The sequence below is a fragment of the Ranitomeya variabilis genome, chromosome 3 (assembly GCF_051348905.1).
Source record: "Ranitomeya variabilis isolate aRanVar5 chromosome 3, aRanVar5.hap1, whole genome shotgun sequence".
Taxonomy (NCBI): domain Eukaryota; kingdom Metazoa; phylum Chordata; class Amphibia; order Anura; family Dendrobatidae; genus Ranitomeya; species Ranitomeya variabilis.
This window is the reverse complement of record NC_135234.1, coordinates 194,525,369-194,597,457: the sequence shown is the minus strand read 5'-3', so window position 1 is coordinate 194,597,457 and position 72,089 is coordinate 194,525,369. Positions and strand designations below refer to the sequence as shown.

At 44.4% G+C, this 72,089-nt stretch overlaps 1 protein-coding gene across 3 annotated transcripts; it reads right to left on the bottom strand.

The window, feature by feature from the left end:
- Positions 1-13,494: 13,494 nt before the first annotated feature.
- HIPK1 (homeodomain interacting protein kinase 1) lies at positions 13,495-68,249 on the bottom strand. 3 transcript variants are annotated; one of them, XM_077294954.1, is made up of 17 exons: positions 68,000-68,249; positions 66,104-66,160; positions 47,341-48,421; positions 42,480-42,603; positions 35,764-35,883; positions 35,436-35,522; positions 33,849-34,033; positions 33,474-33,636; positions 33,077-33,299; positions 31,980-32,104; positions 24,625-24,759; positions 18,579-18,718; positions 18,132-18,302; positions 17,116-17,334; positions 16,669-16,913; positions 15,727-15,857; positions 13,495-14,144 (listed from the first exon to the last, which is right to left on the bottom strand). In XM_077294954.1, exons 3-17 carry the CDS (start codon positions 48,417-48,419, stop codon positions 13,647-13,649), a joined length of 3,645 nt encoding a protein of 1,214 aa, XP_077151069.1. In that variant the 5' UTR covers positions 48,420-48,421; positions 66,104-66,160; positions 68,000-68,249; the 3' UTR covers positions 13,495-13,646. The 3 variants fall into 3 exon arrangements, with proteins under 3 accessions (XP_077151069.1, XP_077151068.1, XP_077151070.1); XM_077294953.1 differs by lacking the exons at positions 66,104-66,160; positions 68,000-68,249 and adding an exon at positions 61,936-62,068; XM_077294955.1 differs by lacking the exons at positions 24,625-24,759; positions 66,104-66,160; positions 68,000-68,249 and adding an exon at positions 61,936-62,068.
- Between the last annotated feature and the right edge of the window lie 3,840 nt (positions 68,250-72,089).

Sequence of the window (72,089 nt, the reverse complement as noted above, 5' to 3'; positions counted from 1 at the left end):
AGGCCCCGTCTCACATAGCGAGATCGCTAGCGAGATCGCTGCTGAGTCACAAGTTTTGTGACGCAACAGCGACCTCAGTAGCGATCTCGCTATGTGTGACACGTACCGGCGATCAGGCCCCTGCTGTGAGATCGCTGGTCGTGTCGGAATGGCCTGGACCTTTTTTTGGTCGTTGAGGTCCCGCTGACATCGCTGAATCGGTGTGTGTGACACCGATCCAGCGATGTCTTCACTGGTAACCAGGGTAAACATCGGGTTACTAAGCGCAGGGCCGCGCTTAGTAACCCGATGTTTACCCTGGTTACCAGCGTAAATGTAAAAAAAACCAAACACTACATACTCACCATCTGTTGCCCGTCAGGTCCCTTGGCGTCTGCTTCCTGCTCTGACTGCCGCCGTAAAGTGAGAGCACAGCAGTGACGTCACCGCTGCGCTCTGCTCTCACTGTACGGCGGCTCAGTCAGAGCAGGAAGCAGACGCCAAGGGACCTGACGGGCAACAGATGGTGAGTATGTAGTGTTTGTTTTTTTTGGTAACCAGGGTAAACATCGGGTTACTAAGCGCGGCCCTGCGCTTAGTAATCCGATGTTTACCCTGGTTACCCGGGTGCTGCAGGGGGACTTCGGCATAGTTGAAGACAGTTTCAACGATGCCGAAGTCGTTCCCCTGATCGTTGGTCGCTGGAGAGAGCTGTCTGTGTGACAGCTCCCCAGCGACCACACAGCGACACAACAGCGACGCTGCAGCGATCAGCATCGTTGTCTGTATCGCTGCAGCGTCGCTGTGTGTGACGGGGCCTTAAGGCATACCCTACACAGTTCCCAGACATTGGAATTTTCATAGCCTGATAGGAATTTCAAGGAGCTAGGGACCTATGGGGTTGATCTACTTTGTATACACCCAGTTACTAGGCAGGAAATGCTCCTCATTGCCATTGTTGGTGGAGCCCAAACTGAGAACCATCCCCATGAGAGGATTTGAGCGAGGCCTTCACCCACCCACGATATGTTTTGCCGGCAATTAACAATCTAGTCCAAAAGTATACATCAATGCCATATGACACCTAGTAGGTTATATAAAACGGCTAGGTCTAACTGCAGATTGCCATAGGTGTGAGGAAGAGGTAGATTTTATATACCTGATGTGGTATTGCCCTCCTATTGCAGAGTTTTGGAAGGAGGTCATAGCCATACTCCGAGATTATACAACCCTCTTTCTTTACCACTCTGCCCTAAAAGGTGTGTTTATTAGGAATCCCTGATGAGACCTGCATTCACACTTTTCAGGAAAGAAAATCTCCACAAATTTCACACTTTGTCAATATGGTAAATATTGTGATAAGGTATAGAAGCCTTGGTTTGATTACTCTGACTCGCTTTACTTCCCACATGATGCGTATATGTTACATTTGGTGCCAGATATGGGAGCCTTATGCTTTTGGTTAATATAGTAGACCCATGGTATGTTAAGGGCAAGGTTAAAATTTGCCAGACAGCATTAATGAGCAATGAGAAATGGTTGTTCTTTTGTTCTGTGATGTAACCTTATATTAAAACCAGTTTTAAAAAAGTTATTGAACAATGGTTCTTGCAGGAGCAAAGTGCTTATAGTTTATATGTGGCATAACAACTAATGCTAGAATGGGGAGCAGAATCAGTCACCATGATCATCCTCTAGTAGGTTTGTGCCATGACTAGCTCCAGAATAATAAAGGTTTTGGCAGGGTCTTCTTTGGGGGAGCCTAGCAGCAGATGCAGTCTTTTGCAATGCGGCTTTCCATATGTGCAGAAAGTTAGAATTGCCTTGAACAGATTTGTAGCAGCTAGGAAGGCAACAATAAAAATAGAATTAGTCTTACCGGTAATTTGGTTTCTAGGAACCTTCCACGACAGTCACCTTGGAGGTTGTCTCCCCACCCTAATGAGGGACAGAAAACACAAAGAGGTTAAATAACCCTCCCCTTCCTGCTAGCTCCATTGTATTTTCTGGCCATACTAGCATGAATAGTTACCACCAAAGGGCTGGAATCATCCAATAGAAATATCAGGTAGGGAGGGAAAATAGTGCTGTCGTGGAAGGTTCCTAGAAGACGAATTACCAGTAAGACATTCTATTTTCTCTAGTCACCTTCCACGATAGTCACCTTGGAGTTATACCAATGTAAATTTCATTAGGGAGGGACTACGGCCTGCAGAACACATCTGCCGAATGTAAGATCCCTATGGAAATTTAGTCTGTAGTGTCTGATGAAAGTATGTACAGAAGACCAGGTGGCGGCTCTGCATATCTGCTCAGATGAAGCATCCCCTCTTGCTGCCCACGATGTGGAGACTGACCGAGTGGAATGAGCCTTCAGCGAAATCGGAGGGAGGTCTTTTGCCGAGTATGCAAGGCAGATGGCCTGCTTAATCCAGTTTGCAATTGTGCTCTTAGCTGCTTTTCTTCCTTTATTCTGGCCTGAAAACTGGATAAAGAAATTCTTGTCAATCCTCCAGGCCCTGGACTGTTCCTGGTAGTGGAGGACCACCCTGCGGACATCCAGGGTGTGGAAGTTTTCCTCTTTCGTGTTGGAAGGATTTGGGCAAAATGAGGGCAATACGACATCCTGACCCCTATGAAAATCCGAAACGACTTTGGGCATAAAGGCGGGATCTAGGCGCAAAACTATACTATCCGAGTTCAGAGATAGGAAGGGCTCTTGAACAGACAGGGCCTGCAATTCTATGCATCTAGCCGTGGTAATTGCCACCAGGAACACAGTCTTAAGCGTCAGGATTTTAAGGGATAATGAAGACAAGGGCTCAAAGGGTGGCTGAGTTAGACTATTGAGCACTAAATTTAGATCCCAGGGGCGAACCCGACTAGGGAGTCTAGGGCGTAATCTGCTTGCAGAAGTCATGAACCTTCTGATTCAGCGGTGACGGGCCAGGTAAAAAAATGAGGGTCAAAACCTGAACTTTTAGTGTACTTGGGGTGAGCCCTAGATCTAAACCCTACTGGTGGAATTCTAGGATTTGAGCAATGTTGAGGTGAAAGGGATCAGGTACACTGGGAAGACACCAGGAAGAGAACTTCTTCCACACTGCCATAGATGGCATTGGTCAAGGGTTTCCTACTCTTTTGGAGAGTTTGGATTACCCTGTCCGAGAGGCCCCTGGCTCTTAGAAGGTCTGTCTCAGTAGCCAGGCAGCAAGGTTTAACTATTTGAGCCCTGTGTGAAGTAGGGGACCTTGACAAAGGAGGTCAGTTCTTTAAGAAGTAGGGGACCTTCCTCGGCCATATCCATCAAGGCGCTGTACCAGCTAGGTCCCGGCCACATTGGGGCATTTAGAATTGTCTTGACTTGGTCTGACCAGATCTTCTGCAGGGTCTTTGCCAGCATCGGGATTGGTGGAAAGGCGTAAGCCAGGTTGAAGATTCATGGATGGGCGAAGGCATCTATCCCCTGAGCCCCATACACGGGACCGAGGGAGAAATGTTTTTGATTTTGTATTTTGGGCATTTGCAAATAAGTCGACCTCCTGGTTCCCTCATCTCGAGGTTAGGGATAGGAAGACCTCTTGGTTCAGGCACCATTCCCCGGGATGGACGTCCTTCCTGCTGAGGAAATCCGCCTGGGTGTAGTCCGAGCCCTTCAGATGTACTGCTGAGATTGAAAGAAGGCGTTTCTCTGCCCAGAGAAATATCCGTGCTGCAACTAGCTTCAGGCTGGCGTATTTAGTGCCCCCTTGATGTCAGGCCACCGCTGTTACGTTGTCGGAGTAGACACGGACATGATGGCCCTGGACGAGAGATGAAGCGGCTATCAGTGCTTCCTCCACTGCCTTTAATTCTCTCAGGTTGGAAGATCTGGAACTTATGTCCGGGGACCATAGTCCCTGAAAATGTTTCTTCCACCATGGCGCCCCATCCTCTTCGGCTGGCGTCTGTATGAACTACTTTCAGGGGAAGCTGGTCCCAGCTTACCCCCTGCCGGAAGTTTCGGCCCTTCAACCACGAGAGGGACGACTTCACGTGTCTGGGAAGTGGAATTTTCCTGGATAGAGCATTCAGATACCTCCTTGAGTATAGGAGGATGTGAGTTTGGAGGGTTCGTGTATGTGCCTGAGCCCAGGATACTGCCTGAATACACGAAGTTATGGACCCCAGAATGGACATGGACTCTTAAGGTTGGTGACCTCTGTTGTCTGAATCTGGAGATTCTCTGACAAAGGTTGTGCTGATTATCTTCGGGAAGGAAGGATGTTATTTTCTCTTAGTCTAAAAGAATTCCCAGGAATTTTTTCCTTGTGGAAGGGTGCAGGTCCGACTTCTGGAGATTCGGGATCCAGCCTAGGGACTCGAGTATACCTAGTGTTTTTGACACATCTTGGTTCAGCTGAGATATTGATGGAGCAATTATGAGAAGGTAGTCTAGGTAAGGGACGAGGCAAATTCCCTGAAGACTGATGAAGATGACCGCTTCTCTCATGACCTTTGAGAACACCCTCGGGGCTGAGGATATGCCGAAGGGGAGTACATTGAACTGAAAATGGGTGATCCTGTGGTTGTGGGAGACCGCAAACCTGAGGAACCTCCTGTGATCGGAACATGGCTACGATAGACCTGAGGGACGCCTATTACCATCACCCAGTTTTGTCTGATAAGTGGGATTGCCGTTCTGATTGAATCCGTTCATCAGATACCAGAGGTTCGAGATGGAGTCAGAGGTTTTAAATTTATGATCACTCTGCATTTTCGGGAGGGCTTCTTTATGAGGAATAGACGAGAGTAATGGCCTCTGCCTAAATCCTGCTGAGGTACTTGAGAAAACACTTTCTCGCAAGAGATCCTGAATTTGTAGGAGGAGTCCTGGAGGTCTGGAGACTGTTCCAGGGTAATTCTCCGGCATTTGGGGGCTCTCGAATTCCAACTTCAGTCTGAATTGTATGGTGTGGAGGATCCACTGGTTCGTGGATATAGACTGCCATTGGGCGTGAAATTGAGTCGGCTCCCCACCGGAGAGTCACTGTTTATCAGGGGTCTGTTGTTGAGGGACGAGGATATTCCTGACTCTACCCCCCCTTTGGATAGCTCCATCAACCAGATTTACCTTTTCTCCTGAACTCCTTCTGGGAGGACTGGTCACAGGGGGGACGAAAAAAAAAAAAGCACTTCCTAGCAATTTTGTTCAGGGAGCGATTTTTTCCTATCAGATGTCTTTTCAAGGATATCATCCAAGACAGGCCCAAACACAGTGTCACTGAAAGGGGATGGCGCAAAGTTTGGTTTTAAAGGTGATGTCGCCTCCCCATGATTTTAGCCAAAGGGCTCTCCTTGCTGAGTTAAAGAGGACTAAGGAGAATCCGTTTGAGTGACTACTCAGTCCTGAGGCATCAGCTAAGAACCCCGTTGCCTTTTGAAGGAGGGGTAGGGAGTCCAGGATTTCTTCTCTGGAGGTCCCCTGGGAGTGGTGTTCCTCTAATTTGTAAAGCCAGAGAACTAGGGCCCTGGCGACACATGTGGACACAATATTTGTTTTAAACAAATTCATAGAGGATTCCCAGGACTTTTTTTTTTTTTTTTTAGGTGGCTTTCTATCTTATGATCCATGGGATCTTTTAATTATGAGGAATCCTCAAATGGGAGAGACGTCTTTTGCCACTTTAGAAACCTTGATGTCCACTCTAGGGACTTCCCAAATAGAACCGTCACCTTCTAGGGTGAAACGGTTCCTTAATTCTGAAGGGACGCTAAGGCCCTTTTCTGGGGAAGCCCACTCCTGAAAAATAGGATTTTGAACATTTTCATGGATAGGAAACCCCTTTTTTACTTTTGGGCTTCAGACCCCCAAACATGTCATCCTGAACTGAATGCTTTTCCTCCACTTCCTCGACCCTCAGGGGGTTTCTTACTATGGAAACAAGCTCATCCATAGCCTCAGAAGAAAAATAGTATTTTTTCCCCATCAGGTTTAGGGGTGGATGTGGAGCACTCATTTTCCCAATTATCATCTGACTCTGAAGTATGAACTTCGCCCGAGTCGGAATCAGTTTCAACCGGTGCCATTTTCCTTTTTTTAGGGAGGGGCGGGGGTGTGTGTGGAGGATGCAACACCGGGGGCTGGGAAAAGGCTGCCATGGAGGTCTGTACCTCCTGTTTAAATCTGCTTTAATGCTGTCCAGGAGGGAGGGCTGTTCAGCACGTAATGTGTCATCCGTGCAGGGTTGACATAGGGTCTTATAAGCGGAAAGTAGCTGGGAACCACAAACCACACTTGCAGCTGGGTTTGTTCTTTGGGGCAGAGACCTTTTCTCCCTAAAAGAGGTATACTAAATGACCCGTACTAACACGTCTGAACAGTGAAGGGACCAGCCCAGCTACTCACGGTAGGAGGGTGAAAGCTGGGTTCTGCAAATGTAGCAGAGGGTTTGTCACCATCCATGGTCAAATTGTCAGCAGTCACACAGACACAGCGTCTTACCTGGAGGCCTCTGACCAGGATATGAAGGCATCGAGGTCCAGCATCAATTGTGTGCTCCTCCTCCCCTTGGTCCATAGGAAGGATCCCATGAACGACCCTATAGCGATTCGGGCCCCAAACCAGCTGGAACGCAGGCTAGGCAGTGTGCGTTCCAGCGTGGAGCCCTAGGACGCCAACCAGAAGTGCGCCACTGACATCACATCCGGCGTGCGTGGATCCCAGAACTCCAGCCACACGCCGGGAGCAGGATGCCGGGGAGCTCCCACAGGACAAGCAGCACATCACTGCCCTGCTTTACCTCCGGAGGAAGCGCAGGAATTGGGTCCCGAGTCCATGACAGATTGAGACTGGAGCAGCAGCATGGAGGAGAGGAGCACCGCCCGACCTCAGCTGCCCAACATGGTGAGAATTTCCAAGTGCCCCGTACACTGGCCACGGCAGCACCTGAAGGAACCTCTTCATGCCCCACTGGGGGACAGGAAAAACACTGGATATTGCACGAAGGGGAGGGTTAAACCTCTTTGTGCTTCCTGTCCCCCATTAGGGCAGTGAGACAACCTCCAAGGTGACTATCGTGGAAGGTGACTAGAGAAATTTACATTTCTTATAGCAATAGCGGATTTTAAAGGGAAAGTGTCATTCGTGTCATGCTGTCTGAACCACAGGCTAATCCATAGCAGCCAGGCATGTTTTTGCTGAACAGCTGTGATGTTTGAGGAAAGATGGACAAACTAGCAGTGGACTGTATGGAGAGACATGAATTGCTCAGCACAGTCCCTGTTGGTCAATGTGTGCACATAGAGCAGTGACCTTTCAATCAACTGGAGAGGAAAGAAGCCGACCTAGCATGGCATTGGACTAGCTGGATCCCTTTATAGTCCCAGACAGCTATTCAAAGTAGGTTTCCTTTGGAACACCACAGCGTTTTATATTAAGACATCTATAATTGAACAGCCAGGCTAAGGTGGCATAAATTTAACGACTGGTTCCTGTAAAGGCGATTTAATGAGTTTTATCATTTCGAATAAAGAGTCAAAGCATTAAAGAAAAATTACCCCTCTTTATTGATGCATTTCAATTGCTAAACAATTTGCCGTATGACGTAGAAAATACATAAAATACAAGCTACTTTGTAAAACCAAAGACAAACATTGAATCCAATGAAACTATGTTTTCACAATGGACCCTTCTCCCATATAGTTAGTAATAAATTTTAAATATCTATTTTTTCTTGTTTTCTTACAACTGATTTTACATAACCCTCAGAACACCGGTAACACAAACAGATCAATAAATCTCAAGGAGCCAAGCTTATCACCCCTTGGAGAAAATGTATATTTATATGAAAGGAGGGAAAAAATAAAAATAAAAAGCACAATCATAAAATATGAATTGTTAGGTTCCAACACAGCAACAAGCATATCAAACAATTAAAAGAAAGACACATTGCTATATCAATGATTAAAAGCAAAAAAACACAACAAAAAAACACTAATATAGGTTATTACATACTGCTACGTGTAGTGATCAATAAACCTAAATCCAAGAGGTGGGTGAAGGGGGAAAAAAAAGGGTTACTTAAAGTAGTAGGTTATGCAAGATGTATGCAATGCAAGATTATAGGAATGTTTTATTTTTTATGTTACCGATACAATTCATACAATCCCCTTTGGATAACAGAATTGTAATCATTAATCTGTTACTTAAAGTCGGCCTAAGACGTTAGCAGAGATACTATAGGAATAGCTTCAGTGTTCACTATAAAATAGCTACTAAAACCACTAAAAATGGAGGGATAGGGGACAAACATAAGACAACTTGATTACCTAATAATAATGTTCGGTTTTAAAAGGTTAAACAAATTGTAAATGATTTAAAGGAATTCTAATAAAATGTTGGAAACCCAATCTACACAGTGAATAACAAAAAACCCAAAATATATTAAAAAAAATAGCCTATCCTATGGTGCTATATAGTGAATATAGGGTTCCTAACAAAGCCATGAATATGTACAGCATGGTAGCCAAAGGTCAAAGAGTCCACGCCATTACACTTGGAAGAATCTCACAGAAATCCTGCTGTTTCACCTCTTCCTTATAAAAGGATGCTCCACCTGCACTCGCAAATACAAAGGTCGCAAGGATTATCTATTGAGCGCACAGATTAAACTAGGTGGCAGACAACCTTTTTGGCAGTGTATTATTAACTTGCTAACATTTCTTTATCCCTGAATTTTATAGCTGCAGAAGACTGCAGGTGCTGGTAGCCTATGAAAAAAATATAAGCGCCTTAGGGAGAAGATAATCTGGTAAAACACTAACATCTTGGGAGTTCTAAATGTGCAAATGAGAATCCACAGTGTAATAAGCTATATCTATGCACATTTACTTTGTCCTTTAATACTTTTCAGTGAGAAAAAACCATGATGTATTGATAGACCTTATGGGAGACAGTGATACTGCACCATGGGCAAAAGTTTGTGTCAAACCAAGTAACTATAGGACACATGGGTGGTGCCACAGGCGGCTAAATAACCTGTGCAAGTAGAAACGTTGGACTAAAACTCTCGGGTTTGCATTCACATGCTCTTTATGATGACATGAATTACTGGTAGGCTAGCTATGGCCCATTGTACCAGTCACTACAATACACTTACTACACTAAGCTTTCTTTGGTATAGCATCCTACACACAGTAGTCTCACAAAGAATGTTACTGATTGACGAGCACAAGGTCTGGTTACAGGGAGAATATAAAGTCCAGTGGGGGAATTGCATGAGTGAAATGATTCACTATTAAAACCTACATTAACTGATCCAAGATGTGAAATGCTTATCTACAACACTTAACTGTGTGCCTGTCAGAAGCAACAACTGCTCGACGCCTCGGTATGCTTACTACTAGAGGGGCAAAAACGCTAAATTACAGCTCCCGAATATTAGCCCAGCACTATGGTTCCCTAGCCTTATTAGACACTTGCGTCTAGGTTTAAGGAATTGCTTCTATTCAAATGGGGCTTGCCAGCCCTATAATAAGGCAAGCATACTGTAAACTAATCACTACGTTGGCATTTAAGGCACTACATTAAGTGGACATACATGAAACAAGAATTCACCATACATACCTGTGCAAAAAAACTCAGATTTACTGTAATATACTCACAACTACGCGAGTACATTTCAAACTTTCTCATATATATACTTTTATATATTCGATATAATCAGTGCTACAGTGATCATTTCTAACTGCTTCACATACATTCCCACAATTTATTTTGGTTTACAAACAAAAAGAAAAACTTCAAAACTATGTGTATATATACATTGATATATTAAAAAGAAAACAAAAAAAAAAAGAAACAAAAGAAGACCTACCCACCCACATACATCATCCGTGGGAACTGACAGATACAAGTACAGATAGATTCAAGTATCACTAACAGTTTGGAATACAAAGACACCAAATCGAAAACTTCAGACACACTGGCAAGGATAGTGCCAGTGCTGGAAAAGCTTTGCTTACTTTGAATTCCAGAAGTTACATCTGTATGTAAAATACAAAAGCACCACAAGATACAAAAACCTCTATAATAGTCTGAAATACAGTAAGGAACGTGAAAATAAAAAGGCTTAGTCTTCCAGCTTTTAGTAAAAGGAAGCCAAAAAATTAAAATAATAATATACATATTTATTAATATATATCTAGGTGGCAACACGCATGCTAGAACAAGCAGGAGTGACTACAAGACCAAATTTTCATGGCATACACCAGAAGAGGTCACGAGCATGCACGTAGCCATACAACCATCACTTATCTGAAATGACAACATTAATGAAATAGCCACCACTTCAAACTAAGCCCCGCAACAGAACTACAATACAATGCATACTAGAAAACTGGTGTCAGATGGTCTTGAGATATTAAACTAAAAGACCATTCACAATCTTATTTTTGGGAGTGTGGGGGGCAGAGTGAGACATCTTCAAGTTCTACTGAAGCTCAAAGCAAGCGCCACGATCCAGAGACCTGAAACTCCTTGTTTCTTGCTCCATTTTAAAAAGGCTTGTCTAGCTAGATAACGTTCTTGGTTGCTTTTGAAAAAAACAAAAAAGACCAGTGTACTTTATTTAATGGGCACAAGTGTTCAGATTTTGCGATCCAAGCAAGTCCACTTGTGTTCTGGTTCAGCTCTGTCTATTGGCCAAGCAGCACCAGCTGGATGAATGAAGGTGGCTTAGCTATCGAATGAAGCTAGACAGCAAGCCTGCCTCATACCTACCCTCCCATAGCTAGTTTATCTTATCCAGCCCTCTTCTTACTGCACTGTGTTAGGCCGGTTTCACACGTCAGTGGCTACGGTACGTGAGGTGACAGTTTCCTCACGTACCGGAGCCACTGACACACGTAGACACATTAAAATCAATGCATCTGTGCAGATGTCATTGATTTTTTGCGGACCGTGTCTCCGTGTGCCAAACACGGAGACATGTCAATGTTCATGGGAGCGCACGTATTACACGGACCCATTAAAGTCAATGGGTCCGTGTAAAACACGTACAGCATACGGACGTTCTCCGTGTGCCATGCAGGAGACAGCGCTCCAGTAAGCGCTGTCCCCCCCCCACATGGTGCTGAAGCCGCGATTCATATCTTCTGTGCAGCAGCGTTTGCTGTAAAGAAGATATGAATAATCCTTTTTTTTTGTGGTATTTCGTGTTTAAAATAAAGCTCCATGTCCCCACCCCCTGTGCGCCCCCCCGCTGTTCAGAAAATACTCACCCGGCTCCCTCGTTGGCTGTCGCTGCTTCCTGTCCTGGCCGCAGCTTCTCCTGTATGCGGTCATGTGGGGCCGCTCATTTACAGTAATGAATATGCGGCTCCACCCCTATGGGAGGTGGAGCCGCATATTCATGACTGTAATCGGCGGCCCCACGTGACCGCATACAGGAGAAGGTGCGGCCAGGACAGGAAGCAGCAACAGCCAACGAGGGAGCGGGGTGAGTATTTTCAGAACAGCGGAGGGGGGGGGGGGGGGGGGTCGCACAGGGGGTGGGGACATGGAGCTTAATTTTAAACACGAAATACCACTAAAAAAATGGATTATTCATATCTTCTTTACAGCAAACGCTGCTGCACAGAAGATAGGAATCGCGGCTTCAGCACGATGCAGGGGACAGCGCTAAACTTTAGCGCGGTCTCCTGCACGGTGCGTGTGGTACCCAGTGGGCACACGTGTGCCACACTGATGTGCCACAGAAACGCAGGGGCACACGGACACGGATAATTCCGGTACCGTTTTTTTCCGGTACCGGAATTATCTGGACGTGTGAGACTGGCCTTCGACTGCTAGCTCACCCCTCCCCAATCATACAAGTCAGACACAGAGAAAGCCCTCTCGTATCAGAACAGATGTGGACTTGCCAGAGACCGCGTCTAAAATAAGGACCACTTGTGCCCAATTCATCAGGTCATTGATACAGAGGGGTGGAAGCTCAGTGACAAGTGAAAGTAGATGACCAATCAAATAAAGGGGTCTAAAATTGTAATAGATTTAAAAAAATAATCCCTACTTTTGGCCAATTTGAGAAGAACTTCACAGCTCATAGGATGAACTTTTTAAAAAGGGGTTCTCTGGGACCAACCATATATTTAAAACCTAGTCATTGTTATTTCATCCAATTCACAGACATGACTAAGTTGTCATAAGGTAGTCCACGTACAGGGAAGAAAAAAAAACACCTAAGGATTAAATGGTATCTACACTTTTTTTTTGTAAAAACAGGTTTTATTGCTCCAATACATCCAAGCTAAAAGATTGAAGCAACTCCGCAAATAGTCTGCCACTGTGGCCACAACTTTAATGCAGATTATTCCACCCCATTCACTGACTAAAATCAAGCCTTGTCTAGTTTGATCATGCAGTCATGCCTCGTCCCACTTTCCTGACCACACAGTGTTTGTAGTCTGTTACTATGGAGATACAGATGTCTGCATGATTGCTGTGTGCACAAAAATGCCATTTTTTGTCCCATAAAAAAAATTATAAAATTGCCTTAAAAGTAAAAGTATACATATCATTTAGCATTGTGCCAACTGCTTCCTGGAAACGTTAGTGTAGGTACAATTTATACTTTTAGGATAAGCCACCCTTTACTTAAATTAAGCAAACCAAGGTGGTGTTGTGATAGGGTGAATGCATGCAAGCAAGCAGCCAGACAAAGGTAACATACTGCAGCTATGTACAACTGGTACATAGCAGCAAGAGATTAGATTTGTGGTCATTTACAGAAGGGCCACCGGCTAAGCAAATATATTCCTGCATTGGTGCCATAGTAAGAAGTTAACCCATGAGAGCACTTTGCACACAGAACATCAAGCCTGTTGCTAACCATATATGTGGCTACGTACTTCTATATGCTGTCAAGACATTTCACGCTAGATTCCTTGTACACCAGAAATAAAAATATTAAAATTAAATGAATAAATCAAATTTAAAGGACTAATCACATATTGCTACAGCTACAAGTCACAAATTGTTTTATGAAGACAAAGAAAAATAAAGAAATTGCATAATATTCACCAGTGTTTTATGTATATCCACTGAAAAAAAAAAAAAAAAAAATCACACAGCATAAAGTTTTAGAAGCAGCTATTACCATAAAAATACTTTGTGGGAAGCAAAGAAATCAGTTAAAAGCACAGTCTAAAATAATCACACTAACAATAAAACCTTATCATTGCATCCTAGGAACTACTGGTTAAGAGTAAAATCAAAAGCGTTCGCAATACTTCATTTATCACACAAGAGATTGAGCTTCTATGAAAAAAAAAATTCTAAACTTAAACAGGAGCTAAAACATTTTGATCTAAAATACTAAAAGGATAAAATACAAAAAACAGTGGATAATGTTATTGCAGTCCACAGCCATCCATCTCCGGCAGAAGAGAGACCTGACTCACTAGCAACGCCGTTTCGACACTCAGGACCGATGCGGGAGGGTGCTACAAAACGTGTGATACACAAAACCACAGAATGAATTAACACTGAACAAGCTTAATGTGACTACAACAATGCAGTCAGTAAGGAAGAGCCCCTTTTTCTCCAAGCGTGCTTCTAGCAAATCTTGCTGTATAACAGTCAAGTCTTTAGAAAAGAAAAAAAAAAAAATATTCCAGATTCTGGATTATAGGTAGCTGTACTGGTTGATATTTGTCGGACTTAAAGGATATCCAGTGTAGATCGCAGAACCTCTAGAGGCATTGATGTATGACTGGGTGGCAAACTGGTGAGGATACTGTGCCGGAGCCACATTGGCAGAGGTCAGCAAGCTCGGTCCCACGCTGACTGGGACCTGATGGACCAGAGTACTGGGATGGGTAGCGTATGTTGTGTGCCTTGAGGAGCCCTGAGGTGAGAACAGATGAGCTATTGATGTAGTGGACCCCAGGGATGCTGCAGTGGTGGGAGCATACGTATACATATGAGGCTGGCTTGTTAGGTGGCTGGTGGCTGACGCAGCGGCAGCAAGGTGAGGGTGCACAGACGAATGCATTGGACTGCTGTGCTGGAAAGTGAAAGGTGCCTGAGAAATCGATGGGAGTGGAGCAACATAGGCTTGTTGCCTGCGAGGACCAGGATTTATGCTTCGTTCTTGGGATCCCATGAAGGCCGATTGCTGGTTCTGAAATATTAAAAGGAAGAGTATAATGAGCGGTGAGGTTTGGCTCGTGCCTTCGGTGGAAAAAAAAAAAAAAAAAATTAATAAATAAATGTCAAAAGTAAGTCAGGTTAACCCCTGGAGCTTTTTTCGGTTTTGCATTTTTGTTTTTCGCTCCCCTCCTTTCCAGAGCCATAACTTTACTTTTTCGTCAATATGGCCATGTGAGGGCTTGTTTTTTGCGTGACGAATTGTACTTTTGAACAACATCATTGGTTTCACCATGTCGTGTATTAGAAAATGTGAAATAAAAGTGCGGTTAAATTGCAAAAAAGTGCAATCCACACTTGTTTTTTGTTTGGCTTTTTGCGGTTAAAACCGTCCTGCCATTATGATTCTCCAGGTCATTACGAGTTCATAGACACCAAACATGTCTAGGTTAATTTTTTTTATCTAAGTGGTAAAAAAATTCCAAACTTTGCTTAAAAAAAAACAAAAAAAAACAAATGTGCAATTTTCCGAGACCTGTAGAGTCTCCATTTTTTCGATCTCTGGTTTGGTGAGGGCTCATTTTTTGGGTGCCGAGCTGACGTTTTTAGTGGTACCATTTCGGTGCAGATACGTTCTTTTGAGCGCCCGTTACTGCACCAAAAAAAAAAAATATATATATATATATATATTTCTGGCATTTTAATTATTTTTCTTGCTACACCATTTAGAGATGAGGTTAATTCTTTTGTTCTTTTAACAGATAGATCGGGCGATTCTGAACCAAAAGTGTAGGTTTGATTTTTAAAAAAAAATTTTTTTATTATTTTATTTTGAGTTGGGTGGAAGTGGAGTGATTTGAACTTTTAGATTTTTTTTTTTTCACATTTTAAAGCTAGAAGCTGGCATATATTGTTTATAGTTTTTTTTTTTTTTTCCCAAAGAGACAGTATCAAATAAAACTATATTATGCGGTAAATACTTTAAGGAAATATTTTAAATGAAAAAGGCCATTAAAGAGATGGTATCTCCTCTTCCAATAGATGAAGGCTATTTGTGTAAATAAATTAAATAGTGCCTAGGGGCAACTCTCAGATCGCCTTTATGTAGCTGAATTACAGCATTGCTATGAGCGCCAACCACAGGGTGGCGGTCACAGCAATCTGGCATCAGCAACCATAGAGGTCTCCAGGAGACCTCTGGTTGTCATGCCGACGCACCGCTGACCCCCAATCACATGACAGGGGTCAGCGGTGTGCGCATTTACGTCCGGATGCGCTTGTTAAATGCCGCTGTCAGTTTGACAATGGCATTTAACTAGTTAATAGGTGCGGATGGATCGCGATTCCGCCATGCGCCTATTGTGAGCACATGTCAGCTGTTCAAAACAGCTGACATGTCCTGGCTTTGATGCGGGCTCACCGCCAGAGCCCGCATCAAAGCGGGTGTTCTGCCATCGGACGTACTATCCCATCTAATGGCAGAAAGTTGTTAAATATATAAATCGCGCAAAAAAAGAAAAAAAAGTGAGATGTCTGCGCAGAACAATTATACCCTTCCAGATAGATGCCAGAAGACAAGGTGAAGATGTGATCTTTAAAAGAAAGCAAATTTCTACCTGACTGAGGTTGAGGGGCTGCACTCCATTTACCATACGGTGGGAACGATAGTTTGCCTGGGAAATGCAACTACTAGATTGTCCACTGGAAGATGCAGAAGTTTTCAACTTTCCAGAACTACCTAGAATACCTGAATGGATGGGGGAAAAAAACATATATATTTTCAAACTGCAAGAAATAAAAAACCTGTTGGTGATGAGCATTTTTTAAAATTTGTTAGTGCCAAAAAAAAAATTAATAAAGGTTTGGTTGACATTTTATTGATATAAGCAGCAATGATAACATCTACCGCAAAATCATGTTTTTGCTGGCATTAAAAAAAATACATAAATATCTAATTTTGACAATTCAAATCTACATAGTTTACTTAATTACCAAATATGTATATTTAATATTTTTATTTGAGCCACTTAACCTTCATAAAGAGTATCATAGTGGTGGCTCACAGCAACATGCGATTGTGTCGAAGCAATGGCCGTTTGTCGGGTGGCATAGCATTCTAAATGCTGTGGTCAGAATGACAGTGTGGCATTTAGAGAAGGTTACCAGCAGCAAGACGAGTTCTGCTCCGCTCACTGCTGATGTAGGCAAGCAACTACTGTGAATGATGCAGACTCAAAAGCAGATCCTGCGGACCATCCATTGGACATACAAGTACGTTTAAGATCAGGAAGTGGTTAACATGTAATTTTGCAACACTGAACATACAAAGAGCTTAATCCAGTGTTTCTCAACTCCAGTCCTCAAGAGCCACCAACAGGTCACGTTTTCAGGATTTCCTTAGTATTGCACAGGTGATGGAATTTATGCTTGAGCAGGTGATGAAATTATCACGTGTGCAATGCTTAGGATATCCTGAAAACTTGACCCGTTGGTGGGTCTTGAGGACTGGAGTTGAGAAACACTGGCTTAAGCCATATTTAAAAGTGAAATAAACACACCTGACAAGTGGTTGTCCAGACTACAATCATGAGGTTGCGTCTTTAATGGCGGGACAATAATTGTACGTGAGCTAGAACTCTGTGTGTGGTGTCCTCTGCCGCCTGGAACTTCAAAAACTCCATTTACACCATTGAGAGTAGACAGTTGGTCTGTCAAGTACGGGCTACTGACAGAAGAGTCCGAATCTGGAGAGTCATTGACTGTCACATAGCTGATGACGTTGGACCGCATCTTCATACCCGAGCTACGAGGGGAAAAAAGTCAAACTGTTAGTGTCAAGGCTTCTGCACAAGATATTTCAGGAAAACTAATGAGACGACGGTGTTGGCTTTAAATACTGAAAAACATGAATATGTACGGTGACAAAGCCAACATTGCTGAAGTTCTTCATTTAAGTAGTATTCGTCAATACACTCTGAATGCTGAATAAACCCTGCCATGATTACCTTACTGGCTTGTACTTGCTGTCCTCCTCCTCATCTGTATCGCTGCGGATAGTAATAACACTCACAGGAGGGCTGGGAGTATCGGGGATCACAATGGGTTGTCGCTGCTCTTGGATTGGCAGAAGAGGGTTGTGGTTGTATGAAGTTGAGGCATGAAGAGGGCTGCTTCCTACTATTGAATACACTTGGGATGGGAGGACGTCCAAAGCTGACAGGGTCCTGAAAATGTAAGTAGTCAGGATTAATAATGGTAGTGGAAACCTGATCAGGGAGACTGAAAGTGACACTGGTAGGAGATACTCCACTGTGCCGGCATGAGAAGAGAACCAAGTCCCCAGTGCTAGAGCAAGGAAGATTAGGCACCTCATCACTCCTATAGTGCGGAGTGGGTAAAGGGAGTGATACCAGGAGAACGGGGAGGTCGGAAAACTAATGCAGGGGTCAAGCACTTGCCTATAGTAACCATCAGGTTGTAGCATTTAATAAAAAGGCCTTGGAAAACGTCTGCTCGGTCTCCACATGCTGTGAAGGAATGAGTAGATACCAGTTATAACACGGCTAGTATCAAGCCTGGCATTGTGGTCCATCTACACCATATGGGCTTGTTCGTATTTTCGTTCCAACTGCTGACCAGTGAAGACACTGAAAACACTTGGACCAATGTGACTCAATAGGGCAGAGCTAAGGATTTTTTTTCCCCATTGACCACTGGCTAACTAAGGTCCTGCAATGCCCTGTACATGAATAAAGGCAACAGGTGAATGTTTCGTTTTATACAATACAGAATTGCAATGCAACAGGAAACTACAGTTTTGTAAGTCAACTGCTCAAAAAAAAAAAAAAAGTCTCCCAATTTCTGTGGATCTTTACATCCTCGTGTTACTCCAAGTAGAACATCTTGGATTTTCGTATGACAACCACTATATGAAGTACGTGTGACGATTTTATGTCTGACCTGGTAGAAGTATGGGGGAGAACACCATAGACCGTTTTATTTTTAGTAAAGCAGCCCTTACTTGGTATTTTGTGGCTTTTTCTTTGCCGACATGTTTCCACTTTGCTGTGGTCGAACAACATGAGCAACCCCAACATTTAGGGGTGGAGCCGCAGCCAAGGTCACGTGGTTGGCGAGTAGTGACGGCTGCTGCATCAGTGCGCTGTACTGGTTCCCATGGGAATGTGCAGTTCTAGTACAGGAGACACAAGCATATCCTCAGATTAAAATTTTATGCCTTAGCTGGCAAAGTTTGAGGTCCTATTTCTGCACGTATTCAATGCCTACAAGTGAAAGATTGGTACCTAACCACTGAGGCCTATACATAACAAGGCAGGAGATCAGAGTTTCCAACAATCAACTAAAACATAACAGGACCGCAAACGACTGATGTTGGTCTTAGATGACCGATCATAGGGTAAGGGCAGCTAGACCTTTCCCAACCACCATTCTGAGATGGGGAACTTGCCTCCAGTCTGCCAGCGGCTGGTTACTTCCGATAGTTTCAGGAATCACGGTTGGCTGCACGGGGTTGTGAAGGGCGACTCCAGGAAGCTGCTGCCAGGTGGATGGCAGCAAGATTTGCTGGGCTGCACCAGGCCATGCTTGCTGGAAGACACAAGTGGGGACAAGGTAAAAAAACTTTCGTTCACTTCCACATAAAGTATCCCACCTTTGTCTTAGGATCATCATCCTCTTGCAGAAGACAAGTTAGAGAAATCTGAGGATCTGAGTAAAATCAGCTGATGAAACGGACTGTGCTGCAGAGCATGGTGTGTGACCAACTCATAAAAATTACAAGTCTTCTACACCTTCATTGTACCATTAAAATGCCTCCTGTGTAGCAGAAATAGGCCAGTTATGAACTGGGAGAGGTTGGGATTCTCTAAATAGCAATGACCATGAGCAGAGATTGTAAGAGCAGCAGGGCCTTGACCTACATCAAAGCTCTAACCATAGGGCCCTCATGGCCAAAGATAATGTGGCCAGGAAGGCAGCTGCTAAGTCATCAGTTACCTTGCTAGTGATTTAAGGAGTGCCTGGAAAAACACTTCAAGTACTATTTCTGGAGCTCTACAATTAAGCAATTCATGGTGTTGCTATGAACTCACTGACAAGGAAACAATGTCCCATCATTAAACATGATATCACCGTGTCTTCAATGATCATCGAGGAGACGTGGAAAATATTTGAGACCTCATTATCAGTATACATTTAGACTGTAAGCTCGGATAATAGGAATGCTGAGAGTTCGTTTTGAGAACACTCGAAAGCTACAAACTTGGGCCAACTAGGTAAACGTGTACCATTTATTTTCATAGACAATCACAAGGATTCATTTCCCACCCTATTTTATACGGATTCTCCAAGTGCATAAATAAAGCCACCCATGCCTGCGGTTACCACACTAGATGGTTGCCCTCTTTCAGAAAACTCACATTGGCTCAGGTCATAGTATTTTATTTAAAAAAACAAAACACATACCGTATATACTTGATTATAAGTTTTTTGTGCTGTAAACACCCCCTCAGCTCATACTCTAGTGAGGGTCCAGAAGATGGAGGGGAACGGCAGCGGTGGAGCTGCGGATCACAGGAGGCAGAAGCCGGCTCCGGCAGTTATAGCCTGTACTCGCTGCTGAAGAGAAAATATTCACTGTGCTGGCAGTGAAAATTTATTTCTCTGTAATAGAGAGCACAGTGGCAGCTGCAGCCGCCGGCTTCCAGCAGCAGCCAGGCGATCACCTGTCCCTGCTACTTAAGAGAAATTAATATTCACCTCTCTTCACTCCCATAGGCGTGGAGAGAGGTGAATATTCATTCCCTTAAGTAGCGGGCGCAAGTGACTGCCCGGCGGCTGACACTGTGCACGTTACTTATTAGCAAAGGATACTCACTGCCCTCTACACACAGTCCCGGGGTTAAGAGCAGTGAGCATTCCGGCAGCGGTGCTCTGCGTGTAAACCGTGCATGATGTCCCTGCCATACCCTGCTTACAAGCATAAAGCAGCTGCTGGCATCGGAACAAGAAGCTGCAAGGGAGCACAGGAAGGTAGGTAAGGTGTTTTCGATGCTTTTTTGATGGGAGCCATGCAAATCAGGATAGGGATGAGGGTGCCATGCATACCAGGCTTATACTCAAGTCAATAAGTTATCAGTTTTTCATGGCAAAATTAGGCGTCTTTGCTTACACTCGAGTATATACGGTAATTCACTTTGGAACGGAAAATTAAAGCATCGTCTCAGGCTGTATATCGGCAACAGCTCTGCAGGCAATCACTGAGCTCAGCGGCTTTCCTGATAGATGGCACGAGTTAAGATTTAAGTCTAGTGATGTCAATGCTGCAGCCAAACAGGCTGTCAGTGTTGTACCAGATTGTATGTAAAATACAGTAATTCTTCCCCGTTATTTACCCTTCCTGGTCCAGCACTGTCTCAGTCGTTAGCTCAGCCTGTTTGGCTGCAGCGGTGACACCACTGGAGTCAAATCACTCAGCGGTTTTTGCCATCCAAGACCAGAAGAGGACGTCATCTAATGAAGATGGGAGGCCCCGGACCGCAGCCGGACCGCCCCAGGGTGAGTATAATCTAACCTCTTTCAGGATACATCGGGGGGGCTTATCTACAGCATTCCAGAATGCTGTAGATAAGCCCCTGATGTCGGTGGGCTTACCTCACCCGCGATTTTGGGGGTGACAGGTTCCCTTTAAGACTTAGGGAAAATCTTTCAAGAGGCAGAAGGATACAAAAAACTTAGGAGTAATCAAATTACTCGTTCTCTATTGCTCTTGTAACACTACCTCACCCAATCCCCTTTGGTCTCTGTATCCTGGCCCCGGTGCTAGTGGTTCAAGACATGACACCGCTGTAACACTTACCCAACCAGAGGTAAGGAGACAAGACCAAAGGAGTACCCAGGAAGGGTTGCCAAGCACCATTTGAAACTTTTGGTATAAATCAAGTAGACAAACCCTTTAATAAACCTGTATGGCCAACATAAAGGGGGTTGTCTAGCATCATTAAAAAATTTGGCACGAGCTGCTTTTAATAATTAGTTGCCCCACCCAGCGCCTACTCTCCATTGCTCCCTGATGACATTTATTGACCGGGTTAAAAACCCATGTGCTTTAGGAGGGCCATCACCACAAACTGCAGATTAAACTCCGGCAGGCAGCAGCAGGAAGATGGTGCCGGGTGCCCAAGTGCAAGGTGGTCAACTACTGCCAACTATTAGCTTCAAGCAAACGCAGCCTTGGAACCATGAAACTGGACAAACGTTTTAAACTAAATGCAAAGAATGTATAAGATGTATTTTCTAGGGGGACAAGAGGTGAGAATGGACAGTTTTATACTAAAATCTAAAGTTGGTGCTACAGAATATACACATGCTATAAACACGCACACATTGATCCTTTGTTGGCACAAAACCATGTAGTGCAGCACATCGCATTTAACATTTACAGGATTTTTAAAGTACTTCTGCAAGTGACATGTCCATGACTTACAATATACTGGTCCTAGCAAAGTATTTTAAGCAGGAAAAAAAAAAAAAAAAAAAAAAGGGAGAAAATCAAGTTTAATAAAAAAAAAAGTTAAATCACACCATGCTTCTTTCCAATAAGCCAACACCTGCACAAGACAAAGCATATAGTTTAATACAGAGCAAGATCATCCCAAATGTGATGCAGAGATCTGGCGTTCCAAGCGACGAACTGCTTTGACAAAGGAAGAACAAAATATGCAAAGCTCTGCAATGGAGTAATGCAAACTTAGGCAAAAGCGGCAAAAAAGGGCGACCTAATCCATTGGCAAGCTGGCTGGTAAACTAAAGGTGAGCTAAAGTTCGATTACAAGAGAAAGTCCTTGGAATGCATAGTAAGATACCGAACTTACAGGGAATTAACAATTTGGTCCTGCATATCAGATTACTCCAGAATGCACGGACACCGGACTTCCAATCACGAGAGATCGTGACTGGAGACGATCCCAACAGTGATCATCTGCAGGGATTTTTCACAAAGAAATTGAGCAGTCTGTAGTGTATGAAGCATGGTACTTTTTGGGGGGCTTAAGATAAAAGCTGCAAACATTAAATTAACATGGGATTTAAGGCCAGGAACAACTTTTCCATGGAATCCCATTTACCATTACATAATGGCTGTCCTTTAGTTTTGTATAAGGGCACGAGTGATTAAGATTTGAAAACCAATGTGCTCCTCTGAGGTTTTCGTAGAAACCCTTCTAACAAGCTGCATTTTTTTCAGACCACCAACTATGCTTTACTCACCCCTCCAGTGTCTATTCTCCCCCAATGCCAGTTATTGTCAGCTGCGGTGCCATGATGTCAACAATTGCAGCCAACAAATTCTCAGCCCAAATTGACAGTACAAGCAGCTCAGAGCTGCCGAGGACAACGATTGGCTGCAGCACTGTCGACATGTCATCTGTACAACAAAAACAAGACACCACTGGGAGCAATGGTTGTTCCGGACCGAGGGAGTGGGTGGTTTTTTTTTATTATTATTATTATTTTAAATCAGCCTGGGCCATGACAAACAATTATCTCCTGCACAACACCTTTAAGGCCAGAAAGGCGACCACTAAAGATAACCAGTCATCAGAATTTTATATACTAATGACTTGTGTAGAAAAGGTGATTTAAGGCTCATTAAATTCTTCCCTTTCTTGTAGAAATCTGTTCTACAGTATTAGAAAAATCCATCATTGAAATGGTATGCCAGTGAGTAACATGTGCAGTGGGTGCTGCACTCGCCGCTCTCTGATCCTCTCCCCATTACCTGTCAGACTGAAGGCAGGCTGCAGGTGAGGAACAGGAGGAAAAGCAGGAGAGATGCGAGTGCAGCGCTCACCCACTGCCCTTACAATTGGCATACAACATTTCATCTGAATTAAAGCCCCTTTATATACATGTCATTAGCTTGGAGTATAATTTCCACATTACACGTTCTGTCTCCATTTTCCATATAGCACACATGTGGTTGTCATGCATGCACGTAGGGGAGTTAATATTAATAGACCATACAAAAATGAGGGGGAGGTTTGGAACAAAAACTAATTGTCCATTCAGGGATGATGGATTATTAGTCAAGCAGTACTTGACGAGCTATTTACTTAAAGTTCATGCTTCGTTAAGAAATCATGACTCATTGTAAGGAATCTGAGCCATACGGACTTAATGAACGTCACCACTATATGCAGTGTGGAGTAACAGCATGTAATCAGCCTGGTCTGAAAGAGGTCAATGTTGTAGGTGGAGTGTCAGAACCATGAAGTTTTTATGGGAAACCAGAGTTGCAATCCCAAACATTTGCTCTCTCCAAACCCAAGTTTAGCTCACCTTTAAAGTTCAGACAAGAATGTCGGCATCTGTGGAAAAGCAATATCATTGAGGGTATAGAAAAAGGCTTTCACTGATTGGGTTAATGGCTGCAAAAAGTTTTGGGGTTTTGTTGGTTAAGGTACCGCCGAAGCCATGAATTAGAACTCCGTACAGATGAGAAGCAGTCGATGTTGGAGGTGTCGGCAGCACGCCGTTCTTCAGGCATTTGCAAGGTTAATTTTAAAACAAGCAATAAAAGCGACTAGAACTTCACTTCTGCATGCAGAGAAGCGACTTCCATCACGGTCCACAAGCTGCCATAATTCTGTATGGAGAACCTGACCCAGTATCTGCCACTTTAGTTCTATAGAAAAGGTTGGGGGCGGGGTGGGCTTCAATATCTTACAGGTTAATATTTCTACTCTCCTCAAGTCAATTGTGCTTGGAATGTTATCCAACAATTCTCCGATTAGCAACGTGCAAGCACACCCATTGGCTCCTAGTGCCACAAGGTGGTTATACTGGTCGCCTTGGAGGCAGCTACCACCCTGCTTTATGGAAGGCTAACCTAAATCGGGCATGGGCACTACCTGCCTTTACATACAAAGGGAAATCCCAATTATGCAAAAGGCAGATTAGTAAAAAGGTGTTAAAATTTTAGATGACCAATGTATCTAGAAAAATGGAAATATGCCACAAACTACTATAGCTTTAATTCTTTCCAGCCGCTGCATGAATAGATCAGTGACCAAGGCTGGAGCACACAAGGTATGTCAGCATGGATGTCAGGGTAAAAATTTGTTGATGTCAACTATAAAATTATCAACCATTTTTGTTTTGGAGAGGAAAAAAAATAAAAAATACTACTGCATTGTAGGAAGCATAACTGCCCCTCATTGGAACAGCCGCTTTAAAGAAAGCCAGGCTGAAACATAAGAGGCAAACAGCACCATGGCAATTAACTGGAAAAAGGAAATCAAGTGGAGTCAAATAAAAAAAAAAAAAAAAAAGTGACAAAGGACGAGCCGCTTAGGATGTTGCAAGAACACAGCCACAAGATGGAGCTCATGCTTCCATGCTCTTCTTAAATGCTCTACGGTAAGAGGAAAGGAAAACAGAAAGACACATATGAGAAGGAGACTGTTAGTGTACACAATCAAGTGAGACAAAATTACCAGTACAGCCGCCGTCTGTTCAACTAACGCCGGCCGCCCGGCTGCGCAGTTCAGGGTAAAGGGTACCGCATACTGCGGAGTGATGGTGGCTACGTGTGGATGAAGAGTTGTTACCATTAGTGGGGTACAGCTTCCCTGAAACGTAGATTAGGAGGTGAGTGAAACAGTGTACTTATAGCAGGATATAGGCTTTAACAGTACCATGAGAACGCGCGGACGCTTCTTATATGTCACGCCTGTTAGGGGCTCACTAGGGTAGACCTTTATGCCAGTTTAGTGTCAGATGGGCATGTGCCAGCGTGAAGCAAACTCATTCTTTTATAATCAGAAAGTGTCAAATCCCTGGGATCCGCAATCAGAAAATAACAGCACTGGGCCATTTATGGCAGTGGCCAGAAATCAAGCGGTTCCTTGCCAGGCAAGGATGTAGTCTTATCCTGGAACTATACCATCGCCTTCTGAAAATTCAGAATACCGCTTAAAAAAAAAATAAAAATAAAAAAAACACCAAGAGCCTACTTAGTAATTAGGAATTCTCATTACCCAATTTTGCCACCTAAAACAGGCCAGCAATCATGCAACAAGCAAGCTGAACATTTGTCAAGTGCAATGATTTATTTTAAAAAAACGACACACCGGTAATGTGCTGAGGAGACCATTAGGCTGTGCGTGTGAATATGTCTAAACACAGCATTAAACCACCACTGATCTGCTTACACGTGGATTGCTTAAAGATCATTCCAGCAAATTAGCATTTTTATTTTTTTTTTTTTTTAATTGTTGGGTGACTGACAGGCAGTTTAAAACAGGCCTAGAACAGGAATATGAGTATTCCTAGTAATGTGCATTACAGATTATTGGTGTGTAACACAAAGCCCCAAGTTCCTGGCGCCTTACAGTGGGGAAAATTATTATTTAATACACTGCGGATTTTGCAAGTTTTCCCACCTACAAAGAATGGAGAGGTCTAATTTTTGTCGTAGGTACACTTCCACTGAGACAACAGAAAAAAAAAAAATCATTGTATGATTTTCAAATAATTAAATTGCATTTTGTTGCATGAAATAAGTATTTGATCACCTACCATCCAGCAACAATTTTGGCTCTCAGGCCTGTTTGTCTTTCTTCAAGCCCTCCTATTCTGCACCCATTACCTGTATTAATTGTACCCGTGTGGACAGGTGTCGTTTATACAGGTAATGAGTACAATCACGCCAACCTCTCCAACATGACCCACACCAAAGAGCTGTCTAAGGACACCAGGGACAAAATTGTAGACCCGCACAAGGCTGGGATGGGCTACAGGACACTAGGCAAGCAGCTTGGTGAGAAGGCAACAACTGTTAGCACAATTATTAGAAAATGGAAGAAAGAAGATGACTGTCAATCTTCCTCGGTCTGGGGCTCCATGCAAGATCTCGCCTGGTGGAGTAAGGATAGACAATGAGGAATCGGCCTAGAACTACACGGGAGGACCTGGTCGGTCAATGACCTGAAGAGAGCTGGGCCCAGAGTCTCAAACATTAGCGTTAGTAACACTATGCGGTCATTGACTAAAATCCTGCATGGCACACAAGGTCCCCCCCCACACCAGCATATGTCCAGGCCTTTTTGAAGTTTGCCAATGACTCTCTGGATGACTGACCCAAAACACACAGCCAAGGCAACTAAGGAGTAACTAAGAAGCATTTCAAGGTCCTGGAGTGGCCTAGCCAGTCTCCAGACCGGAACCCAATAGAAAGTCTTTGGAGAGAGCTGAAACTCAATGTTTCCCAGTGACAGCACTGAAACCTGAAATACCTAGAAGACCTGTATGGAGGAGTGGGCCAAAATCCCTGCTGCCGTGGGTGCAAACATGGTGAAGAACTACAGAAACGTCTAACCCAATTGTAAACAAAGGTTTCTGTACCAAATACTAAGTTCAGGGATGATCATTTAGCTACAGCACTTACTGAATAGCTGGATACATGGAGCGCGCCGGCTGATCAGCTGTCCGGTGCCGCAGCTGCATGTGTCACGGCTGTGTGATCGTCACGGCTCATGCATGGATAGTCCAACACAGGGTGATCAGCTCCTGGTATCCGGGCTCCCAAGGCAGCTATTTAGGAAGCGCTATAGCCATTTGATCATCCCTAATAAAGTTCTGTTTTTTATTGTACAGTAGCAAATAAGTTTTATTGCTTAAAATTAAGTAGAAATCAATGATTTTCTGTTTTTTGTTTTTTTTAGATTTAGATTCTCTCACAGTTGAAGTGTACCTACAATAAAAATTACAGACATCTCCATTCTTTGTAGGTGGGAAAACTTGTAAAATCGGTAGTGTACCAAATACTTATTTTCCCCACTGTATATACAACATTCTAAGGCTTCATTCACAAGTCGGTTTTAAAAAGTGCATGGAGTAAAAAAATTAAAGGTCCCAGGTAATCAGTAATTTGGCTCGGTCAGTGTCCATTTTTACCATGTGTTAAGTGTTTTTTAAAGAAGGATGAAAAAGAAAAAAATGATAAGCTTCTATCCTTTGGAATGTCAAATACAGACCGCACCAGATATCAGTGTGCTGGCCGTGTTTTTCAGACTTGTATAGTTTTTCTTAATCACTGATACAGAAGAAAGCTAGGTCATTCTCCATGAGAACCAATGTTAAGGATTTCTCAGTCTTGAAAGCTTTCTAGTTCACTAAAGGCAATCTTTCACCAGGTTTTTCCAGCATAATGTGGGGAAACCCCAATTCCAGTAATGTGTCACTTATTTTGTGAAGTGCTGCAGTTTTAATAAAATCAGTTCTCTGCAGCAGATCTACCAGTTTTGAATGCTGAGCTCAGTATTGCCTCCCACACCACAGATTGGCAGTTTTCTGCGTACACTGTGCATAGGCAGAAAGCTGGTGCAGATTCCCTTTAAGAACTGATCCAATAAAAGGTGATCGTGTTGTATGGTGAAGGGACTCGCCATTTCATCAATAAGGACAACAGAACTGGCAAGTCACTTCACTAAGAACAGAACCCAAGCTGTCAGACCAAGAAGAGGGGATGTCCTAGAAGTGGGCAACACCTTTCAATCGGACTATTTGGTGGTGATAAAATGAAGACGCTTCTACTCTCCTCCCGTGCAGGCGCCATTTGGGCACTCGCATTCCCTGGGTTCTCGTGTGATTATGACATGCGAGCCCTGCGCCTAAACACGGGCGTCACTGTCCCCGCTTTCGGACAAAGCAATCAAGAGTCGGAGCAGCCGCAGATCTGGCTTCTGGATGGTGTTCAGTGACGCCAGCGCTGATTAGGCAGAGCTTATGTCAACCACACGAGAGGTACGGCCAAGATAAAAAAGAAGTGCTGAAATGGCGCGGGCACTGGAGGGGTGTAGAAGCGTCTATTTTAACAGCGCCAAGCAGATCAGGAAGGGGGTTGTTTTAGTAGTTGACAGCCCCTTGAACCAAGCTTTGCAGATTTTGGCTGTAATTGTAGGATAGGTTTCCTTTCTAATGTATTTTATAATTTGTTAACATTCTATTCTGTGTGACCAGATGGTTTATGGCACGCCGTCATTTAAGTATAGGCAACAAGTAACAGCCAACTATTATCAAACTTGTGGAACTTGCCAAGGTAATATTCCTACAGATATCTGATGTCAACTGAACACATGAATTTATCATCCTGTGCTACAAGAAAGCTTTACATGGCTCTATACAAGAAAACCAAGCATCGGACACTTATACAGGCATATAACATTTAGTTAGTCCAGCGCACAAGGTAGAGAAAAGCAAATCTACATATAACAGTGAGATTTCAGACATTCCTGTGTACGGAAACCCATCTACTGTACATATGTGCTGCTATAAGCATCAGTTACATAGGCAGGAGCCCACCAGACAGTAATCTGGATTCTGATCAGACAGTAGCAAAATGCCATTAATGTCTAATGGAACAACCCCGGGGAGCAGCAGCTGTTACACTCCAAACCAGTGGAATAATGGAAATGCTCTGTCTGGTTTAAGGCAAAATGGTTGAGGGTTTCTACTTGGCAGTGGATTATGTAGAATCAGCCCGTTTACCTTGGTAACTAAGCAATGCTTACAATTGTTATCCATGACTTATTTTTTCCCTATAGGGCCAAACATTTATTGCTGCCATCTGCCTGTTCTGCCGTGCGCCAATCTCACAGCGGTCACTGACTGTTACTGGCGAGATGCTACTCCCTGTGAGGTCATGTCAACAGAACACTTCCTGCTCTTCCGTGTTGCTGTTGATGGAGAGTCACTGACCGCTGGCTGCCTGCTGCATTAGTCTGAGCTGGCTGGAAATCAATATGAAGTCAGTGATCATCAGAGCAGAGTGGAAGAGAAGGAGCTGCTCTGTCAACATGAGGTCACAGGAAGTGGGCGAATTACAGGCAGGAGCAAGTTCTCCTCAAAAAAGAAAAAAGTAAACACTGGAATTGACAAAACCATTTTTTCTACTATTACTGTATTCATATTACATTTTCTAATATACTTCGTTCAACACTTCCATTGACTGCAAGCAGAGATCTTAAAGATTATTCTCTGTAGCTTTGAACTACAAAGCTCAACAAGTCCCGCAGTTACACTTTCAGCTGGAGTCTACATGGTAAAAGTTTATTTACACAGGACAGTAAGCAGCGATGCTGGGAACTAAAGGATTGTGATTCTTGATATCAGCAGCTTGTCAGGAGCAGAGTAGATCTGCTGTATAGAAGTCAATGAGCTGGAGAGCACTGAATTGAGAATGTAACTACGCACCTAAATGAGTGTTTGACTAGCTTTTTGTCAAATTAAAAGTAGTATTTGCAAGTTAAAATGGCTTTAAACCATGAGGAAATTCCCATTAGGTTAACTACAGTGAATAAAAATGTGTCCTGGTAATGTGATGGACTGAAAGCACTACGATAATGGGACTGGCCAAACGGCATCACAATTTACATGGTGGATGGTCTTCCTATCAATAGTGTAAAAGCAGCATCAAATCTGCAGTCAAGCCCAGGCTGAGGAACTGAACGACTAGTTTTCCTTCACCATAACCAATGGCAGCACAAAATATTTAAAAATTAAATGTCAAGTTTTTGTTTCTATACTTCTGCTGCTCGTGGATTAGTTGACACATGACCTTATTTCAGTAATAGTCACTTACCAGGCTGCTTGATGTACTTTTGATAGAATGATAAAACAGATTTTATCACCAAGAATCAATAACTAGTAAACCTGCAGCCATGTAGTCCTCTATAAGTGTGCCCCCACCACTGATGGGCAGAAAGCTAGTTATACAGAGCTCAACATTGAGAGAACTCGTAGATCTGCAGAAGATGAAAAGGATTATATCAGCAAGATCGCCCACTATCACTCACGACTGGAATCAGGGTCTCAGTCCCCAATTATGCTCTGCTCTCAGATAGGGTAGCAAAAAAAAAAAAAAAAAAACCCTGTGAGATTCCAGTGATTATTAACATCCAGATGTAATCCCTGTTTTATGTGCTGTAGATCCAGCAGTTCAGACTGCTGAGCTCTGTATAACCACAATAGATCGGCAGCTTACTGCCTATGTACAGTAAAGCTGTCAGTGGTGTGGGGGGTTATACAGACCTCAGGAAAATGGAGGACTATTGCTCACACTTCCCAACTGGAGGTTCATCAACATGCAGCCCAGTAAGTGACCAGTGCTTGACTTGGGGTCTCTGCAGAATTTTGCCATCTCTGAGCACTGCATGATGTAGGGGCAGTGTCACTTTAATGAGCAGTTTATCTAAAAATGATAAATCCTAGAAAGTGAGTCATAAGGCTGGAATGAAAGGAAACTATACTGAGAATGTAACAAACGTCCTCCGCCATTACTGTACGCCATTATTGGCACCCTGGGCGGCTGATTCACAGGCCTGTATGCAGTTTCCAGGAGTCTGCTTTCTGAGGTCATGTTTCCATTAGAAACTCAATGAAACACGACTTATTCCAGGCAGCTTTTCCCCTTCCAACAAAAGCTGCCTGATGTATTTTTAGACAAATTACTTTGCGAGATCAATGGCTGTGCGTAAGCCATGATCAGTTTTCAGATGGGCACAATTAGCTGGAGGAGAGTGGATGCTGAGCAGTGAAATGGCTCGTTTCATGCCTGCTGGAAGGACATGGCTGGGAACAGAATTGTAAGATAAATGGATTCTCAAAAAAAAAATTATATACATACAAGTCCTTATCTAGTAATGGAATAGTTTCCTGGACACAGGATACATCACTGTCACAGTACAGAGGAAGGCTACTGCTAACCTGGAGAGAATGACAATGGCAGGAATGGCCCTAAAATGGGGCGAGTGTTGCACCTTCCTCAGTGTTACAATAAGGAGGACTGGGAATAAAGCAGTGGGTACCTTCTCTAATCAAAAAAGCAGAACATTCTGCATATAATATATATATAAAACTGAAAATGCTTTCTAGCACCCACTGCGGAGTAATAGATGGAACCTGCGGCCAACATTTGCACAGATAACGTTTGATCTCCTTAATGGAAAACATGTCCGGGGAATTGCCTAATCTACCCTCCATCTATGTCTCAGGGCACATTTATGGGGAGGTTTTATTGAACACTCATAACACTGTCAGCTAAACCCCGCTCCACAAGACTGCGCAGTGGAGAAACCAGACGTTCTGACAATTGGGGCCAAGTCCGCATTATATTCCTGAAGCCATAGGCACACCCAGGCTACTTTTCCAGTGAGAACATCAAAGAGAAAAAAAATGTCAAACTGGAGTTGTGACTCACCCCGACTGGTCAAACTCAATGGTGGGCCCAACTCCAGCCCAAATGCAAAGTACTAGGTACATAACTGAGCCAAGCTACAGTACCGCAGGTAGGAGTTGCTACTAGACAACTGTGAATTGATGCGCATGTACCATACCATCGGCCATGGCAGTAGTTAGGCCACTGCACAGGAGTGTGGTCTTACCTGCCAACATCCTTGGCTCTTGTTTTCAGTCATTGATGCAGCGTGACGCCCATGTGCCAGCAGGTAAGAGGTGGTGCTCTGATGCAATGGCCACAGACCACAGTAATGGCCAACGGAATGGATCAAACGAATCCATTCACGTGAACTCTAGTACCCACATTGGTCTTTAATACTGATTTTTGGTCAAGATATGCACAGTTTACTGGTAAGATTTAGTACACGTTAAGATAAGGGATATTCCAGTAATTAAGATGAGATGACAGACAAGTGGCGGGTGAATGTTGGCAGCATGGTTCTGGAGTAACATGCACTGGTACGGCACCAGCTGGTGAGGACATTTACTACTTCCCCTCTGACCATTTATTCGGTCTTGATAAACTACAACGCTCACACCCTCATTGAATTACCTGTGTCAGGACCCCTGACTGAATCTGGAGAGGCTGGGCAGCAGGAGCTTGGGGCACCATGGGGACAGTGCTATCCATCCGAACAGGAAAACCGGAATGTTTGGCGCTTGCTTGAAGCCCAGCAGCTTGAATTAAAACAGAAAAATTAAAAATAGAAGAATTTCAAGAAATACTTTAAACGTGGGAAAAACACGGAGACCAATTCCCTTTAATCTGAGAAAAGCATAATGTATAGATAGAAACAGATTCCCAGCATGTGTCGCTCACTGGACTGCTTGCTGTAGTTTTAGTAATCTCCTACTGATAAGTGATATTAGCTCTAGAAGAGTATTAAGCCTTCTGCCATGTAGTCCTCCATATTCACGGCAGTTTTCTGTGTATCCTGTGCATAGGCAGAAAGCTACCCATCAGTGGTGTGGGTGGGGTTGTACAGAGTTAAGAATTCAAAGAACTGGTAGAACTGCAGCAGAGAAAATGGGGGTTGACAGCAAGCAGCCCAGCGACACATTGCAGTAGCTTCGTCTCCTACATCATTCAGCCCTCAGATGGGGCAGGAAAAGCCTGGAGACAGATTCACCAAGATCCAGCCTAGGGAGTCCACATCCATTGGAATGTCCGTTACACATCACTGAACTGACAGCCTACATGAGGAATGTCTCAGGTAGACATCGGTATCGTGGTCTGATCATGGACCACAATGCACAGATTGGCCGCTGGTCTCCTGGTCAAAGCGTGACAACATCATAGAAATATATGAAGCAGTCACACTCCGGTCAGGAGACTCACAGCCAGCCCGTCATCTGACAGATTCATGGACATCACAAGAGCCCCATACAATAAGTGATCTGTCTACTATATGGATCCCATTTGCTACTCTACAACTGAAATGTTTAGAAAGATCATGGTCATTAGTGGGCCCATAAGGTTCGGAATCAGCGCCATTTTTCTGTACAGTAAACTGCAACTTTGCCCCATTCACCAGAATTGGGTTGAGTGTCGGCATCCTTTGTTCTGCCCCTTTATTCTAGTATTCAGTGGGTGTGTATGTTGGACAAAGGGGCTAGATACCATGCTTACAGAAAAAATAAATCAGATACCTTGAAATGCTGGGGGGCAAACTATGAACGTTTGCTGGAATGGATCGGCTTGGGTGCAGAGCTGGGTTGCTCCAGGTTGAAGAGACACTCCTTGCTGAGCAACACCGGCCACTGGGGCCGCAGATGGCGGGTAAAGCGCTGACTGATAGTTTATCAGTGGCACATCAGAGTTTGCCAGAGAGAAGGAAGCCGAGGCAGATGAGCTGGAAGCCAGTACACTCGCCTAGAAGAAAGACTCGAGGTCACTTCCCATGAACAGTCACTCCAGTAACAGATGGCAGGTTTGCCTTTAGTTGCACAGTGGTTCATAGGACACACACACTTGAAGAAATGGCTAAGAGTGTAGTAGCCAAAACAGGGATTGCTCCTGCGCAGCCACCATTTTTGGAAGACGTACCTGATTGTGCATGGTGCTGAGCGGGTTATTGAAGCTCATAGTCAGATTTGTGCTTGTGTTTGGAGCCACGTGAGTGGTGAAAGGACTCTTAATCTGGTTCACTGTGTCATACATATTGTTCCTCCTCTTACATATCTCCATGTTCTGAAAACAGGACTTTACACTGTGGAATGTAAGAAAGCAAATTAAAAATAAGCTGTTCCAATGACCTCTTGTAAGATCATTGGTATTCAGGGACTATGTGCCTGGCCACAGATCGCTGCAGAGGCTGAACTGGGAGAAGACGGCACATAGATAGAGCTCTGTGACTAATGCATGACTGGTGTATTCCGGGAAGTGCCCTTGGTGTACCCGCCTGCTAACGCTGATACTTACTGGTTACTGTGCGGGAAATCCAACAGATGATTCATGGTAACAAAAGGGTGATGTAAGGTTTTCGTTGGAGTTATCCGCTTATCTGCATCAATAGTCAACATTTTCTTTAACAAGTCTATATATTCTCTTCTGTCTGCCTTCTCTGCCAACATATCTGTGCCTTCTAGGTCTGTCGACATATTCACCTATTTCAAGAAAGGGGAAAATTAATATGTACAAAAAGTGGCATCTTGTGGATTGGACTCTGACCTACTAAAACTTTACTCCGGATAAGATTCACCATGTTGCATTGTCATCAGATTACGCAGTCCCATGCAAAGATATAGTGGGGACACTAGACTGCATATGAAGGGGTGCAGACCAAAGTATTTGATCCCTATTGCAAGTTTGGTCTATCAGAAAATGCACAAGCCTTCTACTGTTTGTAGGAAACCTAACAAGACCAAGATACGTGGTTTCTCCAACTTCATCACAAAATGCCACTTCCTACGTACTGTAGAATTACTCTACCCCTTCTTATCAAGCATCTTTGGCTGTTATAACCCGATAAACGTGATACATAGCAAGACAGCAGCTTTTGGCGCTGTTCCTGTGTAATCTTGGCCCATCTCATGGGTAATAGCCTTTAATTCACTAACATTCTATTGTCAGTGGTGCAAAAACTTGAGATCATTGCCTTGCACACAAAAAAATTAAAAATAAGCCAGAGATTTCGGGGTGATTAACCAAAACTGGAACTTTTCTGGTCTAGGTATCAGCGGTATGATTGGAGGAATAATGATGCATATCCTGAAATCATTCCCTACAGTGCACCACTCACTAGCTGAGTGATTGTCTGGGGCCACTTTTCTTCCTCAGACATAGAATCCATCTTAACCGTCACACACTGCAGGTTTTAAGTGAAACATCAGGAAATTTTAGTAGACGTCATGTCTATGAGAAGCTTCAGAGGTATCAAGCACGAGCATCTTGGAACTTCCAAGTCCATCAAGTATTGAGTGGCTGTTCATTGTGCTTTCATTGGCTGTAAGCCATAATCATTAACATTAACAGAAATAAACACTTGAAATAGATCACTCTGTTTGTAATGACTAATGAGTTTCACTTTTTGTATTGAATAACTGAAATAAATTAACTTTTGGATCTTCTGATTTTGTGACAAGCATCTGTAAATTAAACTGGAGGCCAAAGCCCAGGAGTTATTAACCAAGATTCCTCAAGCGGATGTGACCTGCATACATGCGGAACCAGACTTCAGCCAAAGATGCCTGTCAGAAAAGTTGAATTATTTCGAGATACCAGCAGTTTAAGAGTGTCAACGTGCAGAATTTGACAAAACCCCTTGTTATGGCAAATTGGGGACAAATGAAATAAGGGTTGAATAATTCTGATTGGATTAGCCAATACAGATGCAACCACCTGAGTGTTGGGTCAATAAGAATCAAAGAATACAACAGACTGTCCAACATATTCTTTAGGAGAAGAGACCCCCTACCACTAGAGGCGCAGAAGCCCCTTATTCATTATAGCTTGCAAAGCCCTGAATACAGCAGTGACCCACTGAAGAAGTTGTGGCCTCTCGCTTACCTGGGCCATGTCATCTAAACAGTTGAAGATATATTTGCGAGCCTCCTTAGATTTTATTCCAGTTTCCATTTCATGCTCCTCCGGTGTCTACAGAGAAAAAGAAAAAAATGGCTCACACTTCTAATTAAATCTACTCCGTATGAATAGTAAGCTCAGTGGAAAGTAAATGGTTGCCCCATAGGTCACACAACCACAATACACAACACTTGTATGACCGTGATTTCTGGTGATGGTGGCAACAGACCAGCCTTAATTGCCATAATATACAAGAAGCCCCGGCAGCCGGGAAGGACAATTCCCCCCATCCAGGTGCAGATGACACTTTTACCTTTAACCTCCATAATGGGTAGCCCAGATCTGGGTCTCGATTGAAAAATCTGGAAGTCTTTGTCCCGGCACTGAGCAGATACTCTGCAGGAAGTCCTTGAGTCTGGGAGATGTACCTTATCTGAAACACAAGGATGGCAGCAGTTGAACATGTGGTGATGACAGCTTTTCATACGCAAGGTATAGTTTTATTATGAGAGCGTGACCTTGGAAAACATTCACAACAGCACAAAATGAAAATGCCATTAAGGGTTTTGTACTTTTCAAGTTGATGAGAGGAGCAAAGTATTTGTCACATCCAGATGACCTGTCAGAAACCGGAACCATTTACTGACTACCATAACGAGCACTTTTCTTATCGTCTATAAAACAGCCATAGTGTACCACGATGGTCGGCTATAAATGGATACAACAGTGATGGGCATTCTTTTCCTAGACGTACTCAACTGCTGAGTAACCGAAGGCACAACTCCAGCAACACTTCAGAAAGCTGCCATCACCTGCGGACTTTAGTCTATGTATTTAGGCTTCGTTGGCTGGTCACCTACCCACCAGGAAAGTTACTGATCGCTGGGGGCCTCACCAATCACTAGACCCCAGGTTCTTCATGGCAGGTGAAGATCACCACCTGAGTGCTGCAGTCCCATGTAATGCCTGAACGATGCACTCTACCATCTCACCCAATCCCACAAACTGTAGCGTGGCACTTTGTGTGTGCGACCATACTGCTTCATTCACCGACAGCAGTGATCACCACCTTGTTTTAGTGATCACTGCAGGTCCCAGCAATAAGTCATTTATCGCCAATTTCGGCGAGGGGCAACATCTCATTCTTACTTGACACTCAATATTATAAGATCAGTTCAAGTACCCCAGCTTTCAAAATAAAGAAATGCTGGTGCATTTTGTAGGACCATCATAATAGGCAATTGTGAATTTATGAAAAGTGGATCGCTCCAACTGTGGAGGTTTTCAGTCAAGCCCCCTTTATCATGGAGAGATCTGAGGTCACATTTTTGGAATCTGTCACTAGGACTTTACTACCATATCTAAGCAGCATAATTTAGAGAGACCCTGATTCCAGTGATGAATCCCCTACTGGGCTACATGCTGTAGTGACAAAAATCAGTTCTCTTTTGCAGAGCTATAATACTAAGGTCTGTACAACCATGCCTACACCACTGATTGGCAGATCTGTTTACTCTGTGCATAGCCAGAAAGCAGACAATCAAGGCTGGGGTCGAGAATATACAGAGGGAATTTATATGGAGACTACACTATTCCTCTAGTGATAAAAGCTTCTGACAGAAGTCATTTTATCAATATTACAGCAAGCAGCTCATAATGTGAGATCACTGGAATCAGGTTCTCTGTCTCTACTTTAGGCTGCTCTCAGATTAAAGGGGCAAAACCCTGGTAATGAAATCCAAAGAGACCACAGACAAGTCAATCTTACAGCAATTGCCATAATGGATGCTGGTTTCCACTCGTAGAGTTATGTGTCAGGTAAGAATCTGCAAGAGCGGTAGTCCTACAACCGTACCAAGACAGCACGGCCATGTCCTCTTGACGTTCCTTTTCTGGATGTACAGACTTGATGCAGTTGCCCTGAAGTTCCTAAGATCTCTTGGATGTGCCATAGTTTTACGGTGACCATGATGGAAGAGAACACTACACACTGACGCTGTAATTTACGGTTGATCTTGTGGAGCCCTGGTCTAAATTGGGGCGCACTTTTTGCAGAGTACACTAGGAGATCATACAGGATTAGATTATATAGACATTTTAAAAATAAGTGTCTGCACGTGCACAAAACAGAGAAATCTACGTGTACATTACCCAGAACGTCAGCATGAAAGCCATGCTGGAAAAGTCATCATTAATAAAACCTCAGCGCACAAAGATCTAACAAACGGAATGATGTGGAATGCAAAACACGTCTGGACCCGGCACAAGAGAAAAAACAAGCGGCGAGGAGCCGGATACTTCATGTCAGAAAGGGAAGCTACTTTACATTGATCATATCTGACTTTAGGGAAGGAAAACAAGCCATCTTCCCACCCACCGCACACAAGATTCTCAGCAGACCGACAGATCCCCCACCCAACTAGCGCTGTATTCTCTGCAGAAAGGCAGATTTCCTCTGGAAAGTTACTCTGCGTGTGAAAGGCCCGATCACTGCACCGCATCATTCACAGTACTGGCAGGAGGACGCTGGGACGTGCCGAGCGCAGCAAACCCGGTGACCTGCTGCTTCTAACCATCAGCCTATACAAGGAGAGCCAGGCCGACTACTGCCATAAACTCCCATCATGCACTAGGCAGCAGGTGAAAGCCATCCACCGCACCTCCTTGCCTTAAAACAAAAAACTGACTGCCCAGGAACGACATATGGAGCACAAGCACACCAGGGAAGCGCGATAGAGCTTGCTTCAGTTTACTTTTTTTTTTTCAACCCTGACTAAAAGCAGATTAAGAGGAGCTTATCTATAGCACAGCCTCTATGCAAACAGCCTACTGACTGAGGAGGCACTCACCACAACCTGACCTGGGTGCAGTACCACACCATGGCCTAGTTTTAGAGGGAACCTCCCCTTTAAGGCCCCAGACAGACTAAACCAGCACGCCCCCCACCAGACTACAGGCTAACCAGCACACCCCCCACCAGACGCAGGCTAACCAGCGTGCCCCCACCAGACACAGGCTAACCAGCGTGCCCCCCACCAGACACAGGCTAACCAGCACGCCCCCCACCAGACTACAGGCTAACCAGCACGCCCCCCACCAGACTACAGGCTAACCAGCACGCCCCCCACCAGACTACAGGCTAACCAGCACGCCCCCCACCAGACTACAGGCTAACCAGCACGCCCCCCACCAGACTACAGGCTAACCAGCACGCCCCCCACCAGACTACAGGCTAACCAGCACGCCCCCCACCAGACTACAGGCTAACCAGCACGCCCCCCACCAGACTACAGGCTAACCAGCACGCCCCCCACCAGACTACAGGCTAACCAGCACGCCCCCCACCAGACTACAGGCTAACCAGCACGCCCCCCACCAGACACAGGCTAACCAGCACGCCCCCCACCAGACACAGGCTAACCAGCACGCCCCCCACCAGACACAGGCTAACCAGCACGCCCCCCACCAGACACAGGCTAACCAGCACGCCCCCCACCAGACACAGGCTAACCAGCACGCCCCCCACCAGACACAGGCTAACCAGCACGCCCCCCACCAGACAGGCCAACCAGCACGCCCCCCACCAGACACAGGCGAAGCAAGAAGGCCCCCACTAAACACAGGCGAAAATATGAAAACCACAGCTTCATGAGAAGCATGCCCATATAACAGTTATGAATAAATAACATGTAATACAATAATGTTAAAGGGCCATAGCAGACATGTCTATGGGATAATCGCTACCTCAAGATAAACTACCATAGAAAAAATACGATCAAAAACACCCAACACAATATGTAATAAAAAATATACAAATACTTTATTAAATATAAATACAACACAATATAATGAGGCCAGGGAGGGAAGTAGGAAAAAACTCAGGTCACAATGTGCACCAAGAAACGGCCAGGGGTACAAGCATGTGGACCATGTAAATGGAAACCGTTAGTATCTAGGTTCCAAAGAAGGACTCCTAAAATTGGCCATGGCAGGAAAAGAATACCCTGATAGGGGCCAATTTTAGGAGTCCTTCTTTGGAAACTAGATACTAACTGTTTCCATTTACATGGTCCACATGCTTGTACCCCTGGCCGTTTCTTGGTGCACATTGTGACCTGAGTTTTTTCCTACTTCCCTCCCTGGCCTCATTATATTGTGTTGTATTTATATTTAATAAAGTATTTGTATATTTTTTATTACATATTGTGTTGGGTGTTTTTGATCGTATTTTTTCTATGGTAGTTTAAACACAGGCGAAGCAAGAAGGCCCCCCACCAGACACAGGCCAACCAGCGGCCCCCACCAGACACAGGCCAACCAGCGCCTGAAACGCATATTTAGGGCAACCTGCTTCAGGGGTTCTTTTTGAATGAGTGAAATGGCTTTGAAGAGATGGAGCCAGAAGTTTTCCTCCACAGACCGGCCTAGCACATTACATACAGCCGTGATCCGGTGCTATACTAGTAAATACATGCCGGATATAGTAAGGTAGGGCAGTGGTTTTACATGTGCAAACAGGATACTCTTGTGACATTACTGCAATAAAGTCAGATTTTAGATCTTTGCATTTTCTCTAAATTTAGCAAGAACTGCAGAAACCCAAGCCCAAGGGGGTCATGAGGATGGAGTCAGCATCTATATCACGTATCTAAAATCTCGGTGGTTTTGTGGCTAACGTGTGCGCAGCATCATGTGCACAGAAGATTTCAGTTACGGTGTAACAGACCGGTGCCACCCAACAACAGTGTGCAGCTGTGAGAAACCCTCACCCAAAGGAGTACCACCCTGAGCCCAAAATAGTGCAGAAACCAGGTTTCTATACACGCAGAACCTGAAGAGCCGCTGCACAAGTTGTATGCATACCATAGGGTCGGCGGCATCTAGGAGGGGCCGCAGTGCAGTCCAAAGTAAGGTTAGCACAGAAATAAGCAATCTAGTCACTAGACTAACCCTGCTTGTGGTCATCACTAGTTAATATGTATGGAGCCTGGCAGAGATTTACAGCCGAATGTGGAACCAGAGGCTCACAGAATGGGCGTTTCACATTCCCACGGCTTTACAGTCATTGTTAGTTAGGTTTGAAAAAGACAAAATATTTTATTGCTTATGAATTTTTTACATGACTACCATTTATGCAAGAAACATGGGGTCTTTTCAGGAGCTTAACCTTAAATGGCCCCCCACGCCTAAACTAGTTGTCCATTAACAATTGCAGATACTTTTCCCATCAAAAGATGTGTTGGCACTGTATAGGCGCTCATCACCCAAAAACTTTTATTTATAGCGATCCAATGAGACAGTCATGACAATGTGGGCATGTCAATGGATTTACACACAAGTGCATTACCACACCCCAATGCACTTCAAGCCCGAGTTACACAGGGTGTCTACACTCAATTTTTTAGGATTAGCACATCAGATCTCTACAAAAACTTAATTTGGGCAACAAGCAGCTATCCAACCATATCACCAAATCTGGATGGCTGGATTTGGAGCAGGATTTTTTTCTGCACTTATTGCTTTCTATCAATTAAAAAATAAAACATGCAGCAGTCTTCAAAACAAAAAAGGGAAAGCAGCATGTGCATGATCTTTCTGAAATATCAGGTTTTTGCTGGTACTTTAAACCAGTTTCTCTTCTGCAGAGAAGGACGCTGCATGTGAACATGGCCTTAGGCCTCGCCACCTTCAGGGGTTCCTCTTTTCACGGTTATTTGATGAACAGATCAAAACTACCAATACAAGTCTGTGGCGTAGTAAGCAGTCCATGATTAACATCGTAACTGCACAGAAGAAGCTTTATAATTCCCCACCCCCTCTAGTTGAAAAGCATTGGTCAATGGCAGATTTTACAGAGTTTCAAACACTGATTAAACGCTGGGACCATTTGACCCCCCTCCATATGTTAGGGGTCATTGCCATCCGAATGGGGCTCAAGGTTGGATTTACTGCAGGTGTTCATGGCACCACTGGTCTGGCATATAACACCTACTGTGGATACAGACAGATCAGTGGCTCCGTTTCATGTGGATACACAAAATGATAAAACCAGTGCCAGCCCTTAGAAGTAGCCAGCAGCTAAGGATACAGAACATCTCCAAAATTAGCAGTGCTCTATGTAACGCAAGAACGTCCCCATATATGTAGCTCCATTACACATCTTCTGCACTTCACCATACAGCAGAACAATGACTGGCATCAAGATTTTAGATTATCTGCAGGGCCTGAACACCTGGATGGAAAGTTACGTCTCAGGAAATCTACTGGGGGGTGATCTCATCCATATTCGTGATCAGGATGATGCAAGACCACTGGCAGAACACCAGCCATGCTGTACAGGGAGCACCTACACATGGCTGATCATCAACACTAATCAACGCTCAGGAACAGCGGGGGTTACTAACCGGCAATGACTATCGAGTCATGAGTCTGCCCTACAAGCTATGACAATATACCAGTCAATGAAGTACAGCCATTTCATACCTTTTACAGTACTGAAAGGGTACCAGCTTTCAGAATCCTCTAGCTTCCTGTAAAAAGAGATGGCCTTCTCTGCCCACCAGTACCAAGTTTGAGCATTGACAATGTAGATCTTATACCTACAAATGGACTAGGAACATGGAGTTGGGTTAACAAACAGCAACAGTCACATTTGTGGAGCAAAGTTTCTCTTGTGGAGAGCACCAAGTACTGTAGGTATGAGGACATCTAGCATCTAGGCCATACAATGATGCCCTTGGAGTTGCCATCATCATTTGCAGGGTGTTGGGTCTCTTCAGAAAACAAGACTGGAACAGAGTGTGGTTTGACTTATCCCACATCTGGCAGGCCTCATTAAAGGGTCCACATTGCCTTTTAGGATTGCTACAGCCAACAGGTGGCACTCGAGTTCCCGTCCACTTCAGAGACGTTGGGTCACTGCTCCGGACTTCTGCATGGTCCCTCATTTCTCACACCACCTGGTTAACTGAAGTGCTTAATTTCTTTATGGCTTTTAACCATTTGAGGAGTGTAAGAGTTTAACGTTACCTGATCATATTCTGAAGCACCTGGATAGAGAGGCCACCCGAGGAACAGCTCTGCTATGACACAACCCAGAGACCACATGTCTATTGCTTCGCAAAATGGCAGCCCAAGTATTATCTCCGGAGCTCTGGAGGGTGGAAGGAAAAAAAGCAAACAATGAAATCATAAAAAAGCAAATTTACCTAACACAGGAAAAGACAGCAAATATCTAAATTATCCAACCTAAATTACCCGTTTAGATCCATTGTCATTGAGATGTGCAAGGAATTGTTGATTGCTTGTACCCAAATGCTAAGCCCACACAGCACCCATAAACCAAACCAGCATGTTCACATCCAATCACCTGTTGTAAATTAGATAGTGGAGTCATCACTTGGCCAAGCTGGGCCTGTGAATGGGAAGTGGTGGCGAGGTGTCGGGAGAACAAGCATTTTTTGCCGTTTAGATGGGACAATAAGCAAGAAACTCACTCCCGATTATTGGCCTGTATAAGTGGGCCTTTCTGTAGAACTGCATCAGCCAGGTATTATGCAAGCATTTAGGTACAGTTGTTAAAGACACAGGTTATCTGCACAACATGTGTAACCCCAGGATTTCCCAAGCATACATTAATGGGCTTCAGCCTCTGCTTGGTCTCTAGGCCAGGTTCTCAGACTTCAGGGATCCTTCACATTAGAAGTGTTGGGAGCCTGGAGCTCCGTAATCAGATCCCCTGTCAGGACCCTGCCCAAGCTGGTGTACAGCACAAGGGCAGCAGATGACTGTCCACCTATCCCAATGTCCCATGTCATGTCCCAAATCATAGTCTTAGGAGAACGTCTACGAACTGAAGAGCAGGAACAAGGACCTCAGCCAGATGAAAGTGGAAAAGTCATTTTGCGTTCACATGAAATGCTCTATAGATCTGTGGCATAGGTCACATTTTTCCATCTTCAGTAAGTGACAAGAAGTATTCCAGAATTACACCACACGTTATAAATACAAGCAAAGTAATGAATACACGGACATTATATTTCACACCCAATGAGACCAAGTACATCTAATAGGTTACCTGCACTATTATACCTCATCAGCAATCACAGCTTGGGATTGGCCCGGCGTCATGTTGCACAATGTATCCCAAGGAATCTGGACATGATGGTATAGGAATACTACAGGCTTTGGTCTTTACCATAAACTATTACACACTGTAGAAATGTAAAGAAGCCATCCTCTAAACTTTCTTTAAAGCCATGTATGTAGTGTAGGGTCAGTGTCTTCTCCAGGACCCAGCACAGCTCCTCTTCGTGACATCACTGCTCTGGGCCATGTGTGCCTTGTGTAACCCCAGAACGGACTTGTACAATGTAAGCCTATGGAGTCAGAGCGAGCCCCCCACCACAGGCTTACATTATAAGAGTCACTTCTGGATCAGAGCATAAAGTGACCTGGAGAATAGGACGAGTGGTGACATCAAGAAGAGGAGCAGAACAGTGCTGCATCTCGAGTATATTAATGCTTTAAGGACTCGCTCACAACTGTAGAATCTCATCTGAGACTATGCTAATGACACTCCGATCAGAGTTCGACATGAATGTCAGCAGCGTGTGATCCCATTCCCTCAGATGAGAACGGTAGCACACAGAATGGAGAAGGTGGAGAGATTTTGTGCTGTTTTTCTGAGTCCTTGGAAATTGGACTGCACTCAGATGTCATCCAAGTGGCAGTCTGATGTTTTAGAACAAAAAATAAATAAATAAATACAGGCATCAGTACTGCCCCATTGAATAACACTGTTCCGAAGGGCAAGACATCAGATAGCACTAGGCTAATGTATACACTGGTGTGAGCGAACCCTATATCTGTAGTGTCAGAGAGGAGATGTGTGGGAGAGAAGGGTGCAAGATCATAGAAAGGCTTCTTTAAGGAGACAGGGGTGGAACTCTACTGCCATAGTGTTACATGGACACTTATGGAGCATCCTGATATCACATTCAATGGTTAAAGGATTACTACCTAGAAATAATTTAAAGGGCTCACCCACTACTCTGACAACCCTCAAAAGCTAGGTTTATTTTAAGTAAAATATAACCTGTACACCCCTCCAGTGCCAGCACCTTTCCAGGCATGTTGGCACGGGCTCTCCCAGCAGCTCAGACAGTTACAGGCCCCGGGAGAGCCAGTGGCACTGCTGGAACAGCGCCGGCACCAGGGGAGTGCAAAGGCATTACTTTACTAGAGGAAACAGCGATTAACAAGGGGGTAACACGAATAGTGGACAACCCCATTAACACTAGGGACACATTTAGGGGGTGCACAGAGCACTTCTGACATACAGGCCAAACAAAAGAGCAACTACAAAAACGTACTGCAGTGAAGGTCCACTGAAAAAGGAGGGGGGGGGAAAGAAAAAAAAATCTAACACATGATAGTAAAGACATGTCCCCCAACACAGGACGCTGGCGCCACCGAACAGCCATTCACACCAACAGTGGTCTCCATCACAGGACCAAAGAGAGGCTGAGTAAGTCTGGTAGGGAGGAGAGTGGCCGGCCTATTAGCGGGGAACAAATCTGCACTGATTGCAGAAACCAGAACCCTATGGGGTAAGGGAGAATATATTGCATACGACTATAGGTCCAGACCTAAACAACAATTACAAACCCAAAAGCTACAAATCACAAGAGGAAGTGTAATCAGCGATCTTTAGATGTAGGCTGAATGTGGGGGAAGGCCACCACAACTGAAGGCCCTCTCCAGACATCATGGGAGTGCCCTTATACTATGTCAGTCTGGCTTATGTTTATTCTGCACTAGAAAGATATGTTGGGGTGCCTGAAGTCTTGTGATGGACCACCGAGACCATTCCTGCTCCCAGGTCCCTTGCACGATCATATGCATACGGCAAGTCAGCAATGCCCACAACTACTAGTACCAGCAAGCCTCAGAAACTGATGTTGTAGGCATAATGCCAGCGTTAGTGTGGCAGAAGATACAAGTTTCAGAGGTAAAGTAATGGGATAGGAGAAGTGGAAGCTCACTATGGATGTTCTGATGGAGATCCAGCTAGTGGAGAGTTAACGGCAATGCTCCCTGCCCCAGCAGAAGAAAATAGTCTATTGCCATCTATAGCTGGAGGACTTGTAAGTCAATGACAGACCTACTAAAGAGCCTTGATACAACGGATTAGTGATGAGTGAACGTGCTCGGATAAGGTGTTATCTGAGCACGCTCTGGTGCCTACAGTGTCTCTTCGGTGTGCTCGAATACTTAGAGTTGCCGTGGCTGTGTCTCGGGGCTGTCAAAGAGCAGTAAGACGCGAACATAGTATTCAAGCAAGCTGAAGATACTAGCGCTCCAGCATGCTTGGATAACACCTTATCTGAGCACATTCACTCATGACTAATAAGGATCTTGGGCAAACCAGAGACACCCAGGATGCAAGTCTTTAACACTTTAATACTCAGAAAAAACTTGGCTTCTGATCGTCTGGGAAAGGTGTCCTTGATGCCCCTCTACTGGCTAGAGCTTCAAAATAAAGCTGAATACAGGGCATCTAGAGACCAGTTTACTTCCTTCTGGAGGAGAAAACTTGCGTTTTTCAGTCTTTTAATATGTCACACACTTGCAGCGTAGCAAGTGATAGGCGACACTAGAGAGCAGTACAACATGCAAAGAAAGCTCGATCCAAGAGCAGGTTTGGAGTAAAAAAACTTACATGGCCAATGGCTGATATTGTGCACATCACCTACTCCGAATGCTAAAAGATGAGCACAACATCTACCGAGCATAAAGGGGTTCCAGAAACTGTATGCAGTAGTGTCCCTCTACATCCAAAGTCAGATTATCTGGTGAAGTGAGCGGTGAGGCATGAACCCTTTAGTCTTTATACCGGATCTTACATGTACAAAAATTAAAGTATATATGGTGCAAGATTCACAGGAGAAGGAAGCCATCAGGAGCAGCTGCAGGTTTATCCTTGTAAGATGGTGCTTCAGGCACACTTCATGAGTGGAGGCCAGCACAATGACTACACCATGCTGCCCAGTACTCTACAGCCTCACCAAAAAAAAGACAGTTCATGAGTGGAGGCCAGCACAATGACCGCACCATGCTGCCCAGTACTCTACAGCCTCACCAAAAGGAGGATCATCAGCACTACTTTGGCATCAGCTACCACATGGACATTCCAAGGAAAAAAGCACCACCCTGACACCAACACAATCCAAAGAGGTCCACATATAGAAAAGTGATGGCACGAGTGTCCATAACTTCTTTGCTACACCTGTGCCTCTCAAAGCTTGCATGATATATTGCACTAGCACTTCATGTGCTCGTCTTCTCACAATTACATTGCATAATCCTTTTCAGCCCACTATAAAAAGTTGACAAAATGTAGGAGGAACTTCTCAGATAGTGTTATCCAGAGGCACAACTCTCCTGTTACACAACTGACCTACAGGCAAAAGTGACTTACATAATCAGCTTTGCATTCATAGGTGTGGTGAGACAGTTTACTTTGATTAAACTAGGTCGTGACATTATCACCGTCATTTATTGAACTGACTTGTAAAAGCATCAAACCAGTTGTATCAAGATACTCTTTAGCCACCATCCATCCAGTGACAATGCAATATTTTTGTACAAGTCCCACTAGGATCATTACTCAACGGAAATATTGGTAAGCTCCTGCAGTGTCAAAACTTTCCTGGTCTGGTTTTTTATCCTCCCACTAATAATGGTGTTCCAAGCCCCCTTTACTTCATGCTGTGGTTTGGCCTGGTATAGTGTGTCACGAGTGTGGACAACTCCTGGATAAGTTTCCAGACTCCAATAGAGATTGTATAATATCTAATCGAATATCAAATGGAAGTCAAAGCCTTACCTGTAGTACCGAGATTGCAAGTAGGTCGAGCACACTGCTTTAGAAACATGACTAGCCGAGCCAAAATCGATGACCTTCACTCTATAAGGCTGGCGTGCCGGGTCCACCAGCATGATGTTCTCAGGCTTCAGGTCAGCGTGGATCAGCCCCAAGCTTTTCAGCTTCATTAGGGCAGTGGCGACCTGCTGTAATATGGGCCGGATATACTTCAGCGGAAGAGGACTGAATTTATTTTGCTTCAGAAAGTCATATAGGTTCTGTTCCAACATTTCAAATACAAGGCAAGTGTGATTCTTGTGCTGGAAGCACTCGTATGAGCGTACAAAGTTGTACTCGTCAGCATTTTCACTGCTCAGGCGCGAGAGGATGCTCACCTCTATCTGACCTTGCCTGGCATAGGAAGGATGGTTCTTTAGGATCTTGATCGCCACAATTTCCTTTGTGCTCCGCTTCCAGCATTTTGCCACTTGACCAAAAGTCCCTCGGCCCAAGAACTCCAGGACTTCATAGCTGTTGGTCATGGAACACAGGATTTCGTGCTGAACGAGCTGGTAATCCCCCTCGCCATTGGAACTGCTGCTTTTAGTGGTTACAGTGGTGGTTGTGGCAGCAGCACCCACCGCGGTTCTGTTTTGCAGCATCAGAGGTGGCCGTTCATCAATAATCTGCACACTACCGTTGCTGTCCACTTCCTCACTTTTTCTTTTCAGTCCACATTTTTGGTATGGTTCCAGTAAAGAAACGTTGCTTCTGTGGTTTAGGATTTGGCTGCTCTGGAAGGAGGTGGTGGGGCCACTGCCAGTACTGTCGGCGGCAGTAACCACTATATGCTCTGCGGCGGCGGCTGGGATAAGGAGGTTGGGCTCGTAGGCAGCCGGTAGACTGAAATTCGCTACCTGGTGAGATGAACTTGCGTGCCCTTGAGCGACTGAGAGGTTCTTGCTGTGTGCGTAATACTTGTTGCTATTACCCTGTCCCGTAACATCCCAGCCAGAAGGCTCGACTTTAAGTTTCTTTGCACTACAGAAGGCACTGGACGATACTAAAGGCGGTGAGAACACCTGCAGCTGTGATGCCATACCTGAAAGACAGAAGGAGGACATTTTTAGTTAGACTGTATGCACCATGAAAGTGCAAAACATCCGAAACGCACAACCTGGAAGTAGACAGACTCGCACGGTCGGTGAACGAAGAACACCGCCTCACATGGCTTCCTACGACTGCCTTCATTAACAATAACTAGCTTTCTCGCTTATCTAAAAATAACGAGGAAGCGGTCGAAGTGGTCTTACAGGACAGATTCCAGAATACAATTTCTCAGCATGGAAGACTTTGTTTATTTTTCCAAAAGGAAGCTCTCGAGGGGGCACAAAAGAGGAATTTACACTGATCTGACCTCCTAGGGAATGACATTTCACTGTGGCCTGAAGGGTATAGAGCCAGCTCAGACAGTCGGCTTTTTCCATCTGCCTCTTAACAATTTACCGTGAAGGCTCCAGTGTGCCGAGTTTACGAAAAAGCATTTACATTTCAGGCAAATCCACAAATGATTAGTGTTAATACACAGGAGGGGTGAAGCTAAACAGATTTACAGAAATAAGAGCAACGGCGGTCACGGTGCAGCGTACAGCCCTCACGTGAGCAAGATGGCCACCAATAGCCGACAGCCATCTCTGACTGCATAGCAGTGGGACCAAGCTATAATACCAGGCTCAGCGTAAGGGTGGCGCTGGTCATTCATCCTTCTAGGCCCACTATAGGATTCAGAATTCAGAAAAATTTCCATGGGGATACAAAGGAAGAAAAAAAAATGTTAAAGGTTAGAAAAACATGGACGCCTTTTGCAAACTGAGGACTTATACAATTAAGAAGATCTGCAATAGACAACCTACAGTCTGGGGTAGTGCCATATTTTGTTTGGAAGTAATCAGACTTTTTTTTTGTGGACAGTTCGAAAACTTTGTTGATTACTTCCAAAACACACATGTAAAGGAAATTTCTTGAAGCCCCAAATTTAATACAGGAAAGGCAGACTGTCCTAACTACCGATAGTCCAGAAAAAGGTCTTGACGACCATATTACTGCGTATTATATGACACATAGACCTACAGAAATGTTACCCTCCGTGGCCAATCTCACAAATGCTGTAGTTTTACTAGCCTTGTACTTTAGGGTTAGCAGTGATTAGGTTACAAGACAGCCATAGACCGCAGGGGGATATAGCTCCTCCAGCATCCTGATAATTGTGGCGTCCACTCAAGAAGAGCAGTCAGGAAAGCGAACCTGTAATTCAGTCCTCAGCGTTAATTACATGGCTGCCTCTCTAAACAGTGAGCGGGATTAGCCAGGAAAATGGGAGTCTAGCCTGGATGTCAGAGGGCAAACCAGGAAAGAAAAATAACCCTGCAGTCAACGGGTGCTGAGCACAGAGCGGGGGCGCAGCTAGGAGCAGAACAAGGCGACCCCTTATAGTGTTTAATGTGACCCTTGGAAATTCGTAACCGATGTCCTGTGGGGGGGTTATTTCATTACTGCGCTGAATGCGGAGAGCGCAGCTGTGCGGTGACATTCAAAGGGACCGGTGGTGTTTTCTCCTATCACTCGCCACCCTCCTTTTTCGGATTCACACAAGTGAAGGCCGCATTTCACAGCAAAACAAAGGCAAGATTTCAGAGGCAAAGCAGAACTGACTTGTAGTTTTCATAATGAAGTCAATATAAAACACCCAGCTTTTAACCCCTTAGACTAGCACTGCTGTCAGCCTTCGTGATGAGGCATGTATAGAGCCCAAGGCCAAAGCGGGATTCGATCACACAGCCGCTAGTGGGGTCGTGTGTGAATGGATGACACATCAGAATGGCAATTACCAGGTCTCAGTTATAACAGAAGGCTTCATTATAACCCCCAAAAAAACTCATTTATTAAAGTAAATATTACAGTCTGTCCATGTTGGACCACACAGATTTTAGCATCAAATCCAGTGACCATCCGTAACCTGCAGTGAGTGGGGTTCTTACATACTTACTCACATGCTATGAGGCATCCCTGAAATATGTTTTACCCTACCTCTTACCGTCCTCAGATTACATACCAAAAACCTGCTGACAGATTCCCTTCAATTCACTTTTCAGAGTTATGGAACTAGAGAACAGCCCCCAGCCACCTCTGAACACTGCATACAGACGGTTATTTCCATGTAACTAGCCCTTCCAGTAAGATAACCAGTTTTTTAAAAATTCAGTTATTAACCAAAGTTTGCCAGGATCTTTTCAGCAGTAGGTCACAACAGTTGATCGCTTTTCCATAAGACATTTTACAGGTGCTTGTGGTAAACCAGTACAATAGTAGAGGTATGAATGGCTTCCATCACCACTTTTAGGTCCTATTAAAGAAGAACTCCAGTAACCACCTGCAGTGGGATCTCGGCCTCCTGCTTGGTACCAAGCCCCCTCATCGCCCCCAAGTTGTACATGTAAGAAACTTATGAGGTTACACTAAATTATTTACTAATGTACAGCTTACGTAATCTCGCCCTGGTCTATTTTTTACTGACGGATAATCCTTTCCCGTCACAGAAGGCCTGTTTTCGCTTTTCCCTCAATCTGCATTTCCATAAGACAGACTAATGCCTGGCGCTTACCTACAACAGGCCTCTTACAGCACGTCCTGTCAGCTGCATCCTCTGCTATCGCAACGGACTATAAAAATAGGGATAATTACTACTTCTTATAAGCGGCCTGTCATTACTGAGGGACAGAAGAAACTGAAGAGCAAGGGGTCTGAGGAGCAATACTACACAGCCCATGGACAACATGCACGCAAGCACCTGAAGAGCCCATATAATGTCCTTAATATGATCTTTGTGAGAAACCGCTCTAAAGCAAAGCGCCAAGTAGGTGACACGGCTTGTACTGACCCAAGGATGTGGATTTGGGATCCTGCAGAGTGAGAGGTGAATTCACAGGGAAGAAGAAAAATACATAAGCGGTGAAGCGAGCTGCGCCTAGGCTCAACATTCATTTCCCTTCTCAGTGGTAGGAAAGAGCTGGTATCAACTTCAAAAGAGCAAGACTGTGCCAGGAGCTTTGATGTCAGGGTAGGACAAGGGTTACTCCACGAGGAGAGAAAACAAAGGGCGGTCAGGAAGGCTTTACACTGGCAAAATTGGGAGAAAGCAACATCTTAGAGTATATATAGTGATCAAAACTTGTTATATCATGAAAGTGTCTCCTCTTGTAATGGAAAGCTGGAGAGCTATAATCATATTGGAATGGCCCCTTCAGTGAGCAGAGGACATAACGGTGCAGGAAAGCAGTCGGCAGCATGGCCATAGAATGCTTCTGACACCTCTATACAAGATGCATACATTACAGATCTTTGTACTAGGACGCTTTACCTGGAAAAGGCTGTATCCTGCTTGAAAGTTGTATGGCCGCATATTAGAAACTAGCATTTTGTAAGTTCAGGTCTAAGCAGACTATGGGCATTCTAACAAGGTTTTACGAAGTACACCAGCCTCATCAGGTCTAAGACATACACGAAGGAACTGTCACTTGCTCAAAGAAATGGCATTAAATACGTTGCAAAAATCCCTGAGCTCACCTCATTTTGCCATTATTAGCCATTTAGTGCTATGGTGCCCTGTTGCAGAGATCCACATATATTGCTTTTGGAGCATATTATGTGAAATCTACTTGTAGTGCAAACTAAGCATTTCTCTGAGTTTTCTCTGATGGCCTATGCCTCTATCTGTCTGTCCCAGCTCAGCAGTGTATCTGCATGCTAGATCAGGAGGGAGGTGTGAAAGCACATGGCCTCAGAAAATTGAATGTCCAGCTGCACTGCAAGCAGAGATTTCACATACTGCACTCCTAAAGAAAAAATGTGACTAACTCTGCAATGGACAAAAGAATGACAGAATCCGGAGCGCTCATCAATTTTTACAAATTTAAGCCATTTAACAAATTAGAAATCCTCCTTAAAATTTATATACCGGTAGTTTATATTGTGAAATCTAGTGACAGAGCCACTTTCATGGTGGAAGGGTGAAGTCAACAGTTCTTTTCAGTGGCATCTTAGAAATGCCACAAAATAAATTATGGTAATTTAAAGACAACCTTTCACTTAAGGTACCTTTACACTAAGCGACACTGCAGCGATACAGACAACGATGCCGATCGCTGCAGCGTCGCGGTTTAGTCGTTGTGTGGTCGCTGGAGAGCTGTCACACAGACAGCTCTCCAGCGACCAACGATGCCGAAGTCCCCGGGTAACCAGGGTAAACATTGGGTTACTAAGCGCAGGGCCGCGCTTAGTAACCCGATGTTTACCCTGGTTACCAGCGTAAATGTAAAAAAAAAAAAAAAAAACACACATTCCGGTGCCCGGCGTCCGCTTCCCTGCACTCCTCCTGCATCCTGTGTCAGCGCCGAACATCTCCGGCATCTCCCACAGAGCAGAGCGGTGACGTCACCGCTCTGCTTTACGGCCGGCACTTACACAGGATGCAGGAGGAGTGCAGGGAAGTGGACGCCGGGCACCGGAATGTGAGTTTTTTTTTTACATTTACACTGGTAACCAGGGTAAACATCGGGTTACTAAGCGCGGCCCTACGCTTAGTAACCCGATGTTTACCCTGGTTACCAGTGAAGACATCGTTGGATCGGTGTCACACACACCGATCCAGCGATGTCAGCGGGAGATCCAGCGACAAAATAAAGTTCTGGACTTTCAGCAACGACCAGCGATCTCACAGCAGGATCCTGATCGCTGCTGCGTGTCAAACAACGATATCGCTAGCCAGGACGCTGCAACGTCACGGATCGCTATCGATATCGTTGTAAAGTCGCTTAGTGTGAAGGTACCTTTACTCAAATTCCACATTGAGTAACAATAGGACTTCATGGTTTGCACCCAGTAGGTTCAGTAATTGATACAACCTCCTTATTGGCTACGTGTGATGGGGAAGAGGTGAAAAAACACTGGCTTGTTTGGTATATATATTTTTTTTAGCAAGAAACCAATGAAAGCTAAAGTACAAATCATCCAACACCTGAGAAGGATGTGAAAAATGACAGACTGCAAGATCGCATGAGAAAAGAATACAGAGGCAGTCATTTCTCCAACCACAGCACAACTATTTGGCTAGCAAATGACTGTACAGATAAATAACAGACATCCTGAACAAACACTCATCAGTTTTCATAAAGTCTGTACTCGTTCAGTCACGCACAACAAAAGTGTCCATGGCTCAGCCGGTCTCCATACACAGAAGAGGGAACATCTGAGGGCGGTCAAGGGAACCTGTCAGTCCGATTTAGCCAACTAAGCCGGGGGCATACCGCTGTCCTGCGCATTAGTACACCGCTAAAGAAGCAGTCTCCGCTGCAACACTCGCTGCTGGTCTGTAGACAGCCATGTGGTGCGCCATCACACATAGGGAGAGTATATAACCTGGGCATATTTAGCAATATTAGAGATATTTATTTAACTGGCATTATATAGGAGTCCCATTGAGAAACGCTATGGAGATATTCAGACAAGCCATGTAATAAAGGAACCTACTCTACTGTTCATCTGCTCATACAAATATTGACACCCCCCCCCCCCTACAATTTAGATTACCGGAAGCCAACCTATTCGGCCATCAGCCATCTCACCTGACTTGCCTATACACAAGCACTCACTTGGCTGAGAACTTGTTTTCTCTACGAGAAAGACGCTGCCCCGACTCTGGTGGTGGCTTATCTCAGAGAACAAAAGGATTGACAGTCCAAAAACCAGACATCCCGCATCCCAAGCCTTAAGGCCCCGTCTCACATAGCGAGATCGCTAGCGAGATCGCTGCTGAGTCACAAGTTTTGTGACGCAACAGCGACCTCCATAGCGATCTCGCTATGTGTGACACGTACCAGCGATCAGGCCCCTGCTGCGAGATCGCTGGTCGTGTCAGAATGGCCTGGACCTTTTTTTGGTCGTTGAGGCCCCGCTGACATCGCTGAATCGGTGTGTGTGACACCGATCCAGCGATGTCTTCACTGGTAACCAGGGTAAACATCGGGTTACTAAGCGCAGGGCCGCGCTTAGTAACCCGATGTTTACCCTGGTTACCAAAAAAAACAAACAGTACATACTCGCCTTTCGGTGTCCAGGTCCCTTGCCGTCTGCTTCCTGCTCTCACTGACTCCCGGCCGTACAGTGAGAAGTGAGAGCGCAGCAGTGACGTCACCGCTGCGCTCTGCTCTCACTGTACGGCGGCTCAGTCAGAGCAGGAAGCAGACGGCAAGGGACCTGGACACCGAAAGGCGAGTATGTAGTGTTTGTTTTTTTTGGTAACCAGGGCAAACATCGGGTTACTAAGCGCGACCCTGCGCTTAGTAACCCGATGTTTACCCTGGTTACCCGGGTGCTGCAGGGGGACTTCGGCATCGTTGAAGACAGTTTCAACGATGCCGAAGTCGTTCCCCTGATCGTTGGTCGCTGGGGAGAGCGGTCTGTGTGACAGCTCCCCAGCGACCACACAGCGACTTACCAACGATCACGGCCAGGTCATATCGCTGGTCGTGATCGTTGGTAAATCGCTTAGTGAGACGGGGCCTTTAAACCCTAACCTCTGGAGGACAATAGACATTTATTCTGGGCCGAGCCCAGCAGTCAGTATGCTCATCCAATGTGTATGAGGTGGGCCCAAGACTCTGCTCACATCTGGTTTTATAGCCTACATTGGAGATCTCCTGAATGTTGTGAGATGCCACCCAATAGGCTTACAGTGGGAGACATTGTCCATAGGCTCCCATCAACTGAGTCTCCCTTTGAAAGGAAGCTATAGTAGACCGCTTTCCTACATCTTGGCCCACGTCAAGGACTGACACTTCCAAATGTAGACCAGTAATGGTGCAGCACAGGGCCTACTGGGAATGGCAGGTTGTTTCACTGCCATTGAAATAAACATCTGCTTGATTTTATGGAGTGGTCACTGAGCAATTCAAAGTATGAAGAAAAACACTCATTTTATTTTGGGAAATCCACTTGTCTGTTTGAGGGGCTTGAAATTTTTTTTTTGTTTCTTTACTGAAGACAATTTTAAAGAACACTAGGTGGGAAAAAAATAAATGCATGTCACTTTTGTATTGGAAGTCACTCCAAAGACACCAGGTGGACATTGCTTAAACCATCCTCGTTTTTTTGGAAAATCCCATTAATCCTCAAGCTTTGCCAACATCACTTTCACATAAGTTAACAGAAGAGATTTAATTTCTTGACCCCCAACCCACCTACGCAAGTGAAGTACAATAAAAAAATAAAAATAAATAAAAACCACCACTTCTAGAACCAGCCCAGCAAGGTGAAGCTCAGGGCGACCTCCGCCTTTCTACCATGTCTTTGCTGGCTCTAGGATTACATAACATGAGCGTAGGGCAGTAACCTGAGAACAGAGCACAGGGCTTAAGCTAAGGGGCTACTGATCAAAGCCAAAAAAAAAAAAAGTAATTGAACAGATTTCTGCCTCCATCCCACAAATCACATCTGGATGTTCTCATAATACAAGATGAATGGTTCTGGGAAAGAGCGGATGAGAAGCAGTGTGTAGACACTGGAGGAACATTATCTGTCACTACAGGTCCAGACTGGGAGGGGGGCGCGGATCAGAGCGAGAACAAGTGCCTGACAGCACAGCCCCCAGATTAGGCCACAAACACAGGAGTAATGTGATCAGCCTTAGATTGCATTCTGCTATTTTCAGGCCGGTAGGAAACAAGGGAGGTTTATGACAAACAAAAAGGACCAGTGTACAGAAAAAGCTTGCATATGTAATAATAGATTAGTCCTGATGTACCTCCCCCACCCAGATTCCGGAGAAACACCAAACTAGGAAATACTTGTGCTTCTTGCAAAGCAGACATGTCGAAAACATTGTCTAACCAGTGTCGCCCTTGCTGCACAACCCTGTGGACTCTGCCTTATGTAAGAGAACATGCTGTTCTGCTACATGTACCCACAACAACTGGCACAAAGCGATAACACATAGGGCACTAGAGAAAGTAGGAAGAAACCGCAGACACTGGGGAAACAAAAGGCCTAGCAAGGAGAAGGGACTAGAAAAGTAGCAGAAAAGGAAACCACCTAGTAATTGGCACCTCTAGAGAACTGCTGCGCAGAACCCCGGTCCAGTGGCCATGTCAATGGCTGCCAGACATGTGCCCTGCAGTACCCCCTTTATTTTATTGTTTTCTCAGATAGTCCCAAACACAGGAGATCTCGCACAGCCAAGGGCTCCAGTAGAGTTAGTGGAGACAGCCATAGCCCAAAGAATCACGTGGTCGGCAGCCATCTAACAACTAACTTAGATGACTACTGGACATGTGAATGTGGCCTTTGTACGAATCCAGCAGCAATCCATTGATAAATGTGTGCAGGCAGAACTTAGTTTTTAAAAATCGGATTTCAGCTGATCTGTTCTTTTTAACATTGAAGTCTATGGAAAACAGATCCGTTAAATGCCAACTTTCATTTAAGATTCTGTTCTTGCTTACTGGTTCAGTTTCAAATGAAAGAAAACCGATGGCCAATTAATGGATTCATTTTCCATATACTTGCGCGATTTTTTCCCTGCTGTTTAAAACGAAGAGTTGGTTCTGCACTTTTTTGCCAACGTATTGCTGCTGGATCCACTGTCCTGGATGCTTACTGGACGTGTGAACATAGACTGGAGCGTAGTCAGTGACATCATTAACCAGCACACCAATCCTTAGTGACGTTTGTCATTTTCGCCTGCATTGTTCCTTTAAAAATTTGTATGCTGGCAGGGTGGCCAAAAGCTGCTATAATGACAGCACAATAGGATCGGGGAGAAGGATTGAAGCCGAAATATAAGAGGAAAGCCAGAAGAGCTAGTGCAAGTGTAATCATGGAAATGCAGCCTTCAAAATATGTGCATATCAAGCGGCTTTACAAGAGCCAATTTACACCTCCAATGCCCAAACACTCCACAATGATGAATACACATGAAACTCACATAGAGACCCCTCCACGGCCGTAAAAGCCCCCCCTACCCAACCACAACCTCAAGATTATGCACTGTTATAGTAATTAACATGCCACCTATAGCTGGGGACCCCCTTCCCACCTTGTTATTTCAGCTTACCCAAGACACTTCATATCAGAGGTCTCTGGAATAAACATATGAGCAGGTTTGGCTCAATTGGCCATTATAAAGGCAATTACTGTAGATCAACGGTAGAGAAAACTATGGACCCATAAAGTATACCTAATAAAAGTAACAGTGATAGAACTGGCCTGAATTAGTGTTTCTGTATTTGCAGATTTTTGGAAATCATGTGACAATACACAGGTTTTGGGGGGGGGGGGGGGGGGGATTTTTGGCTACATGTGAACACAGCCTTAGGCAGGCATAAAACAAACATTAGGTGAAAATAACACCCCGACCCAGCCCATGGTAGCCATCAGTCACAAACCCATAAAGAAAGACAAAGCCAGCAGGGCTACAGTTTCACAATTACTTCTTCCATGAAAAGGTTTCAGTAAAACAATTGGGAGGCGGCGGGGGCTTTAGAGCTCTTGGGAGTTGGATGTTCTCATAGCCACTTAAATCCAGGAGCCAAGAATGTCGTGCTATGATGAAAAGTCGACTTCCTAGAAGCAAGCTGCATTCTTAAACGCCACCCTTTTATACAAGAAGTGACCTGACCCGTAGACTCCATGACTAATCTGTAGCTTCAGCTTTTCTGGAGACTGATTCCACAGTACATGTCACTGGCAGTATACTGAATGGCAATGCTTTTTTTAGATAGTCACTACAGTAGGTGGGCCATAACTCTATATTTGATTGGAGACAGACCATCTACCACTAAAGCAATCTACAGTATAATAGGCCAAAATTAGTCCAGGAGCTGGGACACAAGAGATCCAGACATGGAGAAGACACCCATGCACTTCAGGTCACGTCACTGGTAATGAAGTCTTCAAAACAATGTACAGACATTCTGCAATACCTAACCTAGACATTCAGGGAATATATACCAAAGAGCATCTTAAAGAGAAGCCTTTCCTGCCCTACCTCTGTTGGACAGCTGCATGAAGTCCTTGGCAGGCTGAGTCTTCTGAGCCATGTACCTTCCGCTCTGGCTTGCACCATGTACACTGCTTATTTAGATCTTTGGCTCCTTTTCTATTTAACTGTTGGTATGCTAATGAAGTGCATCCATAAGAATATGGGAGGAGAATGTAGATGCTGTAAGGAGCCGCTGCCTACCAATCACCACCTCACTGGCCACAATGGTACAGCAGCCATGATTGGATCAATAACCAAAAACAACCTGCCACCATCCCCCACTTGGGCTGCTGGACATGCACATTAGATCAGCGATGGCCCTCGCTTACAGCAGAATGCATGCGTGTGCGGCTTCAAACCATTTATTGGCCGTCTTTAACCTGTTCCAAAGTTATCTGGAATCAATAAGTTCCTCTAATGACAAATGCCCATTAAATGGCATCGATGAGAGACCACCTTAATAAAGCTTATGGTAACTGTTGTGCTCTACGGCCTTAACATGCTGAAGCCAGAAATTCAAGGAGAAAATGGCAAACCACCACTGAGTTCTAAATGTAGTCGTTCAGGACAGTGGACAGAATTCACACTTGAGACCAAAAAACTCTGCAAAATTATGGCAAGGAGTAGCTAAACGACCTTCTGAATCAAAGGTGGCATGTAAAATGGCGGCTTGGCGATGAAAAATGCACAGCACATGGCCCTACTTAATACCAAAAGCTGTCCCAGTTAGTAGATACCACAAGTTGTCCCAGTTAGTAGATACCACAAGGGCCACCTCAGATTCCAAGCATCAATACCCCATCCTCCTCCACCATCACTTTAGGTTGCCAAGGAAATTAATGTTCCTGACAGGGCTTGAATGTCTATTTAAAGAAAAACAATGGAATTTTAAAATGTGTTTTCCGTGACTACAGTGGAGCAGATAAAATGCCATTCACCCTGTCCTGCCGTCAATCATTTCTGCAGATGACTGATAACGCAGCATTTACAGATTACAATGCTCTTTGAAAAACAAGACCTGTTTCCTCCAGCATGGAGGAGCTGTAAAATGAGAAGGGGCGACCTCTGGCCCAACACAAGATTCTCTAAACTACAGGAGATTAACAGGACACAGGATCTGCGGATGGAAGAACCGATGTCTAACATTCCCACCTGCATGTTCTGGTCACTAGCTCAAGGTGGACACTGCTCATCCGTGAAGACCTGTGTGCAGACAGATCCTGAGGACTACACAGTACTCAGAAGTCTCCAGGATTCTGCACAGAGGCCATCTAGGCACAGGTCTCCATTCTGGAGTGTGGAAAGTAAGGTTCTCAGCAGTCATAACCTTACGGGCTTGCCTAGAATCTCTTGGCAAGATAGAAACGAGAATTAATCTCAAGAAGTCCCCCCCAAAAAAAAAGATTAGTCAGTGTACAACCAACCTACACCAGTAACCCAGCTTATTACCATGCATGCACCAGAAGTCACACCCTGATCACCCAGGGGGCACACTGACCTCTGACTAATGGGTTATTTGCCACCTGATCAGCTTGAAAGCAGAATAGTCAGAGCTGGAGGCGAAACCAGCACAATATACATTACACACCTAGAAACAAGAGCACAGGAAGCCTCTATCTATGCAATCACCTCCGTCCACATGCGAGACATACCACAGGAGCAGAAGTATGAAATGCCAGCAACACTCACCAGCTGGCACCGGAGCTGCTCATTACCAGAGACCTAAAGAGGGCAAGCGAATAGTACCAGACACTAGTAAGAAGTTTCCAGATTCTGGAAGCATCCAGTACAGCAGAGGTGTCAAACTGCATTCCTCGAGGGCCGCCAACAGGTCATGTTTTCAGGATTTCCTTGTATTGCACAGGTGATAATTTAATCACCTGCACAGAATGATTCCAGCACCTTGTGGAATGCTAAGGAAATCCTGAAAACATGACCTGTTGGCAGCCCTCGAGGAATGCAGTTTGACACCTCTGCAGTACAGGACAGTCATCCTGCATGACCCTTCTAGATGTTAGCCAAGTGGCAATAGACCCTCCTACTAACTGTTCACCCACATCTGGTCCACTAGACTTACTAGCCATGCGCCAAGAACTGATGTAGAAACCATGAAGGATCACGGACCACCATTGAAATGGCATCCTGAATGGCACATCTGCCATGACACTGGTGGCAACCAGATGTGCCATCCAACTACTAAGATGACAAGTTATAGTCTTCTAATTCCATGTAAAGGCACTTCTAGATCAGTTTTACGGAAATCTCTTGCAAAAATTGTAAAAACTGCTTGCCACCCATAATTAGGCGCCTGAGATAAGCCGCCATTCATTACACAAGCTGTAATGACATACTGGCACTGAGGATCCTAGAAACCCATCAAGTATCAGCTGATGCCAGGCAGGAGTGAACACTGCCCCATGATCAGTGGTGCCATCTGCTGCCAGGGCAGGCCCAGAATCCGCACACAGGAGGGACGCTGCCCCATTATCAGTGGTGCCATCTGCTGTCAGGGCAGATCCAGAATCTGCACACAGGAGGGACGCTGCCCCATGATCAGTGGTGCCATCTGCTGCCAGGGCAGACCCAGAATCCGCACACAGGAGGGACGCTGCCCCATGATCAGTGGTGCCATCTGCTGCCAGGGCAGACCCAGAATCCGCACACAGGAGGGACGCTGCCCCATGATCAATGGTGCCATCTGCTGTCAGGGCAGACCCAGAATCCGCACACAGGAGGGACGCTGCCCCATGATCAGTGGTGCCATCTGCTGCCAGGGCAGACCCAGAATCCGCACACAGGAGGGACGCTGCCCCATGATCAGTGGTGCCATCTGCTGCCAGGGCAGATCCAGAATCTGCACACAGGAGGGACGCTGCCCCATGATCAGTGGTGCCATCTGCTGCCAGGGCAGATCCAGAATCCGCACACAGGAGGGACGCTGCCCCATGATCAGTGGTGCCATCTGCTGCCAGGGCAGACCCAGAATCCGCACACAGGAGGGACGCTGCCCCATGATCAGTGGTGCCATCTGCTGCCAGGGCAGACCCAGAATCCGCACACAGGAGGGACGCTGCCCCATGATCAATGGTGCCATCTGCTGTCAGGGCAGACCCAGAATCTGCACACAGGAGGGACGCTGCCCCATGATCAGTGGTGCCATCTGCTGCCAGGGCAGACCCAGAATCCGCACACAGGAGGGACGCTGCCCCATGATCAGTGGTGCCATCTGCTGCCAGGGCAGATCCAGAATCCGCACACAGGAGGGACGCTGCCCCATGATCAGTGGTGCCATCTGCTGCCAGGGCAGATCCAGAATCCGCACACAGGAGGGACGCTGCCCCATGATCAGTGGTGCCATCTGCTGCCAGGGCAGACCCAGAATCCGCACACAACACTGACATTGACCATCTCTAATAACAGAAGGCACACACTTTGGCACCTGGAGGGCAGGATCCCGGGACAATCACCGATCACACCGATATGCTGGGATAGAAGCCCGCGATCCGGTCGCTGCGATCACTCACCGCTGGTGTGGTGGGAGTCTCAGCCGCTGGTGAGAGGAGCTGCCGGGGAAGGTCCGGACCCCCGCCGCGGGCTCATCATCAGACCCCGGGCAGGATACCTGGGGGTGCAGCCGGCCGGCACACTCCGAGATGGGGACAGGATGAGCCGCGTCCTCCGCTGTGAGGGCTCAGGCCTGCGCTCCCTGCCCGACTCTCGTCACTCTTCTCCTGGGTTCCTTTCCTATCACCTCCCCTCTCCCCCGGTCTCCGTTTCTGGGCCAGGAAAGCTGCCGGACTCACACAACGCTCTGCAGGCAGTGCGCCGGCCCCGAGTGACGGTTCCCGGGGGATGAGGGTCGGTTGTGGAAGACAAGAAAGAACCGAGACGCCGGGAAGCTCCCACGGTCAACGACACAGCCAGACCTGACAAATGGAAGCCGGAGACAGCGGCGCAGGCGTTACCAATCGATGGAGAGGAGGCAGCTCCCTGTGCGAATGGAACTTTCCCGCTGACGTCACGGACCAGCAGACTAGGAGAGGCGCTGGTGGCCGCGAGTGTCTGACGCGCATGCGCGCTGTGGCTGAACTGTCTGGACTCTGGAGGGAGAGCCGAGGCCGCCCAGCACTGGAGGAGTGTGGCTGCTGCTGCACCTCTTTATGGCCAGTCTCCTAGTCATAGACCAGTAATGCAGGTGGCTGTAGAACAGTGATACTACAACTCCCATCATGATTTGAAAGCCATTGGGAGTCTGTTCCAAAACCACTGCTGCAAAGCTCAGACTACAGCAGCCACTGAGACAAGTCCCTGCCAGATTCCTGGGTATCCTGTGCCCCCTGGGAATCACAGTCATATTCCCCTGGCCGTGAGACAAGCGCGGATTTGTGACTAAATAAGTACGGTAGTTTATTACATTACATCAGGTGACCACAGGTAAACATACCAATTACAAGAAAGAAAAAGGTGTTAATAGGGCCGCGCACCCAGACACGAAAAAGACCGTAGTCAAGAGGGAGCAAGAGGCTATATATTAAATAGTCAAAATACCGAGAACTGTGCTCAAGTGTATAAAATGTATACAGGAGGACAGATAGTACAGGTATCCGTAAAGTGCTAGTGCAAAACCACTCCAGTAGATCTATACAGTCATAGTACTAAAGAATAGTATATGGGTATAGTGCAGAAACATGTTACCCAAGTATTCAAAAAGGAAAACCCCCTTATGAAGGCAGAGTGTGGAAACGCGCGTCGGGGTGGACGCCATACAGGAGACTGAGCCCTGTATTATAGCGGAGTACTCCCATTACCATTTGAGTGTCTTTACACCATGATGAAATACCTCCTGTTTTGAATACTTGGCTAACATGTTTCTGCACTATGCCCATATACTATTCTTTAGTACTAAGTACTAATATTTTGGATCTATAGAGATCTACTGGAGTGGTTTTGCACTAGCACTATGAATACCTGTACTATCTCTGTTTAACCTCTTACATACATTTCATATGCATGACAGATCCATTATACACTTGAGCGCATAGTTCTCAGCATTTTTACTTATTTAATATTTAGCCTTTTACTCCCTCTTGACGATGGTCTTTTTCATGCCTGAGTGCAGCCTTGTAACATTTTTTCTCATCTTTTTCTTGTGCATTGTTTTGCTGTTGTCACTTGGCATAATTTAATAAACGACTTCACATTCTGTACGGACTTCATGGTCAGCTTCGCGCCCTCTTTCTCCACAGTTTGCCTTCTGTAGACCTACTGGCTGCACAATGAGGTAACTGAGAATCTATCAGTGACACCACAATGAGGGTCTGATGAGGCGTTTGTCGCCATTTCCTTAGCTCCTCAGATTATTTTCTACTACAGATCATAAAGTGTGTAGGGAAACAAGCTAGTCAGCATTTTTAATGACACCTAGTTGCAAAAAATATTTTTTTTTTCCTCGCATACAATTGAGAGTAAAAAAAAAGGGGTTGTCCATCTTCAGGATAATTTTTAGAAAACGTCACGCTCGGTAGGTTACAGGTTTCAATGCGACCCCACTGAAACAGATGCAGTGCCACAATGATACAAGGAGTCACCGTGCCGCCCCAGCCTAATGCCAAATCTCGGTTATGTTCTCATATCAAGTGCACATTGCAAGTTTTATTTTACCAAAACTGAGTGAATGAAGAGAAGACATCGCTATGGCATAGTACAGCTCAGACTAGGGAACCGCAGCACCAGCGGCTGTAGAGCCAGGCAGATTATATCCAGCCAGCAGTCAGCGATGTAGACCTGCATATTGTCAATCAGCTGAACCATTTGACTTTTTACAAAATGCCCCCAATCAATACATAAGAGGTTAAAATGCAATTCTCATATCAGAAAACCATATCAGAATTCCATAATCCACAGCCGCCATCTCTGCGTACACTACTCCCACGCATTTCCTCTCACGCACCCTAAGGGCTCATTCACACAATCCAATTTTCCGTACGAGTGCAGTCAGTGGAAAAAAAAACGCGATCAGCACTCGGACCTATGTTCTTCAGTGGGGCAGTGTGGATGAGCAAGTTTTTTTTCCCCACTGACCAAATCTGCGTGATTGTATATGGATGACAAGTCAAAAAAAATATATATATAAAAAAATCTGCCCACTTTTTTCTGGATAGAACTGATTTATTTAGTTTTTTTTTTTTTTTTTTTTTTTTTAAACGCTCATGTGATCCCATGCTTAGGTGCCCATTACATTGGCCGATTACCTTGAACAAGCGTACCTACAGTAGTTTCCTGGTCAAACCACAAACTAAAACTGCTGGGCAAGCGATTTTTAAACTTGGCTCAAAGGGAACCCATGATGCGATACATACTGCCTACTAACCATATGGGCTCCACCACTATTCACTAGAAAAAGAAAAAAAATCTTGCAGTTTTCACCATGACCAATGCAGTTGTGGCGCCTTTTGCTTGTTTTTGGCTCATGCTTAATGTTTCAGGAAGTGTTATTATTGGCAGATTTAGGTGACGGATGAGAAGTCTGCTGAAGACAGGATCCACCAATCACAATAGGCGATGTCACTGCTGACCCCGTTCCTTCTCCATTCACTGACCTTTGCACACGCTCATTAGAGGCTTCAATACAAGATATAGGGTCTGTTCATTGTGTCTAATGTACATGTGTTTTTCCTGATAAAAAAGCCCAGTTTATCCATTTTTAATTGAAATTAGGTTTCTTAATCTCACCTATGCTTCGTACAACCGCCATAGACTTGTATTAGCGCTGGATTGCGCCTGATGGCCTCACGTTTCATCCATTTTTGCTGGAGCCGTCAAAAATTAGTTTTCCAGTGGCCAGAGAAAACATACATAGGAACGTTTTTTCTGTTCAGCGAAAAAACGCCCAGCAACTGATCCAGAGAAAATCGGATGAAACGTGAGGTGAAATAATGAATCCGGCCACGGATTCAGTTTTTTATGCATTTTTACATTACATCCGTTGCATTAGTTTTTTTTTTTACAACTTTTTACGGATCCGGGTTTTTTTTTTTTAATTCGCCAGAATGTGTCTGACGGCAAAAACCTGATGTGTGAAAGTAGCCTAAGTGTTCCATGCACACAGACAAGTATTAGGCTAGGTTCACATTGCGTTAATGGCAATCCGCTGACGGCATCCGTTACATAGCGGCACTAACGCTATGTAATGGATGCGTTAGCGCACCCATTGACTACCATTATGTAGCGCATTGCTAACGCATGTCATAATCAGCATGCGTTAGTGAGGTGCCATCATTCTGTGACGGACCCTCAGACACGGTCTGCAGCGTTTGGGGGTCCGTCACCGCTAGCACAGATGGACCATCTGAGCTAACGCAATCTTCAAAAGGCACTTGTGTTGCACAGTCCGTTTAACGCATGGGTTGAACTGACTGCTCTAACGCAATGTGAACCTAGCCTTACAAAAAGAAAAAAATAAAGTCAACTGAAGTACACCACATTTCCCATACACTGCGGTGAGATTAGACCACCAGTGGTTCACACCACCCCAAGCATATCTCAGTCCCAGTTGCATAAAGTGCTCAAAATTAAGGTATAGATCAAAAATATAGTGATAAGTGCATAAGAGTTGCACCGTTTGTACATTTAGTTGTGCTTTCAGGGGGCAATAAGTGACATTAATTAAATGAGATAGTTGTGAGGTGGTACCTTATCCATGACTGCAGAGGGATCCATTGTGTCCTAGTAGATGTTGTATCGATGGACCTGTGCATTAATAAAAATAATTAAAAACAATATTCATAGCCAATGCAGTCAGGTCATTGCCTACATCACACTAAGGCCACATTCACATGTTCAGTATTTGTAGGCCAAAACCAGAAGTGGTGATGTGTTTCTATTATAATTTTCCTCTGATTGTTCCACTCCTGTTTTGGCCTACAAATACTGAGGTAAAATACTGACCAAATACTGCTAGTGTGAACGGAGCCATAAACTACACACCTTTAGGGTTTTCAGCTCAAAGCTCTCCAACCTCTCGAGCTATGCTTCCCGGTCACCACCTCACTCCTAGAAAGCAGAACCCAGTCCATAGTACTGAAGCTCAACTGGGATGTGTGGGTGTCTGAAGATTTGAAGGGCTCACGAGTCCAGTCATTCCCCTCCATATAGTATACTTGTGCTGACTTTACATACCGTTGGGGGTCAACTGCCTTGCAGGAAATGTTAATTGAATGTATGGATATTAAGGATTATAAAGGAAAATACAGCATGTTCTTAGAAAATGTGTATGAGAAAAAAAAAAAAATAAATAAAATTATATATATATATATATATATATATATATATATATATATATATATATATATATATATATATATATATATATATATACATACACACACATATATATATACACACATATATATATATATATACACATATATATATATACACACATATATATACATATATATATACATATATATACACATACACATATATATATATATATATATACACACATATATACACATATATACACATATATACACATATATATACACATATATATACACATATATATACACATATATATACACATATATATACACATATATATACACATATATATACACATATATATACACATATATATACACATATATATACACATATATATACACATATATATACACATATATATATACACACACACACACACACATATATACATATATATATACACATACACACATGGCTTAAATATAGCAGAATTTTACATCAATTAATATTTGGCATAGATTTCTGATTATAGTCCGAGAAGCTTGAAAAGGTACACCTCTACCATACAGGCAGTGTCAGGTAGACGCCAGCTGGAACAGCTTCAAGGTGGGGGTAGGAGCAATGAAAATAAATATAAAATGTAGTATAATAGAATAGACTAGACTATTCTCCATTTTTCTGGACTTTGTTTAGCAGGCCTTAAATCTCATGAACACATGTTGGCGCTAAAAAATAAAAATAGACTGGGACAAAGTTAGGTGCAACAGTATTTTAAGCTCAAAAAGTAGTTTACGCACATGACCCTCCCCCGTAACCCAACACCAGATCCACCTTCTAGGTGATAAAGAAAGCTGTAGCATATAGTCAGTGCAACCATTTAGAAGGTCTATACAAACAAGAAGCCTGAACATATTACACCAGCATTGTTGCTTGTCATTTAGAAGTTAATGGAGGCAGAAATACACCTAAGGAAAGGAGAGGGATACAGGGTACTCCATTATGTGGGCATCTGGGGTTAGTGAGGAGTGTATGTGCTCAGATAAAGTTATCAGAGCATGCTCAGGTGCTAACAAGTATCTTGGCCATGCTCAAAAAATAGACTCAAGACCCAGCGGCTGCATGTCTGGTCAACAGCTGTGACATGCACTGTTAGGCAATCCCTGCATGTGTTGCGGTCTAACAGCCATGAGACGTGCAGCTGAAGTCACTCAGCATCCAAGCATTCTCAGATAACACCTAATCAGAGCACATGCGCTCATCACTAATCTTGGTGAAACAAGAAATGACAGCAACACCAAAGGCATAAGGTTGTATGCTCACCTTATTAGGATGTGCTATGACAACGCACAATGCAGTTCCAAGGCCAAAATATGGAAAAATCAGTTGCAGCTCAAGCAAACTCCAGATCAGTTATAAAAACCACCAGTCGAACAATAAATATTTTAAAAAATAAATAGTTAAAAAATTAAAAAGGGGTAATTAGCAGCACAACTAACATAAGCTGACAGACGGGTACCCACTAAACCCTGGCTATGCCTCCTGACACAGGACAAGTAACCCCCCTTAGGCCATGGCACAGTATGAAAAGGGATTTTTATACAAGATAAAACAGGAAAAGGAAATGACATCGTAGGGTTAGGTCAAAAGTCACAACACCACAGGAGTAAAATTAAAAAAAAAACTGTTGTCATTTATGTAACTTCACTGGGTGGATTTGATCCTAGCGTCCCAGCAGCGGAGGGTAACAGCCCTACCCAATGCACCACTGGCTTCACTTGTGATTTGTTAAATTAAATAAATAAAGGGGTCTGATTGCTAAAGAAAATGATACCATGCATATACACAGATATATATGTGTGTGCAAACATAAACATTTCTGTGTATACACAAAATAATATAGAAAAATATGATGATCTAAAGTATGTTCAATGGAGCTGTGAGACTAGCACACCTCAATACATAGCCTTAAAATGATAAAACCAATCAATAACCTAAAAAACTGTTTCAACAACTTCATTGATTAGAAGCTATCAACCATTTCTGGTCACTTGACCCCCACATGCCTTCCGACCAAGTAGACTTTCTCCTTGAAGAAATTTTCTTGATCCTTAAAAATATTTTTGAATGTAACCACTTCCCACCTTTGGGTGTACTGGCATGTCCTTGTCAGGTTGTCATCTATAATGCTTCCTCGCAGGCCTTGATGGTAATGTCGTGAAGGGCAGCCTGCGACTGGGCTTCATAGGGTGTTGTGATTTTCATTCTATGGTATTGAATGAAGCAATCAGATGATTGTAGTTCAAGTTACCAAAAGAGAATAAATAAAATGTTTCAGAAAATGATACAAATTCCTATCACCCCACTAAAAATAAAGAAATGGATATTTCAAAATGTAGGTTTTTTTCAGTCGTCACAACTCCACTCAAAAAATGGCGCAAGAAGTGTGCAAAATGTATATGTTCAAAATAAATGTATTTTAGCCCCCCAAAAAAGAAGAAAAATAGATTTCTGACTTAGTGGCACCATAGGTAATGCTGTTGGCCTCTGATGCGGAAGCTTGGGTTCGAATCCCACCTAATGGTTGAATCATGAGTAAGACTGCCTAGCGCAGTTGAAACATGTGGACCATGTAATTTTTTTTCTTTTTAATGCACTATATTTTCTTTTGAAAAATTAAGCCGGACTCCAATTCTTTCTATTTTCCTTGATGTGAGGCCAGGGCGAGGCCGGTGTCTGAGCGCCAGGTGGATGAGCATGGAGCAACTGGGTGAGCTGGACTGAAGTTTCTGTAAAGAACTGATGTCTGTATTGACGATAAAACCTTCTTTCTGAATGGCATAGAAGATTCTTCATTGTCATTGTTGCAGACCTAGGTGTATTAAGATCATTGGAAAGATCTCATTAATGTCCCATTATATTTTTGCATCTTGTAATAAGATTGCCCCTAAGCTATACCTCCCAACTTTTGAAGAACAGAAAGAGTCACAAATGATGCGTTGTGCTTAGCGTCAAATTTTGGCCACACCCCAACCCACGCCCATTTACCATTTCTTTCTACCCTGGCAGGAGGAGATGTCAGAGGGGCAGTGGCAGTGAAGGAAATTCAGCAGACACCCGACGAGACTGAAGGGTGTAGACCCAAATCCAGGACTGTCCACTGTATCAGGGACAGTTGGGACTAGAGATGAGCGGATCATTTCATGGGTCTCTGGTGAAGGGGAAGAAGGCAGCTGAATGGGAGGCTGCGAATCTCTTACCTCCCGGCACGGCTTTGGATTATCCGGGGTTGGAGCGACATCATCCGTGTGTCCTGCTTATCTCTGGTTGGGACCTACGGGTTTAGCTTTTGTTCATTCACAGTTGTAGCATCTTTATGGTGACCTTTATGTCCTTCACTATATGACATCTGGCTTTTTTGTCTCTGTAAGGCCGTGTTCACACGTTGCAGAAATACTGTGTGTTTTGCTCTTGCAGGTGTCCGCACCAAACTACACTATAACAATCTTCTTTGGTTCTTGCATTTTGCTGCGTCTTTTGGCCTTTTCACCCTTACTTGATGCATTTTTTGTGCAGATGTGAAACTGGGTTTTTAATTATTTTTTTTTATAGTACAGAAAAGCTTTGATTCTGCACTTTAAAAAGTCATTTTTACATGTGCTTTTTTTAGACTCCTCATAGAAGCCTCCAGAGAAAAAAAAAACATGTGAACATGGTCTAAATTTCCTAGCAAAGTCGATGTGATTCCATGAAATTCCGGCCCTTTGTGCATGTAAAGACGCTGCTGAACTCTTCGGCATTGGTGCATTTTTTCTCTGTAGGCTTCTTCTGAAAAAACACATGAAAAAAATCTCCATTGCATTTTTAAGAGCTGATAAAGCTTTTTTGTACCAATAAAAAAAGTGTTAAAAACTCTGCTTCGCATCTGCACTAAAAATTCATCAAATAAGGAGGAAAATGCATAAAAGAAACTTAGAAAACACGCAATAATCAAGAAGATTGTAGTTGCATTGTGTGGTGAGGACACCTGCAGAAAATAAGCAGTAGAAAAAATGCTGCATTAATGCTACATGTGAACATGGACTCAACGTTACATTTTTATTACATTTGTTATGGGCATAATAGAGAAAAATAACAATCACGCCATTTTTTACATCATTTACCAGTTCCTATAAATAATCTGATCACTGTGTTGACTGGGTCGTCACGGTTATAGGGAAAGCAAATATATCGGTTATTTGCCGATTTGTGATGGTTATTATTTTCTAAAAAAACCCATTAAAAATATCTATATTGTTTTCATTATCGAGTGCTTTCTTTATTAGTAATTTTATAGGATGAAAAAAATCTTTTAGGGTGAGTGTCCACAGTAAGTAAACGCTGCGTGATTGACGCTGCAGCGTCAAACACGCAGCGTCCAGATGTTCCAGCATAGTGGAGGGGATTTTGTGAAATCCCGTGTCCACTATGCGTGGAAACCCGCACGCGGCGGCCCTGCGACTCCGGACATGCTGCGCATCTTTTCAGATCGCAGCATGTCCGTGCTACCTGCGGCGACGCTGCGTCGCCGCAGGTAATATCACAGGGCCCTATGGCGAGGGGTGCGATGATCCCGGATGTGTACAGTACACATCCGGCATGATCGCGTCCCAGAAAGGGGGCGGGGCTTAGCGCCGAGCGGCGATACCGCCGGCCATCCTGAGCGTGGACACGCAGCCTTACTCTCTCTCTAGAACATAAATACATAGAAATACACTGCTGTGTGCAATTTATCAGTATAATCTGCCTGTGGAGTCAGAGCCTGCAATACAGATCAAGTATACAAAATTCTCCCTGTGACATCACCAGAGCTTGTGGGTCAGTAACTTTTGCTGCTGCCTGTAATGTTCAAGGTTGTGGGTTTAAATACAGTGGAGACTCAAAAAAAATTACAATTACATATTTTTTTAGTTTTATAGGAGCAAAAAAATCTGACTTTTTTTTCTCCTCAGTATACAGGCACCATAGAAATAAACTGTTTTATACAATGTATCTCTACGAACGCATAATCTACTTCTGTGTTCACTACCTGCAATAGAGGTCAAGATTACCAAATTATCCTATGCTCATCATTGTGGGCTATGGCTCATAGCTAGAGCTGCAGCCTGAGAACATGCAGATGCAAGTTTGAGTCCCTGGGAGCCCCAATTACTGGAGGGGCGAATGTTATAATGTACTTTTTTTCACTGAGCAGATAGTTGTGGGCCTGCCCTCAAGAAGAAAGGTGCAGGTGAGTATCAGAAGCTGTGACATTGTGGGACTGAGCCCTCTAACTGAGAAAGTCCCTCTGGATGGTTGAGAGCTAAACCTTCCTTTTTTCAAACTTAATAACCTCGAATTTGATAAACTGTGTTGGTATTAGAGTCGACCCATT

Bases quoted from the DNA above. Each gene is read 5' to 3' on its own strand.
- HIPK1 (XM_077294954.1), bottom strand. From the start codon at position 48,419: ATGGCATCACAGCTGCAGGTGTTCTCACCGCCTTTAGTATCGTCCAGT. The intron at 17,335-18,131 runs GTAAGGGCTGCT...TTACATTTTCAG, and splicing joins AAAAAGCCACAAAATACCAA to GACCCTGTCAGCTTTGGACG. The intron at 15,858-16,668 runs GTGTGTTTATTT...CCATCCATTCAG, and splicing joins TCTGGACAACCACTTGTCAG to GTATTCTAGGTAGTTCTGGA.